We start from the raw sequence: 71,796 nt of genomic DNA, 5'->3' as shown, positions 1-71,796 counted from the left end.
CTTTCCACCCCACTTGATTCACACTGCGGTTCATTCTTGGAGAAAGCCTAACATTCATGTGTTCCTTTCATCTTTTCTGCAGGAAAAACATATCCCCACCAACCATGATAGGATCAAGGATCAAGTGGGAGCTGGGTTAAAGAGGGCGGCTGCTTAGGTGGCTAGACGGCATCTAGGGCCAGGCTGCTAGCCGATTTACTCCGCCTAGTCGGCGATTTGGCGCTGGTCTGCCTCCTCACAACTGCCCAGCTCCTGCTGGACACTGAATGTAGTGAGTAGTAGGCTATGTTCCCAGCATCCAGTACAGAAACCAGAGAGCTTCCATCTACGAGCTTGCTGTTCTTGTGTAGGAGATTCCTTCTGTACTTGGCACCTTTTTTGTTAGTGTGTTAGTGTTAGCGCATCTGAACCCACTCGTGTAAATTCATACATACATACATACTTTTAGTAAGTTATTATGCCACCTTTTACCCCTGTCAGATGTGAAATTTATTATGCAGAAATTGGTGAAATGAAGCTTTAACCTGAAGTGGCCTTGTTTTTCGTTTCGAAAATGAAGCATAAATTTACCAGCCCATAAACGATAGCCCAAACTTAGATCATGAACCTGCTAAGAGAACGGTTCCTTTTGGGCCCAAATTTCCCGCAACTTGGGATAGGCCCATCCCAGCCCAGAAAACAGCTGAAATTTCTGTACCCGACCTAAAACGCCTTCTTCCCAAACGACCTCACCCAGAGCAGGCGACAGGCGACAGGCCAAGGCGGCGAGGAAGAGAAGAAAAAAAGCAAGCGTCGCCATGGTGGTCCGGATCCGGCTCGCGCGGTTCGGCTGCCGGAACCGGCCCTTCTACCGGGTCATGGCCGCCGACAGCCGCTCCCCGCGCGACGGGAAGCACCTCGAGGTCCTCGGCTACTACAACCCGCTCCCCGGTGAGATTCCCCCCACCTCGATTTCCCACTCGATCTGTTGAGTAATCCCCGGCCGCCCACCTCGAATTTCCGCTTGAATCAGCTCCCTGACCCTAGCTGGCCGTACGTGCGGAGGATTTGTGATGCAAATTTGTGCGGCGGTTGGAGCTTTAGTGATAACAGATGTGTGCCTTTTTCTGTTGCTGTTTGCAGGGAAGGATGGTGGCAAGAGGATGGGTCTCAAATTCGACCGGGTCAAGTGAGTTCTGTGCCTGCTCCTGATTTTCATTTCAGAGAGTATTGTTCAGTTATTATGTTCCTTTTTTGGAGAAAACATGGTAGATTCCAGTTTCTACTGCTGCACCTACTCTAGATAGAAGTAACACTGTATGTTCATCCCCGTAAGACTACCTTGTGTAGGTCGGTTGAGCATTTAAGCAGCTAAACCTAAATAAATCATGCCTATTTTTCTCAACCTAAATAAATTGGGTCTTGTTCCCTGTAATGCTTTGCTTCAGGCAGTAGTACATTGTTGTACGATTGGGAGTGTTTTGTAGGTAAATCAAAAGAAAGGCAAGTGAAGTTCTCTATAACCTAAATAAATTGGACCTTGTTCCCTATGATGCTTTGCTTCAGTCAGTACATTGTACCCATTGGGGATGTTGGGTAGGTAAATCAAAAGAAAGGCAAGTGAAATTATCTATAGGGCTGTGTTACGTGAGTTGACTGAAATGCCAATTGGCAGGCCTCATTCAATTATACCTAGTTGCCTCCCTCCATTTGAGAAGAAAATCACTGATTTAGTGAATACGGATGCGGGCGTTTCATGTAGATGAGATTTGCTTGATTGCATCATAAGTACATGAGATGTGCTTGGTTGCATTTATAGCAGACCTAACGAGTATTTGCTACCGATATCCCATGCTGTTTATTTCACCTGTCGTGCAACAGCACATAACCTCATATGACTAAATAGTGACACCATACAACTATTCTTATGTTGTAGGTACTGGCTATCTGTTGGGGCACAACCATCAGACCCTGTACAGCGTATCCTCTTCCGCGCTGGGGTTCTGCCTCCACCTCCACTGTTAGCTATGGGTCGCAAGGGTGGACATCGTGATAGGAACCCCATTCATCCCATGACTGGGCGTCCTTTGGACCTTGAGGGTGTCACAATTGTTGATGATCCCAATGCCACTGAAGGTGATGCTGAAGAATCTGCAGAACCTTTGTTGGAGGCGTGATATGTTTTCTGTCCTGTCACATGCAGTGGTGCTGCAGGACAAAAAACATGTTTGTTGTGCTTATGATAATATTATGAGAACGTAGTTTACATTGTGGCAGCAGTTTAGTCATGCAACTCTCCTTTGCATTCTTTTCTGCACGGGTTAGCTGTCTCCAGTCTACTACGTAGTCTCCTAATGTGGTTCCTTTGAATGGATTATGATGGTATAAATGACACCTTCTGTGATTTTCTTTTTTCTTTTTGATACTCAAGTTGACACATAATCTTCAAGTTAAGTGTTGATTCGAGTGCACCATAACCATTTGTGGAGAACCAAAATATGCTCAATAGTTCCTGTATGACTATTCTGCTATCTGATCCAATCAGATTGGATGCTTTATCTGATGTGCTTTTGAAGGGGATTTATATTGTTTGATTCAAAGAGCCACGAAAGGTGCATCTTGTGGCATCCTTTTGGATGCCTATGACGTTTGTTTGTGTTGATGTTTTGTTCTGTCATAAGAGGCATGCCATCACCTAAGAGCATCTTCCAAAAAAAAAGGGTCCTAATCTTTGCCCCCCAAAACATGAAATTATTTAGCTGAAGGGCATGTCATTATGTGGAGAAGTGTACCGTTTCTCATTGCTGCTTTTGAAAGTGCTTGTACTTTGATTCAGAGAACTAACTGACATTTAGTGGCATAAATAAAACAAACTCGAAATATAATGTATAGTTTCAAGAAACAGCTACTCTGTAGGCAAAACAACAGAGCACACAGAAGACACCATTGGTGTTAGTGTTTGGGAAGAAAAGCCAATTACATCATTAAAATGGTTACCAAGAATGAGGAAAAGTTGCCCCGCAGACTCCTATCTGACAGGGAGTAAGATTTCACATAATTTTTCATGGTGTTATACTGACTCGTCATGCTACTCATAAGGGCTCAACAACACATCTTTTTCTGCATCCAAACTGAAATATCTTTGTCCTGCCAGACAACTGCTGAAACATGCAGGCCACCCCATTCGGAACCACAATTTGTATGACACACAAGTTCATGCTGTAGACATGAAAGATAGGTCACGGACCATTTGTTTTTCTTTGTTTCCCTATGTTCACAAAATGAGAAATACGGAGTAGCATGGACAGATAAATTTATTTGTTTTGCTCTTCCGTACGTAGGAGTATCTAGATGGTAGTGCAACGCAAATCTGCTCTTCTTGATACGTTCATTAGCAACACGGCATCACTAGAAGTTTACCATTTTCAAAGAGGAACTGTAGATTCACATTCTGAAAACCATAGAATAGCATATGGCTGCAAGGTTATAAGGATCTTGTACTCTACTGTGTAGTGCTATAGTACAAAAGTACCAATTAGTACATAAGTACCAATTACTACCAGCACTCAAGTTTAGTGGTGTCATTGTTCAAAGGGAAAAAACATAATCTTCAAGGAGAAGTAACTTGTGCACCTGGGATCAACATTCTAGCCAGTGTCATTCAACAATCCTAAGATCAAGTGAGCAGCTGATGTAAGTTCGCCAAACTGATGCAAACTGGCTATATGAACAACTGGGAAAGCATGGAGTTTTTTTCTTCCTACAGGGGAGGGAAATCATTCCTTACTAAGCAAACCAGGATATGAAGCAGGACAAACCCCCACTCATATAAAAAAGACATAGACCAAAACTAGATAACATACCATACAAAAAGCACTAACTAAAGCAACAAGTGCCTTCACTCCTACTACAGTCTACAGATCGATCAAAGGGATAACATTACCGGTCAAGCCAGATGAATAAAACTTCGATTCAGAAACTTCCTGCACCACCCAAGCCATTTTGCTAGGCCCCTGCAGTAATAGTCTTGAAATGCTTTGCGAGCTTGTTTCATGACATACATGTCCACTGAATTTACTCGCTTCGAATAAAGCCTGTAGGGCAGAAGGCAAAATGTATCATGAACGCAAGCTGCCCTACCGACCTACTCAAATCCTTTTATAACTGCGGGCATAATGCAGAACAACCCTCAGGTATCAGGAGCTGCATTGCTCCTGTTGCCTTGGTCGATATGAGAGTAGGAAGTTGCTCCAAGTTCAACGTCTCTTTGTAGCATCCCATCCCCTCGGCCAATCAAAGGTCTCCTCAGACGCATGGTGTGTTTTCTATCTTCCTCACGCCACTTTGTTATACTAGCTTCTTTCCGAGCTGCATGAGTGATAAGAAAATGAATCAAACTAGTAGTACAGGGACTTTGGTTAAGAATGCTAAATTTGTAATCTTCCAAATTCAACCACCAATTTTCCTTTGCAAAAATTACACTATTCTAGCCAACTAGTATGAAATATCTGTTGGATATCAGAAGGTGAAGAGGACATGCCAAGGACACATTTAGCTGCATGCATATAATTTCTTTTGAGCGAAACAGCAAGAGAAGAATTATATACTCATAAATGATATCATGGAATAAATTTCTGACCTAGGAAAGAAAACGCTGTCACTAAGGATGAGTACCTTGCTCGTGCTTCTCTCTCTCATAATGGGAGAGGTGCCCTGCTAGCTGCCACACGATGGTTAGAAACTCGCCGCCGCTGCTCAGCCTCCTAGCGTGGGAATCCCTGTTGCAGTGGCTGCCTGCGTAGCATAACATCACGACCCAAGCCCCAAATACCACCTCCAGCAGGTGATGCCTCTCCCATTCGTTACCGACCAGGCTCTTGGCAAGCGCCATTCCCCTGACACAAGGGTCATTCTTCATCAGCGGCCCCTGCACAGGCAGAGTGTCCTGTGAAAGATACTCGGCGAGTCCGTTTGTGTCCACAAATTTGAGCAGATTCAAGGCTTCTAGGCACAATTGGCGGCTAGTATGGGCCACCAACATCTCCGGGTGCTTCACGAGGAGAAACACCATGTAATTGGACAGCGTCTTGATTGCCTTCTCGTAGTTGCGATCATCTCGTTGCCTCTCTTTGTCCTTGATCCAGAGAAGAATAGCATGAGTGGCGATGTGCCAAATGATGATTCTTGTGTCAAAATCACAGTCAAGTACAGGGAGCTCACAGTTCTCCACCTTCTGGTTCAAGGAATACAAACCATCCGCTTCGCCACCATGCCTCGCCACTATCTTGGTGATCATATTCACCACCAAGTCCTTGGTAGGTGCAGAAATGTGCACGGGAGGAGCCAAGTCCTTCAGTTTATGCATGTCCATGGATGCATGCTCTTGTGCATACTTAAAGAGGTTGAATTGCCCAACGTTGCCTGACCACATCCTCCATCCTACTGCATTGACAAGCCGGCGAAGAGACACAGTTACACGGTAAAGCCGGTTCCATCCCCGAATGTACAGGAAATGGCGTGCCCACGTCGACCCTAGTGCCATGATCCATGATGTCATCTCAAGGACAAAGGCCCCAACCACCAAGATGTAAGTGATATACACGTCTACTCTGCGGTAACCATCCTTGTTGATAAAGAACCGAAATTGTACGAATGCGTGGACAATGGTAATCACCGAGAAGAGGCGGATGCCGTGTCCGTACCAAGTGTGGATCACCCCGGCCTTGGTGTACATCATGTCGTACATCAGCGACAGCTCCATCTCAATTACACTGTATATCTTCTTGCTGCCGACCAAATACTCCAGGGTTTTATACTGGTACAATGTTGTCTTCTTTAGCGTACAGTCGTTGAACTGGGACACGCATATGCTAAGCAAGATGTGAGCTCCCTGCTTAACCATCTCCTCCTCCTCCATCCCAGAAACCTCCAAGTAACGGTTATTAAGCGGGAGAGGAGTTTTGGCTCCCGGGTGTAGGTACACACGATATCTGGACCAGGCATTGCAGCGCGGAGATTTGGGAAGAGGGAAAGAAAAGGTGTTGTACGGGCGCCAGCAATTCGAGTATACGCGTGCGTGGTCGTATGGCGCAGGTGTGGGTCCAGCAACGGTAACGCCGCGGTGTGGGGGAGAAAACGGTGGCACGTAACGGGGACGGTGAGGTCAGATGCTGGACCCGCGGTACAAGTCGAAATCGGCAGCCTAGACCACAAGTCCAGTTTTTACGGAAGGAGAGGTGTTGCAACCGGGCCACATCTCCCCCCAGATCTCAGATGTCCAGGAAAAATTGTCGGCGCAGGCATAGAGCGAGGCGACGCGGCGGCGGCAGGGAAAATCGCGGCGAAGAGCACACGCCGTAGCGGAGGCGCGGGGGTGCTGAGAACGGTGCGCGCGTGAAGAGGAGGAGCTGCCGCCGGCGAGCAGAATCGAGACGATGGAATTCCCAATGGAGCCGGTTAGCAGGTGCGAGCTCTTGCATACCTGAAGTTTTGCAGCTAATTTTCGTGTTGCCCCAGCTGACCGTGGTCTCAAATCCGTGTTGCAGCCTTCCAATATACGTGGAGACAACCGACAGAGGGGCGGATGTCGTGGTGGCGATGGAGGGCGGGGAGTGCAGCCATGTCGGCTCGGTCGAGTCGGAGCAGTCGGTGATGGGAATCGTGCAGGCGATAGCGGGTTGTCGTGAGCAAGAAGACGACGGGCAGGCAGATTCTGCAGTGTCAACCAGGAAGATGGATCCCCAATCTCCGGGGTGGACAAAAAGGTATGTTTTTGGCAATGGGAAGCAGTGGCCTGTTTGCACGAATGTATAGGAATATGAAGGAAAAATGCGAAAGGCGATAGTGCATGGCAACATGATGAAGCGAGTTTGCATATGTGGTGCTGATTTTTCATGAATAGCATGATGTTGGAGAAAAATATTAGGGATTCTCTGTATTGGGAGCTCAGGTGTAGTGGACAGTACATATAAAACAGGCATGGGCTGAATCATGCAGCTGGATTTTCTTTGCATTGGATGGTACTGCAAAAAGGAGTAATTGTGTCCATCGGAAAAAACATACCGAATGTTTGTGAGATTAGGTATGGCTTGACATACATGGTTCTGGTTTAGAGCATCTCCAATAGGCGCGCAAAAATCCGGCGCGGTAAACCTCCGATTCGGCGCGCTGTAGCGAATTTTCCCCCGCCGGATGCTTCATTTTGCAGCGCGCGTTGGTGTGGAAAAAAAAACACCTCGAGGCTCTATTTTGCAGGGCGCGGCACAAACTGCAAAATTCGACAGTTTTTTTCAAAATTAATCAAACAAACTATGAAAATTTGATCGAAAATACGAATATATTTTAAAACTTCAACGATACAACGCGACATATAAAACGAAAAATACAAATCGGAACAACTCGTTCGACTCCCAGTCGAAGTCGGACGATTGGCTGCTCGGAGTCGTCTCCGACACCGGCGTCGTCCTCCACTCGAAGGAGGAGGAGGAGGAGGAGAGGACGATGGTGGACGGCCCTGCGCCGTTCTTCTTTGCCTCCTCCTTCCTCGCCGCCTTCTCGGCCCTCGCCGCGGACTCGGCGCGGCGCTTGTCGTGGCTGGCTTTCTTCTTTGCCTTCTCCGCCGCCTTCTTCTCCTCCTTCTGCGCGTAGAAGGCCTCTGTGGCGGCAACGTCTTCGGGGAAGCGTCGAGCCCATTCGAGGCGCAGCACCGAGCCCATTCGAGGCGCAGCGCCTCGTCGCGCTCGGCGATGAGGAGGCGCTGCTCCAGCTCCCGCTATCGGCGCTGCTGCTCGCGCGTGATCATCGGCGGCGGCGGCGCGATCATCTCCGCCTGCTCTCGCGTGAACACGTCGTGGAAGTTCATCGTGCGGCGGGAGCGGCCCAGCCGCCAGGCGACGGCATTGTACGCCCGCGCCGCCTCGTGCACCGTATCAAACGTGCCGAGGCGGATCCGCTCCTCATCGGAACCGAATTCCGCGTTGAAGCGGCCGCTCGACCGCGCACGAACGCCGTGGTAGCCGGAGGGGGGGCGGCGACGCGGAGGCATCTTCGCGCGAGGCGGTCGACGGCGGCGGCGGAGTCGCGCGGAGTAGACGGAGCGGCGCGGGAGAGAGAGAGAGGCGTGGGATAGCGACGGACGCGTGGAAGGGATGGTAGTTGGCCGCGTTCGCCCGTGGCAAGATTATAGCGCGCGGCAGCGTACGCGGCAAGTTTCCCGCGTGGGATAGCGCGAAAGCGCGCGTGCGGCAAAAAATTTAGCGCGCGCGCTCTTTTCCCACCTCCGCTGGATTTGCCGATGTGCGCCTGATTTTGTATGAATATCATGATCTTGGAGAAAAATATTAGGGATTCCCTGTATGGGATCTCAGTGGTAGTGGACGGTAACATAAAAATTACTCCTGTGATGAATCATGCAGCTGGATTTTTCTTCATCGGATGAGATCTAGTTACTTTGCGTCGGTCCAGGTCGTCACGCGGCCAACTGGTCTGGTCCGCCTCTCAGCTAGACCGTCTCAATAAATGAGAGGCAACGGTCGGCCTACACACTGTACCATAATCGCCTACACATCCATAATACGCAAGAGAATACACCGATACGGACAAACCTGTCCAACTCTGATTGGTCCAGGTACCGAGAGCATCTACACCCGGGAGCCAAGATGGATTTCCCTTATTAAGCACCTTATGGCAGTACTTGTCTGTGAGGCCGTCGATGCCAATATTGTCAGCGCACTTGAGTGCCCATATCCTATCCCCATACTTGGCAGCACCAAGTATGAACATCAATATGGCTGCAGTCACCAATCCCCAGCTACCAGATAAACACCTATAGAGGACATAAGCAACTCCAAGGAACTGCAGCACGAGAGTTTGCAGGTGACGCAGCCAGAGCCGGTTGTCCTCTAAGGCGTAGGCGGTGATGGTGTCCTGGCCGCCCAGGTGCAGCAGCAGGAAAGGTGCCCAAAACACCGAGAGCTGGTGCAGATGCGAGCCGCTAGTGATGGCCAGGTGGCCGAGGGTGTATGTTGCAACGGTATCGGCCGTCAGGTACGCCAACCAGAGGAGGACCCTCAGCAGTCAGCACGGTGGAGCTGCCGCGCCGACGGGTTCCACCGACGAGGAAGAGGAATACTTGCAAGGAGAAGCTGGTCAAGACCAGTATCTGGATTGCCCATTGGTTCCACATGTGCAGCACCGCTCCTCCTCTACCGATCGACTCCTGAACTGAATTTAGTACATACTACATTCATTAGGCAGTGTACAAGAACCGTTACCAAGATTAAGAATACCATCTTCTAGATAAATCCATACAAATGACAAGTAAACAAGCCGACTTACATGAACTCATAATAGCAGTGGTGATTTCGTTCCTGGAACTGATGAAATAAGTTTCTTTGCCTTCCCGTTCCGACGTGCAGACAGGACGAACTGTTCAGATCTGATAGAGAATGCCGGAGATGCAGTTTGGACTCACGAATTCAGGATCGCAGAAGAGAGAAGGTGGAGACAGCAACGTCCGCCTTCATCTCTCTCTCCTTCTTTTCTCAGCCGCAGATAAGAAAACTTAGTGAGGCGGCGACGACTGACGGATGGAATCGAGAAGGTTGGCCAAGGGCAAGCCGTGTGGGTGGGGGAGAGCTTCAGCAGTAGGCTGATGCTGCATTGCTGCGAAGAAAGAAGGAGCCAATGCTCATCCCCCAAACCCTGTTTTTTACGACTGGCCTGGCTGAGTCAAGTCAAGCAAACTACTGCTCCTTGGTAGGGATGGCAAGTGGTATGCTATTAGACACATAGTCGTAGGGTTTGGGGAATAGCGCACAATGTCCTGTTGGGCTCGGCTGTGTTATATTTATATTGCCTGAATTCTTTGGGGCGGGCGGGTGCCAAACCGAAGTTTCGGGCGGACCCACTACACGACAGCTGTTAAACCGTGCGTTCAGTTAACGAAATGGTAGGCTAGCTGATAACATGTTTCTTTTTTAAAAAAATTATAACTTTTAAATCGTGCGGCGAAATTACAATCCGTTTTCACTTCTAGAATCCCCACGACGAGAGCTTCGAAACTAGATCACGTTTTCATATGTTTCGATGAAATTTTTTAACAAGTAACTTTTGATGCGCGACAGAGCAACTTTGTTGTGCAGCAAAACAATTTTGGTGTGTGGAAAAGCAACTTTCATGTGCAACGAAAACAATTGATTCACAACGATGGTAGGCTTCGCAACAGGTGCAACAACAACTCCTAATGCACCAGAAAAAATGATACGAGCAACTCTAGGTCCTTGGCAGCACCCATGATGTAGTTCACAAGGTTTAGCCCTGGTCGGTCATAGCAACAATGTTGCCGATCAAGCCATCCCAGTGGCGAGCGCAGTTGTATAGCTAGCATTGCTTTCCGAAACACCCCACGTCGGTCGAGTCAGTCGTTCCCCCGCTCATGTCAGCCGAGTCATCCTCGCAACTTTGTTGCAATAGTTGCTTTTCGTCGTTGCTAAGTTGCCTATCATGCTTTTCGGTAGTGTAGGCAACTTTGCAACAACGAGTAGGCAAGTTCGTTGAAACAGTAGAACAACTTCACTGCAAATGATAGGTAAATTTGCTACCACGGTAGGAAACTTCACTGCGACGTAGGCAACTTCGCTGCGTCAGTAACGGCAGGCAACTTCGCTGCAACGGTAGGCAACTTGCTGCAAAGATAGTGGCGAAGAATAGTTTTCGTTGCACTCCAAAAGTTGTTTTGCCGCACACCAAAATTGCTTTGCTGCACAACAAAGTTGCTCTATCCCGCATTAAAGTTGCTTGTTAAAAAAATCCGTCGAAACATATGCAAATGTGGTCTACTTTCGAAGCTCTCGTCGTGAGGATTCTAGAAGTGAAAACAGATTATAATTTGGCCGCACAGTTTAAAAGTTGCAGTTTTTTATAAAACAACACATGATATGAGCTAGCCTGCCATTTCTTTCACAGCTAGACACGTCTTTCCATTTGTGTGAGGTGTAGACAGAAACTTTCCTAATGATTAGGGTGTGCCAGATCCTTCCATCGACATGCACTTTCTATTTTGGAGTGACCGCTCAGATTAACCAACGGGCACGCGACCGCCCGCTAGATGCGTCCTTTATATTGTATATATGTACGTAGAGGGGACGTATACGATACAAGCTACATATATTGCAAGTCTAACACCCTTCCCAATCTTAACTATGTTCTGAAATACTTAACAAGTTAAGATTGCGTCGACATCCTTTAAATAAAGGGAATAATAAAGGCTTGGTGAACATATTAGCAAGTTGGTATTTAGATTAGATAAGCTTAATCTGAAGTAAATTCTGTGCAAACCGTTTCCTCACAAAATGATCGGCAGCCTGTTAGCCGACGAGGCATGCCATTTGATGTCAGGAGCCAGTCCGGCCGATCGCCTTATCGGCGAACTACCGGCCGATTGGCGGCTAGAAAATTGACCGAGTCACAAAGTCCAAATTATTTGACAACGCCTAATATTCCCCAAAATTTATAAATAATTCGTACTAATTAAAAAAAATCGTGGCGAGCGAAACCATTCCTTACTAAGTAATCCAGGTTATGAAGCAAGACAAAACCCCCACTCATATAAAATAGACATAGAGCAAAAGTAGATAACATACCATACAAAAAGCACGCTGTAAATCGGTTTTAGAGCGCGCTCTACAAGGATGCAGCGCCACGGCACCGGCGAGAGCTTCACCGGACGCTGCAGTTTACAACACGCGCATAGCAGCCGAAAAAACTGTCCCCCTACCCCCAGCGCAAACATCATATGCACAATTGTATTGTTTGACACGAAAAGAAACGCTTTTCCATAGGAAGGAAGAGAAAATGCGTCTCCCGTACGCCGGGGAAAAATATAGATACTGCACTTCCTTTCTATCCGTATGCACTGTGCATTATTTGTGTCCTTTCACTTTCCTTTTGAGAAAATAGGAATATATCTTATTTTTCATGCCTGAAGGTTGATATTGCTTACTCGATATGGATAGCATAACTTCATAAGTGATGCATACACCTTATGTAGCACCTGTAGAAATGATGCAGTTCAGTAAGGCTGGGTAACAAAAATCAAATCCCTTTTTTCTCTCAATGTACATAAGTCAGTCGATTTTTTTGTCCACTGGTACATAAATCTATTGGAAGAAATGGATGCTTAATGGAATTATGGGAGATAAGATATCTTTGTTGACATGGAGAGTAGGCGGGAAGAAGAAAAGACTAATGAAATTATTACGATTTATGCTCTGGTATCTCCTTCAATTAAAAATCTGTAGATAGAAACGGAAATGTTGTCTTCAGCACTTAAATATTTTTAAGTGTTTTTGCATGCAGCCTTTTTATTGGACTGAATTATCCAATGCAGTCATTAAGTGATTCTTGGTTCTTCAGGCATGTGAATCATGAATCAAACGATATAAAAATATACTCCCATGCCTGAAGACACAGGTTCGATATAAAAAATACTCCCATGCATTTTATTGGAATGAATTAGCCAATATAGCCTTTAAGCGATTCATCATCCTTCAACGCCTAATAGTACTATTTTTTGTTCACTTGGAATATGTTACTTCCATATTAGTTGTTGCTGATTTAATACAACTTTATACTAAATCAGCAACTGTTATAATCGAGATGCACAATAAACGAAGAACGAAAAGTAAAACACTGCAGGGGACACGAGATTTTAACGTGGAAAACCCTTGCAACACACACGGGAAAAACCACGGGCGCCAGCCAGCAAAACTTCACTATTTCGGTGGTGTTTACAAACGCCGTGGGTGTACAATGACGCGATGAAACCCTAGCGGCGGCTTACGTGGAATATATATAGACGGTGGCAACGATCCAGTACGCGCGGGGCTGCCGCCCCCGCACCCCCGCCGGCTACGGGCCTCACTCCGCTCGTCAGAAGTTAGCCTTCCTTTAGTATATGAATTTGGATCACAATATAACAAACTCCACCTTGAGACAAATTCCTTGTAGCATGAACTTCAAAAATCACCTGAATCAACAAAGAAAAAACACTTGCTGCCGCCAATAGCCACTTTGCCTAAACAGTTATACCAACCAAGCTTGAGCAAAGCTCAAACTTGGACACAGGGGCAGGCTTAGTCATCATATCAGCGGGATTATCATGAGTACTAATCTTGCATACCTTCACTTTACCTTTTGCAACCACATCTCTGATTGCGTGGTACTTAATATCAATGTGCTTTGTCCTCTCATGGAACATCTGATCTTTAGTAAGATAAATAGCATTTTGACTGTCACTGAACAACTTAATGCAAGAATTATCTCCACAAAGATCAGCATATAAACCTTTCAGCCAAACAGCCTCTTTACCCGCCTCAGCAATAGCCATGTACTCAGCCTCGGTAGTAGATTGTGCAACAAAGATCCCGCAAAGTAGCCTTCCAGCTAACAGCACATCCACCAACAGTAAACACATAACCTGTTAGGGACCTTCTCTTATCCAAATCGCCAGCATAATCTGAATCCACATATCCGGCGAGCCCTTTGATACGTCTCCGACGTATCGATAATTTCTTATGTTACATGCCACTTTATTGATGATACCTACATGTTTTATGCATACTTTATGTCATATTTATGCATTTTCCGGCACTAACCTATTAACGAGATGCCGAAGAGCCACTTGCTGTTTTCTGCTGTTTTTGGTTTCAGAAATCCTAGTAAGGAAATATTCTCGGAATTGGACGAAATCAACGCCCAGGGGCCTATTTTGCCACGAAGCTTCCAGAAGTCTGAGGGAGCGACGAAGTGGGGCCACGGGGCGCCACCACACTAGGGCGGCGCGGCCCAGGGGGGCCCGCGCGGCCGTAGCGTGTGGGGCCCCCGTCAGCCCTCCGACTCCGCCCTTCCGCCTACTTAAGGTCTTCGTCGCGAAACCCCCAGTACCGAGAGCCACGATAAGGAAAACCTTCCAGAGACGCCGCCACCGCCAATCCCATCTCGGGGGATTCAGGAGATCGCCTCCGGCACCCTGCCGGAGAGGGGAATCATCTCCCGGAGGACTCTTCACCGCCATGGTCGTCTCCGGAGTGATGAGTGAGTAGTTCACCCCCGGACTATGGGTCCATAGCAGTAGCTAGATGGTCGTCTTCTCCTAATTGTGCTTCATTGTCGGGTCTTGTGAGCTGCCTAACATGATCAAGATCATCTATCTGTAATGCTACATGTTGTGTTTGTTGGGATCCGATGGATAGAGAATACTATGTTATGTTGATTATCAATATATTACCTATGTGTTGTTTATGATCTTGCATGCTCTACGTTGTTAGTAGAGGCTCTGGCCAAGTTTTTGCTAGTAACTCCAAGAAGGAGTATTTATGCTCGATAGTGGGTTCATGCCTCCATTAAATCTGGGACAGTGACAGAAAGTTCTAAGGTTGTGGATGTGCTGTTGCCACTAGGGATAAAACATCGATGCTATGTCTAAGGATGTAGTTATTGATTACAATATGCACCATACTTAATGCAATTGTCTGTTGTTTGCAACTTAATACTGGAAGGGGTTCGAATGATAACCTGAAGGTGGACTTTTTAGGCATAGATGCATGCTGGATAGCGGCCTATGTACTTTGTCGTAATGCCCAATTAAATCTCACTATACTCATCATATCATGTATGTGCATGGTCATGCCCTCTTTATTTGTCAATTGCCCAACTGTAATTTGTTCAACCAACATGCTTATTCTTATCGGAGAGACGCCTCTAGTGAACTGTGGACCCCGGTCCATTCTTTTACATCGAATACAATCTACTGCAATACTTGTTCTACTGTTTTCTGCAAACAATCATGATCCACATTATACATCTAATCATTTGTTACAGCAAGCCGGTGAGATTGACAACCTCACTGTCACGTTGGGGCAAAGTAATTTGGTTGTGTTGTGCAGGTTCCACGTTGGCGCCGGAATCCCTGGTGTTGCGCCGCACTACATTTCGCCGCCATCAACCTTCAACGTGCTTCTTGGCTCCTACTGGTTCGATAAACCTTGGTTTCTTACTGAGGAAAAACTTGCTGCTGTACGCATCACTCCTTCCTCTTGGGGTTCCTAACGGACGCGTGCTGTACGCGTATCAAGCTCTTTTTCTGGCGCCGTTGCCAGGGAGATCAAGACACGCTGCAAGGGGAGTCTCCACCTCCAATCTCTTTACTTTGTTTTTGTCTTGCTTTATTTTATTTACTATTTTGTTTGCTGCATTACATCAAAACACAAAAAAAAAATTAGTTGCTAGCTTTACTCTATTTACTGTCTTGTTTGCATTCTCCATATTAAAAACACAAAAAAATTAGTTACTTGCATTTACTGATTTCATCATGTTTCCTCTTAATTTTACTGTAAAAGATATACATGTGGGACAATGGTCTATAATTGGAAGAGATAATATAGAAGAATTTTTCACCCATGTTAGTAAGCATGAAGATCTTAAAGATATACCACTAGCAAAAGCTGTCCCTACTTATGAAGATGCCTCTATCTGTTTGGTACGCATGATGGAAGCTAGATTTATTAGTCTCAACCCCATGATACAACACATGTTTCTTACACTTTCTGATATGGAGAGGGGAGATAAGAGAGATTTTGTTTTAAAAGTCCTAGTGCGAGAATTTGAGGATATAGCCAAAAAAGCTAGAAAGGTTTTTATTAAGCATAAGAGGCTTGGTATGTTCACCGATTTTAAAAAACACTTGAAAAGATGGATATGGATAGAATTAAGTACACTAATAATGTTAATGATGGTGGGGAGATTAAAGCACCAATACCTTGCAAGCTCCTAGCAATGCATGAAGCTCTAGATGATAATTATGCTTGGCTTGTCCCTCAAAATTTGTTTGATGAGAGTAGCAAGCCCAAGACTAATGAAAAGGGAGCCTCTGAAACTTATGTATCCAAAATATAATGCATGGTTGAGAAAACTCCAAACCGCGCTGTAGATGCATCATCTCTTGATAATACTTGATATACACTTTCTGCGCCTAGCTGAAAGGCGTTAAAGAAAAGCGCTTATGGGAGACAACCCATGATTTTACTACTGCACCTTTATTTTATATTTGAGTCTTGGAAGTTGTTACTACTGTAGCAACCTCTCCTTATCTTATTTTGTTGCATTATTGTGCCAAGTAAAGTCGTTGATGGTAAGGTTCATACTAGATTTGGATTACTGCGCAGAAACAAATTTCTTTGCTGTCACGAATTTGGGCCTAATTCTCTGTAGGTAACTCAGAAAATTATGCCAATTTACATGAGTGATCCTCAGATATGTACGCAACTTTCATTCAATTTGAGAATTTTCATTTGAGCAAGTCTGTTGCCTCTTAGAAATTCATCTTTATCGATCGTTCTGTTTTGACAGATTCTGCCTTTTATTTCGCATTGCCTCGTTTTGCTATGCTTGATGGATTTTTCTATTCCATTACCTTTCAGTAGCTTTGTGCAATGTCCGAAGTGTTAAGAATGATTATGTCACCTCTGAACATGTGAATTTTGATTATGCACTAACCCTCTAATGAGTTGTTTTGAGTTTGGTGTGGAGGAAGTTTTCAAGGATCAAGAGAGGAGGATGATACAATATGATCAAGGGGAGTAAAAGCTCTAAGCTTGGGGATGCCCCGGTGGTTCACCCCTGCATATTTCAAGAAGACTCAAGCGTCTAAGCTTGGGGATGCCCAAGGCATCCCCTTCTTCATCGACAACATTATCAGGTTCCTCTAGTGAAACTATATTTTTATTCCATCACATCTTATGTGCTTTGCTTGGAGCGTCGGTTTGTTTTTGTTTGAATAAAATGGATCCTAGCATTCATTGTGTGGGAGAGAGACACGCTCCGCTGTTGCATATGGACAAATATGTCCTTAGGCTTTACTCATAATATTCATGGCGAAGGTTGAATCTTCTTCGTTAATTGTTATATGGTTGGAAACGGGAAATGCTACGTGTAGTAATTGGAAAAATGTCTTGAATAATTTGAGACTTGGCAATTTTTGTGCTCATGTTTAAGCTCTTGCATCATATACTTTGCACCTATTAATGAAGAAATACATAGAGCTTGCTAAAATTTGGTTTGCATAATTGGTCTCTCTAAGGTCTAGATAATTTCTAGTAAGGGTCGAACAACAAGGAAGACGGTGTAGAGTCTTATAATGTTTACAATATGTCTTTTATGTGAGTTTTGCTGCACCGCTTCATACTTGTGTTTGTTTCAAATAACATTGCTAGCCTAAACCTTGTATCGAGAGGGAATACTTCTCATGCATCCAAAATCCTTGAGCCAACCACTATGTCATTTGTGTCCACCATACCTACCTACTACATGGTATTTCTCCGCCATTCCAAAGTAAATTGCTTGAGTGCTACCTTTAAATTTCTATCCTCTACCTTTGCAATATATAGCTCATGGGACAAATAGCCTAAAAACTATTGTGGTATTGAATATGTACTTATGCACTTTATCTCTTATTAAGTTGCTTGTTGTGCGATAACCATGTTCCTGGGGACGCCATCAACTACTCTTTGTTGAATATCATGTGAGTTGCTATGCATGTCCGTCTTGTCTGAAGTAAGGGAGATTTACCACTAGTTGAATGTTTAGAGCATGCATACTGTTAGAGAAGAACATTGGGCCGCTAACTAAATCCATGAATCATGGTGGAAGTTTCAGTTTTGGACAAATATCCTCAATCTCATACGAGAACATTAATTGTTGCTAAATGCTTATGCATTAAAGAGGAGTCCATTATCTGTTGTCTATGTTGTCCCGGTATGGATGTCTAAGTTGAGAATAATCAAAAGCGAGAAATCCAATGCGAGCTTTCTCCTTAGACCTTTGTACGAGCGGCATAGAGGTACCCCTTTGTGACACTTGGTTAAAACATATGTATTGCGATGATAATCCAGGTAATCCGTGCTAATTAGGACAAGGTGCGGGCACTATTAGTATACTATGCATGAGGATTGCAACTTGTAGGATATAATTTACATGATACATATGCTTTATTACTACCGTTGACAAAATTGTTTCTTGTTTTCAAAATCAAAGCTCTAGCACAAATATAGCAATCAATGCTTCCTCTCGCGAAGGGCCTTTCTTTTACTTTTATGTTGAGTCAGTTTACCTATCTCTCTCCATCTCAAGAAGCAAACACTTGTGTGAACTGTGCATTGATTCCTACATACTTGCATATTGCACTTGTTATATTACCTTGCATTGACAACTATCTATGAGATATACATGTTATAAGTTGAAAGCAACCGCTGAAACTTAATCTTCCTTTGTGTTGCTTCGATACCTCTACTTTGAATTATTGCTTTATGAGTTAACTCTTATGCAAGACTTATTGATGCTTGTCTTGAAAGTACTATTCATGAAAAGTCTTTGCTATATGATTCATTTGTTTACTCATGTCATTTACCATTGCTTTGATCGCTGCATTCATTACATGTGCTTACAATAGTATTGATCAAGATTATGATGGCATGTCACTCCAGAAATTATCTTTGTTATCGTTTACCTACTCGGGACGAGTAGGAACTAAGCTTGGGGGTGCTGATACGTCTCCGACGTATCGATAATTTCTTATGTTCCATGCCACTTTATTGATGATACCTACATGTTTTATGCATACTTTATGTCATATTTATGAATTTTCCGGCACTAACCTACTAACGAGATGCCGAAGAGCCGATTCTTTGTTTTCTGCTGTTTTTGGTTTCAGAAATCCTAGTAAGGAAATATTCTCGGAATTGGACGAAATCAACGCCCAGGGGCCTATTTTGCCACGAAGCTTCCAGAAGTCCGAGCGAGAGACTAAGTGGGGCCACGGGGCGCCGCCACACTAGGGCGGCGCGGCCCAGAGCGTGTGGGGCCCCCGTCAGCCCTCCGACTCCGCCCTTCCGCCTACTTAAGGTCTTCGTCGCGAAACCCCCAATACCGAGAGCCACGATACGGAAAACCTTCCAGAGACGCCGCCGCCACCAATCCCATCTCGGGGGATTCAGGAGATCGCCTCCGGCACCCTACCGGAGAGGGGAATCATCTCCCGGAGGACTCTTCACCGCCATGGTCGCCTCCGGAGTGATGAGTGAGTAGTTCACCTCTGGACTATGGGTCCATAGCAGTAGCTACATGGTCGTCTTCTCCTAATTGTGCTTCATTGTCGGGTCTTGTGAGCTGCCTAACATGATCAAGATCATCTATCTGTAATGCTACATGTTGTGTTTGTTGGGATCCGATGGATAGAGAATACTATGTTATGTTGATTATCAATCTATTACATATGTGTTGTTTATGATCTTGCATGCTCTCCGTTGTTAGTATAGGCTCTGGCCAAGTTTATGCTAGTAACTCCAAGAGGGAGTATTTATGCTCGATAGTGGGTTCATGCCTCCATTAAATCTGGGACAGTGACAGAAAGTTCTAAGGTTGTGGATGTGCTGTTGCCACTAGGGATATAACATCGATGCTATGTCTAAGGATGTAGTTATTGATTACATTACGCACCACACTTAATGCAATTGTCTGTTGTTTGCAACTTAATACTGGAAGGGGTTCGGATGATAACCTCGAAGGTGGACTTTTTAGGCATAGATGCATGCTCGGATAGCGGTCTATGTACTTTGTCGTAATGCCCAATTAAATCTCACTATACTCATCATATCATGTATGTGCATGGTCATGCCCTCTTTATTTGTCAATTGCACAACTGTAATTTGTTCACCCAACATGCTTATTCTTATTGGAGAGACGCCTCTAGTGAACTGTGGACCCCAGTCCATTCTTTTACATCGAATACATTCTACTGCAATACTTGTTCTACTATTTTCTGCAAACAATCATCATCCACACTATACATCTAATCCTTTGTTACAGCAAGCCGGTGAGATTGACAACCTCACTGTCACGTTGGGGCAAAGTAATTTGGTTGTGTTGTGCGAGGTTCCACGTTGGCGCCGAGAATCCCGGTGTTGCGCCGCACTACATTTCGCCGCCATCAACCTTCAACGTGCTTCTTGGCTCCTACTGGTTCGATAAACCTTGGTTTCTTACTGAGGGAAAACTTGCTGCTGTACGCATCACACCTTCCTCTTGGGGTTCCCAACGGACGCGTGCTGTACGCGTATCACCCCTCACCAATCCTGCCAAACCTCAAGCAAGCTTTTGATGTGCCGTGAAGGTACCTGAAAATCGACTGAACATGTTTCCAATGTTCTTTACCAGGATTAGCCATGTATCGACTGACCAAACTCATAGCATATGACAGATCAGGACGTGAACAAACCATGGCATACATCAAGGAACCAACAGCACTAGAATAGGGAACTCGAGACATGTACTCAATATCATCTTCAGAGCTAGGACATTGCAAAGCTGGCAACTTGAAATGAGAAGCAATAGGAGTAGTAACTGACTTTGCATCATGCATATTAAAACGATGAAGAACTTTCTCAATGTACTTTTCCTTACTAAGAAACAACAAACTAGACTTTCTGTCCCTTTTAATTTCCATGCCTAGTATTTTCTTAGCAGGACCAAGATCCTTCATCTCAAACTCACTACTTAATTGATCCTTTAAAATAGTGATCTCTTTCATGCTCTTGGCAGAAATCAACATATCATCAACATATAGCAGCAAATAAATGGGTGATCCATTAACAAACTTGATATACACACATCTATCATACTGAGATCTCTCAAAACCATGTGTAAGCATAAATGAATCAAACCTTTTATACCACTGTCGTGGCGGCTATTTCGAGACCATAAAGGGACCTCTTTAATTTGCAAACAAGATCCTCCTTACCAGGCACAACATAACCTTCAGGTTGGTCCATATATATCTCCTCCTCCAACTCACCATGCAAAAAAGCAGTCTTTACATCTAGCTGCTCAAGCTCAAGATCATGCATAGCAACAATACCAAAGAAAGCACGAATATAACTATGCTTCACAACCGGGGAGAATACATCATTATAATCAACACACGGAATTTGGTCGAAACCTTTTGCTACTAACCTTGCCTTAAACCGTGGAGGCTCATTAGGAGACAAACCTTCCTTTCTTTTAAATATCCACTTGCAGCGGACAACCTTCTTTTGTTTAGGCAAGTGCACAACATCCCATGTGCCATTCTTCTCAAGCGATTGCATCTCTTCTTGCATCGCACCTACCCACTTCTCTTTATCAACCGAAGCAATGGCTTCGAGTATATGTAGCTGGTTCAATATCATGCTCCACCTGTTCAGCACAACTCAAAGCATAATCAACAATATCACATTCTTGAATTAATCGGGTAGGAGGTGCAATATTTCTCTTAGGGCGGTCAGCAGCAATAGACCGTCCTTGTCGCTGAACAATAGGTGGTGAAGGTGGAACATCATTATCATCATTGTTGGTTTCAGGAACCACATTTTCATTCTCCTTTGCGTGCTCCACCTGCACAATTCTGTGTTGCTCATCATCAGAAATAGCATCAGAAATATCAGTAGACGGACTATCATTAAACATAACCACCTCATTAAAAACGACATTCCTGCTCAACACAATTTTCTTAGTTTCAGGATTCCATAATCTATATGCCTTAACTCCTGAACCATAACCAAGGAAGATGCACTTAACAGCCCTTGGCTCCAACTTTCCATTATCAACATGAGCATAAGCAGTCCAACCAAAAACTCTCAAATCTGAATAATCAGCGAGGCGAACCGGACCATACCTCAATTGGAGTTTTCTTATCAAGTGGAACGAAGGTGACCCGTTGATGAGATAACATGCGGTGGAGGCTGCTTCAGCCCAAAAACCTCTATGCATCTTTGCATTAGACAACATGCAGCGAGCCCTCGAAATAATGGTCCTGTTCATGCGTTCAGCCACGCCATTCTGTTGAGGGGTGTACGGAATGGTATGATGTCTTACCATCCCATCATTGCTTGCAAAACTCATCAAATTCAGTTGAACAAAATTCCATACCATTGTCAGTACGGAGTATCTTAACCTTCTTTTCAGTTTGGGTTTCTACCATAACTTTCCACTTCTTAAAAGCATTAAAAACATCTTATTTATGTTTCAGAAAATATGGCCACACTTTCCTTGAGTAATCATCAATAATAGTAAGCATGTAATTAGCACCACCATTAGAAGTTCTACGGGACGGACCCCAAACATCAGTGTGTACATAATCTAAAATGCCTTTGGTGGAATGAACGGAAGCATTTAATTTTACTCTTTTATGCTTACCAAAGATGCAGTGCTCACAGAACTCAAGCTTACCTAAATCGCAGCCATCAATTAGCTCTCTCTTTTCCAATTCTGCCATGCCAAGCTCACTCATATGTCCAAGACGCTTATGCCAAAGGTTAGTCTTACTAGATTCATCAGAACTAACAGCAGCAGCAATACCAGGCAAAGTGCTACCTCTAAGGACATATAATTTTGCAGAATTCATATCACCAATCATAATAATGAGAGAACCTGAGATACCTTCAAAAGTTTGTTCCCACCTTTGTACTTGTACCCATCACAATCAAGGGTACTCAAAGAGATCAAATTCCTCGCCATGGAGAGTATGTGTTTCACTCCCGTCAATGTGCGTGTCATCCCATCATGGGTCTTAATCTGAACAGAACCAATGCCAACAATGCTGCACTGGCTGTCATTCCCCACACGCACAAAATCTCCACTCTGCACAGACTCATAAGAACTGAACCAATCTTTGTTACAGAAAATATGAAACAAACATGCAGTATCAAGAATCCATTCATCATCACGTGAAACACATGTAGCCAAGACAGCTAAGCAATCTCCATCAGAACTATCACTACCAGCAACAACAGCAGCCTCACCCTTACCGGTGACAACGGCAGCCTTACCATTACCATCATTATTTTTCGGTTGGTAAGTTCCGTTCCTTTTCTCCTTGTTCTGCAGCTTCCAACAATCATCAATATTGTGGTTAGATTTCTTACAATACCTGTAGAACCTGTCACGTCCTTTGGATTTTGAGCGACCTCTTGTGGTAGTAGTTATCTCGCTGCTCAGGCCTGCCACGGACCTCTAATGCCTCCGCCTTGGAGGACGAACTTTCAGCCTGCACCATAGATTTGATTTTCTCCTTTTGTTGGAGAGCATCATAAACTTCCGCGAGAGTTAGTTTGTCGCGGCTCAATAATATGGTGTCACGAAAATTACTGAAAGAATTAGGCAGCGAGCATAAAAGAAGAAGACCTAAATCCTCATCCTCATACTTAACTTCTATAGACCGCAAATCGGAAACAATCTCTTTCCAGGAAGATAAGTGATTCATTACCGAACCTCCCTCTTGCAACTTATGCGAGAACAGCTTCATCTTCACGTGCAATCTGCCCGTGAGATCCTTGGACAAACGAGATCTCCTCTAGTTTGACCCATAACTCGGCGGTGGTTTTCTCCTGCGAGCACTTCCTGCAGAATATTATTGGACAGATGGAGTTGAATCAACGATAAAGCCTTACGGTCTTTCCGCTTCTCCGCATCGGTCCAGGTATCCTTTGCTTTCTCGCCGAAAGCATCGATCGCTTCATCCAGATGCTGAAGATTGGGCGAGAATCGCCCTCATCTTCACTTGCCACAAAGCAAATCTCGTGGTGTAGTCCAGCTGCGGTAGATCGAACTTCAGTGAAGACATCTCGTAAACCCTAGATCCAAAGAACACGGGCTCTGATACCACTTGTTATAATCGAGATGCACAATAAACGAAGAACGAAAAGTAAAACACTGCAGGGTACACGAGATTTTAACGTGGAAAACCCTTGCAACACACAAGGGAAAAACCACGGGCGCCAGCCAGCAAAACTTCACTATTTCGGTGGTGTTTACAAACGCCGTGGGTGTACAATGACGCGATGAAACCCTAGCGGCGGCTTACAGGGAATATATATATAGACGGTGGCAACGATCCGTACCGCGGGGGGCTACCGCCCCCGCACCCCTCGTCGGCGACGGGCCTCGCTCCGCTCGTCAAAAGTTAGCCTCCCTTTAGTATATGAATTTGGATCACAATATAACAGCAACAACTAATATGGAACGGAGGGAGTATCTTTTAAGTTTAATTGATCAAATTCTCCCATTTTACCAAAATGCACATCTTAGATACAGGTTCTTCAGAATGTATTAATGGAATATAGCCTGTCTTTGTAATCACTTAGACTTGAAAAAATTCATTCTACCTGACATGCATTTAAAATTTTGAATACTTTTCCACCACCAAGCTTTCTAGGAAAAAGTAGGAATATACAACTCAACTAATCTCAAAAGCATCATCTAATATTATCTTTTGTCAACATTTGAGAAACTGGGCATCCTTAGTACTTTCTTGATTATGGGGAACAATATTTCCTACTTACTACGGAAGTTATGAGATGGAAAGTTTGTGGCTTACTGCTTTGTTTAGTAAGATGTATAGTGACTGTCTTTGAATGACTAAATCACTAATTCTTTTTTCTCAAAGGGGAAGGTCAATCCGCAGGTTCCCACAGATGCAAATTCCTCATGGCCTTAGAAATTAGATGTAAGACAGCATTGTACTCTCCCATGGTCTTGACACAAATTCTGCAGATTTAGGAAGAAACCACTGCTTTGCTTCATGGTTGTTTCACTTTTAGGTGTTCCTAGGTAGGAAAAACATGCCAGTGCGGATATTTGATGTTTGTTAGACAACAGTGACAATAGTGTCGTCGCTGTCTGTCAGGGAACAATGCCAAGAGGTGCACCAGAAACAAGAAAGCTGAAAACCAATTGCTTGTTCAATCTGGGTCTCATGTTCTTCCTTTCCACCCCACTTCATTCACACTGCGGTTCATTCTTGGAGAAAGCCTAACATTCATGTGTTCCTTTCATCTTTTCTGCAGGAAAAACATATCCCCACCAACCATGATAGGATCAAGGATCAAGTGGGAGCTGGGTTAAAAAGGGCAGCTGCTTAGGTGGCTAGACGGCATCTAGGGCCAGGCTGCTAGCCGATTTACTCCGCCTAGTCGATTTGGCGCTGGTCTGCTACCTCACAACTGTCGAACTCTGGCCGAACACTGAATGTAGTGAGCAGTAGGATATGTTCTTCAGCGTCCGGTGCCAGAGACCAGAGAGCGTCTATCTACGAAACCTGATTTCGTGTCAAAGATTCCTCCTGTAGTCGACACATTTTGTTAGTGTTCTAGTGTGTTAGTGCACACGTTTCTGTAACCTCGTGTATATTCTTACATATACTTTTTGTGATAAGTTATACCACCTCTTACCGTGTCATCTATGAATATGATTTTGCACAAAAAATGCAATCTGGTCAATTTTTTTTTCAAATGAAGCTTTAACTTGAAGTGACCTTTTTTTTCCCTAGAAGCCGAAGCTTAAATTTACAAGTCCATATACAACGGGCCAAACGTAGACATGAACCCGCCAAAATAACGCCTCCTTTAGGCCCCAAATTTACCGCAACTATGATGGATAGGCCCGGCCCAGCCCAGGAGAGGGAAATCCCAGCCTGAAATCGACCCGACCCGACCTAAAACCCTTGTTCCCAAACGACCTCACCCGGAGTAGGCGACGAGCGAAGGCGGCGAGGAAGAGGAAGAAAAAAGCGTCGCCATGGTGGTCCGGATCCGGCTGGCGCGGTTCGGCTGCCGGAACCGGCCCTTCTACCGGGTCATGGCCGCCGACAGCCGCTCCCGCGCGACGGGAAGCACCTCGAGGTCCTCGGCTACTACAACCCGCTCCCCGGTGAGATTTCCCCACCTCGATTTCCCACTCGATCTGTTCATGTAGCCCCGTGGCGCCCGCTTATTTATTCCCAAGAGTCGGCTCCGCTTAGCTGTGCTACTCTTGTCGTACCTGCGAAGGATTTGGGCGTGCGTGGGAGCTTTAGTGATAGCTGATGAGGAAATGTGTGCATTTTCAGGGAAGGATGGTGGCAAGAGGATGGGACTGAAATTCGACCGGGTCAAGTGAGTTTTTGTGCTCCCTCGATATTCATCCTACAGACTATTATTCAGTTATTTTCCTTTTTGGCCGAAAACAGCCTTACCGCAGTTTCTGTTGCACCTATTCTAGAAGTAAACATTGTATGTTTTCATCCCCGTAAGTACTAACTTTTGCGGGCCATGGTCTGGTTTTGCTACAATGAAGCTCCGCCAGTGTCTGAAACCTAAATAAGTTGGGCTTTTTTCCCGTATCATGCTTTGCTTCAGGCAATACATTATATCATTGGGATGTTGAGTACACAAAAGAAAAAGCAACTGAAACTATCTCGTGCTGCACAGTGCTTGTTGATTGCAATGCCAAACGACAAGCATCGTTCACTTCTTGCAGCCTCCCTCCATTAGTGGAGAATTATTGATTTAATGAACAAGGATTCAGGCATTTCGATTACATGAGTTGTGCTTGATTGCATCATAGCAGACACTGTTTTAAGTACATCGGATGTGCTTGATTATATCCATAGCGAGACCTAATAAGTAATTGCTCTAAGTATGACACGCTGTTTATTCGGCCTCGCGCCGCAAAACCCGCAACTTTTTGGGACACAAGTACAACTATACTTATGTTGTAGGTACTCGTCTATCCGTTGGGGCACAACCATCGGATCCCGTGCGGCGTATACTCTTCCGCGCCGGGGTTCCGCCTCCACCTCCGTTGCTAGCTATGGGCCGTAAGGGTGGACATCGTGACGAGAACCCCATTCATCCGATGACTCGGACGTCCCTTGGATCTTGAGGGTGTCACAATTGTTGATGATCCCAATGCTATCGAAGGTGATGTCGAAGAACCCGAGAACCTTCATTGGAAGCGTGATATATTTTCATTTCTGGCTTATGTAGTGGTGCTGCAAGACGAAGGAACTTGTTTATCCTGCTTGTCATAAGATTATGAGTGTGTAGCATACAATGTGGCAACAGTTTAGTCATGTATCTCTCCTTTTTTATTTCTGGAAATGTTGAGTCATGAGTTAGCTTTCTCCAGTCTACTATGTTGTCTCCTAATATGATTCCTTTTGAATGGAATATGATGATATAAATGACAACTTCACTGAACTTCTGAGTTCATTTTGGATTCCCAACTTGAAAAATAAATTTGTTCCTTTATGACTATTCCTCATGTGTGATCCAATCAGATCCGATGCTTTATCTGCGCTGTGGTTGCAAAGGTGAGATATATTGCTTGATTATGAAGCTGCAAAAGGTGCACCTTGCCTCTTGGACTCTTGGGCATCCTTGTGGATACTTGTGAGGTTTGTCTGTGTTGATGTTTCCTGTGTGATCCCTTGTAGGCCTTGCTGCTATAAGAGGCCTGTTGTCTCCTGAGAGCATATTCTCAAACATACTTCCTATGTTCCATAATAAGTGTGATAGATTCACATGTATCTACACACTAAAACACGTCTAGATACATGCAAATCTATGACACTTATTTTGAAACGGGGGAGTATGTCATCAGCTTTGCCTTAGAAAGAAATTAAATTATTTAGCTGAAGTAGAATATGAAATTGTCCTGATTCTCATTGCTCCTTTTTTGAAATTGAAATTAAAGAGCATATTGGATATGTTTTGCAAATGAATAAAACAGCTACTCGGTAGGTAAAACAATACTGTACTCAAAATACACGTTTGGTATTAATATTCGGCAAAATTAAAGAGTCGGTTTACCTCATCGAAAATAGTACCCACATAAGAAGCACGAGTTACCACACCGAATTGCATCGACGAGCGAAGAAAAAACCCACAGATTTTCATGCTGGTATCCTTGCGCTTGTTATTGCCTAATGATAATGTCTAACGACATATCATGTTCTTCATCCAGACTTGAGACTCACAAAACAGAGAAGAGAATGTTTGACCAGGAATCAAGGTATTTCTCCTTTGGGTCTAACAATATGTCACCATCATGCAGCATAAGCTTGTATCATCCCAAAAGGTATTTCTTCTTGCCTAGGCCACCCCCATGCAGCATATGCTAAACCAAGTTCACCAAGAAAAGCTTACTTTGCATGGTTTCCTCTTTAAATATCGGAAGTATCCTCCCAATGCCTTCTTCCTCGCTTCCGATCAAGATCAGCTGCTTGTGCTATGAATCACCATGGGAGAGCGAAGACATTGCAAGCTATGGCTCCTTGTGCTGGCGTTGGCGCCGTGGTTTCAGGCCTCGACGGGCGCAACGACGTTCACCATATGGAACTACTGCGCCTACACCATCTGGCCGGGACACTGTCCACGACGGGGTTCGAGCTCGCACCGGGGCAGACGGTGCGGCTGGCCGCGTCGGCAGGGTGGTCGGGGCAGATGTGGGCGCGCACAGGGTGCGTGTTCGACGCGGCCGGCGCAGGGATCTGCCAGACAGGCGACTGCGGCGGGCGGATGGAGTGCCGCGGCGCTGGCGCCACGCCGCCGGCTACGCTCTTCGAGGTCACGCTGGGGAAGTCCGGCGGCGAGGACTTCTACGACGTGAGCCTCGTCGACGGGTACAACCTCCCCGTCGTTGCCATCCCGCGAGCGCTGCGGGGACAGGGCACGTGCAATGCCACCGGCTGCATGGCCGACCTCAACCGCTGTAAGTAATAAACGTTCCGTGCTAATGAGGCTTGCGCGCACCGCCCGCTGATACGTCTCCGACGTATCGATAATTTCTTATGTTCCATGCCATATTATTGATGATACCTACATGTTTTATGCACACTTTATGTCATATTCGTGCATTTTCACGGAACTAACCTATTAACAAGATGCCGAAGAGTCGGTTCTGTTTTCTCGCTGTTTTTGGTTCCGAAATCCTAGTAACGAAATATTCTCGGAATTGGACGAAATCAAGACCCAAGTCCCTATTTTTCCCGGAGCCTTCCAGAACACCCGAGAGCCGCCAGAGGGAAGCCCTGGGGGCCCCACACCACACCCTGGCGCGGCCAGAGGGGGGTCGCGCCGCCCTATGGTGTGGGCCCCCCAGGCCCCCTCCGAGGCTGCCCTTCCGCCTATTTAAAGCCTCCGTCGCGAAAACCCTGATACGAAGAACCACGATACGGAAAACCTTCCAGAGCCGCCGCCATCGCGAAGCCAAGATCTGGGGGACAGGAGTCTCTGTTCCGGCACCCTGCCGGAGCGGTGAAGTGCCCCCAGAAGGCTTCTCCATCGACACCGCTGCCATCTCCACCGCCATCTTCATCACCGCTGCTGCTCCCATGAGGAGGGAGTAGTTCTCCATCGAGGCTCGGGGCTGTACCGGTAGCTATGTGGTTCATCTCTCTCCTATGTACTTCAATACAATAATCTCATGAGCTGCCTTACATGATTGAGATTCATATGATGATGCTTGTAATCTAGATGTCATTATGCTAGTCAAGTGAGTTTTACTTATGTGATCTCCGGAGACTCCTTGTCCCACGTGTGTAAAGGTGACGAGTGTGTGCACCGTGTGGGTCTCTTAGGCTATATTTCACAGAATACTTACTCACTGTTATGAATGGCGTAGTGAAGTGCTTATTTATATCTCTTTATGATTGCAATGTGTTTTGTATCACAATTTATCTATGTGCTACTCTAGTGATGTTATTAAAGTAGTTTATTCCTCCTGCACGGTGTAATGGTGACAGTGTGTGCATCCGTGTTAGTACTTGGCATATGCTATGATCATGATCTCTTGTAGGTTGTGGAGTTAATTATCATTATGATAGTATTGATGTGATCTATTCCTCCTACATAGCGTGAAGGTGACGAGTGTGCATGCTCGTGTTAGTACTTGGTTTAGTCGTGTTGATCTTTCTTGCACTCTAAGGTTATTTAAATATGAACATTGAATTGTGGAGCTTGTTAACTCCGGCATTGAGGGTTCGTGTAATCCTACGCAATGTGTTCATCATCCAACAAGAGTGTAGAGTATGCATTTATCTATTATGTTATGTGATCAAAGTTGAGAGTGTCCACTAGTGAAAGTCTAATCCCTAGGCCTTGTTCCTAAATATCGCTATCGCTGCTTGTTTCTTGTTTTACTTGCGTTACTACGCTGCGTTACTACTGCTGCGTTACTACTGCTTGTTTATCGTCCCGGGCAAAGCACTTTTACTGGTGCCGTTGCTACTACTTATTCATACCACCCGTATTTCACTATCTCTTCGCCGAACTAGTGCACCTATTAGGTGTGTTGGGGACACAAGAGACTTCTTGCTTTGTGGTTGCGGGGTTGCATGAGAGGGATATCTTTGACCTCTTCCTCCCCGAGATCGATAAACCTTGGGTGATCCACTTAAGGGAAACTTGCTGCTGTTCTACAAACCTCTCGCTCTTGGAGGCCCAACACTTGTCTACAAGAATAGAAGCTCCCGTAGACATCAAGCACTTTTCTGGCGCCGTTGCCGGGGAGGAAAGATAAACGGCACTCACACACCGGCAACCCCGGCAACTAGCCACTTTTCTGGCGCCGTTGCCGGGGAGGAAAGGTAAAAGGCTCTCATACTCCGGTCCCAGGCATAAGTACTTTTCTGTTACCATTGTGTGTGTGCTCGAAGCTATTTCCTTTAGATCCTGCAATTGCATCTTTTTGTTTCTTGTTTACACTAGTTTGGCATAATGGACAACAATGAGCTTCTTATTCTATTTCCTGATTTAAAACATGGATTGTTTGATGCGAAAATTAAAAAACCTATGAAATCTTATTTGCATGCTCTGGTAGTAATATTAGTATGAACGCTTTGAACACCATTGTTGATAATAATATAGAAAGTTCTAAGCTTGGGGAAGCTGGTTTTCATGATCTTTTTAGTCCCCCAAGCATTGAGGAGAAAATTTTCTTTGATGATACTTTGCCTCCTATTTATGATGATTATAATGATAGTGGTCTTTTGGTGCCACCTACTATGGAGAGTAAATTTTGTTGTGATTATACTATGCCTCCTACACTTGATGAGAATAATAATGATAGCTACTTTGTTGAATTTGCTCCCACTACAACTAATAAAATTGATTATGCTTATGTGGAGAGTAATAATTTTATGCATGAGACTCATGATAAGAATGCTTTATGTGATAGTTATATTGTTGAATTTGCTCATGTTGCTATTGAAAGTTATTATGAGAGAGGAAAATATGGTTGTAGAAATTTTCATGTTACTAAAATGCCTCTCTATGTGCTGAAATTTTTGAAGCTACACTTGTTTTATCTTCCTATGCTTGTTACTTTGCTCTTCATGAACTTGTTTATTTACAAGATTCCTATGCATAGGAAGCATGTTAGACTTAAATGTGTTTTGAATTTGCCTCTTGATGCTCTCTTTTGCCTCAAATACTATTTCTTGCGAGTGCATCATTAAAACTGCTGAGCCCATCTTAATGGCTAAAAAGAAAGAACTTCTTGGGAGATAACCCATGTGTTATTTTGCTACAGTACTTTGTTTTATATTTGTGTCTTGGAAGTTGTTTACTACTGTAGCAACCTCTCCTTATCTTATTTTATTGCATTTGTTGTGCCAAGTAAAGTCTTTGATGGTAAGGTTCATACTAGATTTGGATTACTGCGCAGAAACAGATTTCTTGCTGTCACGAATCTGGGCCTAATTCTCTGTAGGTAACTCAGAAAATTATGCCAATTTACGTGAGTGATCCTCAGATATGTACGCAACTTTCATTCAATTTGGGCATTTTCATTTGAGCAAGTCTGGTGCCCTTTTAAAATTCGTCTTTATGGACTGTTCTGTTTTGACAGATTCTGCCTTTTATTTCGCATTGCTTCTTTCGCTGTGTTGGGTGGATTTCTTTGTTCCATTGCCTTCCAGTAGCTTTGGGCAATGTCCAGAAGTGTTAAGAATGATTGTGTCACCTCTGAACATGTGAATTTTTGATTATGCACTAACCCTCTAATGAGTTTGTTTCGAGTTTGGTGTGGAGGAAGTTTTCAAGGGTCAAGAGAGGAGGATGATATACTATGATCAAGAAGAGTGAAAGCTCTAAGCTTGGGGATGCCCCGGTGGTTCACCCCTGCATATTATAAGAAGACTCAAGCGTCTAAGCTTGGGGATGCCCAAGGCATCCCCTTCTTTATCGACAAATTATCAGGTTCCTTCTCTTGAAACTATATTTTTATTCAGTCACATCTTATGTACTTTACTTGGAGCGTCTGTTTGCTTTTGTTTTTGTTTTTGTTTGAATAAATGCTTGTGTGGGAGAGAGACACGCTCCGCTGTAGCATATGGACAAGTATGTCCTTAGGCTCTACTCATAGTATTCATGGCGAAGTTTCTTCTTCGTTAAATTGTTATATGGTTGGAATTGGAAAATGCTACATGTAGTAACTCTAAAATGTCTTGGATAATTTGATACTTGGCAATTGTTGTGCTCATGTTTAAGCTCTTGCATCATATACTTTGCACCCATTAATGAAGAAACACTTAGAGCTTGCTAATTTGGTTTGCATATTTGGTCTCTCTAAAGTCTAGATAATATCTAGTATTGAGTTTTGAACAACAAGGAAGACGGTGTAGAGTCTTATAATGTTTACAATATGTCTTTTATGTGAGTTTTGCTGCACCGTTCATCCTTGTGTTTGTTCAAATAACCTTGCTAGCCTAAACCTTGTATCGAGAGGGAATACTTCTCATGCATCCAAAATACTTGAGCCAACCACTATGCCATTTGTGTCCACCATACCTACCTACTACATGGTATTTATCCGCCATTCCAAAGTAAATTGCTTGAGTGCTACCTTTAAAATTCCATCATTCACCTTTGCAATATATAGCTCATGGGACAAATAGCTTAAAAACTATTGTGGTATTGAATATGTACTTATGCACTTTATCTCTTATTAAGTTGCTTGTTGTGCGATAACCATGTTTCGGGGACGCCATCAACTACCCTTTGTTGAATATCATGTGAGTTGCTATGCATGTCCGTCTTGTCCGAAGTAAGAGAGATCTACCACCTTTATGGTTGGAGCATGCATATTGTTAGAGAAGAACATTGGGCCGCTAACTAAAGCCATGATTCATGGTGAAAGTTTCAGTTTTGGACACATATCCTCAATCTCATATGAGAATAATAATTGTTGCCACATGCTTATGCATTAAAGAGGAGTCCATTATCTCGTTGTCCATGTTGTCCCGGTATGGATGTCTAAGTTGAGAATAATCAAAAGCGAGAAATCCAAAATGCGAGCTTTCTCCTTAGACCTTTGTACAGGCGGCATGGAGGTACCCCATTGTGACACTTGGTTAAAACATGTGCATTGCAAAGATCCGGTAGTCCAAGCTAATTAGGACAAGGTGCGGGCACTATTAGTATACTATGCATGAGGCTTGCAACTTGTAAGATATAATTTACACAACTCATATGCTTTATTACTACCGTTGACAAAATTGTTTCATGTTTTCAAAATAAAAGCTCTAGCACAAATATAGCAATCGATGCTTTCCTCTTTGAAGGACCATTCTTTTTACTTTTATGTTGAGTCAGTTCACCTATCTCTCTCCACCTCAAGAAGCAAACACTTGTGTGAACTGTGCATTGATTCCTACATACTTGCATATTGCATTTGTTATATTGCTTTGCATTGACAATTATCCATGAGATATACATGTTACAAGTTGAAAGCAACCGCTGAAACTTAATCTTCCTTTGTGTTGCTTCAATGCCTTTACTTTGATTTATTGCTTTATGAGTTAACTCTTATGCAAGACTTATTAATGCTTGTCTTGAAGTACTATTCATGAAAAGTCTTTGCTTTATGATTCACTTGTTTACTCATGTCATTACTATTGTTTTGATCGCTGCATCCACTACATATGTTTACAAATAGTATGATCAAGTTTATGATGGCATGTCACTTCAGAAATTATCTTTGTTATCGTTTTACCTCGCTCGGGACGAGCGTAACTAAGCTTGGGGATGCTTGATACGTCTCCGACGTATCGATAATTTCTTATGTTCCATGCCATATTATTGATGATACCTACATGTTTTATGCACACTTTATGTCATATTCGTGCATTTTCCGGAACTAACCTATTAACAAGATGCCGAAGAGCCGGTTCCTGTTTCTACGCTGTTTTTGGTTCCGGAAATCCTAGTAAAGAAATATTCTCGGAATTGGACGAAATCAAGACCCAGGTCCCTATTTTTCCCGGAGCCTTCCGAACACCCGAGAGCCGCCGGAGGAAGCCCGGGGGCCCCACACCACACCCTGGCGCGGCCAGAGGGGGGCCGCGCCGCCCTATGGTGTGGGCCCCCCAGGCCCCCTCCGAGGCTGCCCTTCCGCCTATTTAAAGCCTCCGTCGCGAAAACCCTGATACGAAGAACCACGATACGGAAAACCTTCCAGAGCCGCCGCCATCGCGAAGCCAAGATCTGGGGGACAGGAGTCTCTGTTCCGGCACCCTGCCGGAGCGGGGAAGTGCCCCGGAAGGCTTCTCCATCGACACCGCTGCCATCTCCACCGCCATCTTCATCACCGCTGCTGCTCCCATGAGGAGGAGTAGTTCTCCATCGAGGCTCGGGGATGTACCGGTAGCTATGTGGTTCATCTCTCTCCTATGTACTTCAATACAATAATCTCATGAGCTGCCTTACATGATTGAGATTCATATGATGATGCTTGTAATCTAGATGTCATTATGCTAGTCAAGTGAGTTTTACTTATGTGATCTCCAGGAGACTCCTTGTCCCACGTGTCTAAAGGTGACGAGTGTGTGCACCGTGTGGGTCTCTTAGGCTATATTTCACAGAATACTTACTCACTGTTATGAATGGCGTAGTGAAGTGCTTATTTATATCTCTTTATGATTGCAATGTGTTTTGTATCACAATTTATCTATGTGCTACTCTAGTGATGTTATTAAAGTAGTTTATTCCTCCTGCATGGTGTAATGGTGACAGTGTGTGCATCCGTGTTAGTACTTGGCATATGCTATGATCATGATCTCTTGTAGGTTGTGGAGTTAATTATCATTATGATAGTATTGATGTGATCTATTCCTCCTACATAGCGTGAAGGTGACAGTGTGCATGCTTGTGTTAGTACTTGGTTTAGTCGTGTTGATCTTTCTTGCACTCTAAGGTTATTTAAATATGAACATTGAATTGTGGAGCTTGTTAACTCCAGCATTGAGGGTTCGTGTAATCCTACGCAATGTGTTCATCATCCAACAAGAGTGTAGAGTATGCATTTATCTATTATGTTATGTGATCAAAGTTGAGAGTGTCCACTAGTGAAAGTCTAATCCCTAGGCCTTGTTCCTAAATATCGCTATCGCTGCTTGTTTCTTGTTTTACTTGCGTTACTACTGCTGCGTTACTACCGCTGCGTTACTACTTGCTGCGTTACTACTACTTGTTTACTTGTCTCGGGCAAAGCACTTTTCCGGTGCCGTTGCTACTACTTATTCATACCACCTGTATTTCACTATCTCTTCGCCGAACTAGTGCACCTATTAGGTGTGTTGGGGACACAAGAGACTTCTTGCTTTGTGGTTGCGGGGTTGCATGAGAGGGATATCTTTGACCTCTTCCTCCCTGAGATCGATAAACCTTGGGTGATCCACTTAAGGGAAACTTGCTGCTGTTCTACAAACCTCTGCTCTTGGAGGCCCAACATTGTCTACAAGAATAGAAGCTCCCGTAGACATCACCCGCCATTGCCGGCCGGCTCTGATGATCTCGAGTTGTCGATCGGTGTGCCAGCGTGCCCGAAGGAGCTGCAGGTGGACTGTGGCGCCGGCGCGATCGCGTGCCGGAGCGCGTGCGAGGCGTTCGGGCAGGACAGCTACTGCTGCAGCGGCGCCTACGGCACGCCGGCAGCGTGCCGCCCGACTGCCTATTCATCTATCTTCAAGACGGCGTGCCCGCGCGCGTACAGCTACGCCTACGACGACAGCACCAGCACCTTCACCTGCAACGCCGACGACTACAACATCGCCTTCTGCCTCCCGACATCTGGGTCAGTTCATCAAACCCGCCATGGCAAACATACACATGTGACATGTACAAACGTGTAGTTGACAGCCTTGCGACTGGTTTCCGCTGCAGGATAAAGGAGTCGGACGCCGTCTTCCTCGGAGCGCAGATTGACGGTGTCAATGCGGGGTCGTTGTACGCGAACGGTGGCCAGAGCACTGGCGATGACAGCGTGCCGCCGGCGCACGGCAACGGTGGCGCGGGCGCTTATCTACCACCGACTGACGACAACTACCGTGGTAGCGCATGCGCTTACGAACCACCGGTTTACAACTACGGCCGTGGAGGCGCTCATGTACCGCCGGCGATAAGGGCCTCGTCGGCGAGCACGAGAATCATCCGGCCGTGACTTCTGCTACTGCTGCTCGTCTGCTTTCCCTGACGACCTGACCAGACCGTGCTCAGTTACTCGCCATGCCGTGCGTTCGAGCCCAGGACAGAGATGACTCTGAATCTGCGAAACGTGCCAGAGAAGAGATCAGAGATCGATCAAGGAGGGGTTTGCAGGCACTGGATATTTGGATGATCCTGCAATATTCTTCGTAGATTAGATGCTAGGCGACTAATTGTTAAGATTGGGTATATTTTACACTGATTGTTGAACAAAATGAAAATTCACGTTGCAGAAACTAATTCAGGTATCTGAACTGCAGATATTCCCACTCAGGCCGTGCTCCCACCTGTCTGCACGCACGTACAGTTTTGTGACCTAGGGATGGAAATGTTAGGATATCGTTATGGTCAGTAATGGTTTATCCTCGTATAAGAAAATCGCGTTGAGTTTACATCAGTTGTAAAGAAAAGAAGTGTGAATTCTGTTTTTTAACCCCTACTGGCCTACTTCCACCTTGAGTAAAAGCGATCAAACTTTCACTAAATGGGGGCAATTCGTGTAAAAAAAATGTAAAAGTAGGGGGAATAAACTGAAATTTGTTAAAAAAAGATAAAGTGAGCTCAATTAGCTCTTAGTCAAGGTAATAATGAAAAAAAGGGCAAGAAGTACTGCTCGTTTGGTATCCAGACATTGGGCCATGAATTGTGAAATTTGTTTGAGGGTCGAGTGTCACCGTGTAACTTCGTGTTGTATGTTGATAAAGAGCACCCGCTGGAGTTGCAACATGTGTTAGCGGCGATGTGGAAGAAAACCGTCGACAATTTGTATGAATTGTCCAACTATGACCTGTAAGGACACTCTGAAGCAAGTAACCAGGGAATCTGAAGAAAATGTGGCTCCTACGATAAACGTGATTAAGTCGACGTGCGCCTTCATGTCGGACGCTTTCAGGTCGCTTGAATAAACTCTAGATCACCTTATTTCTGAGTAAGAAATTATTATTTCTGGTAGCAATATGTGTATTTCACTATGTATTTCAGTCCTGGCTGACATATGGTTGTTTATGCATTATGTATTCTGATGAGTATTTCATTCCGTGCCGATGTTCATTTTATCACGAATCTTGTTATTTTAGCAATTCTAATTTAGTTCGCACAATTAAACTTATTCCCACACTGACGGGTGTGGCCCACATCGAAACCACCGGATTATCCAATTATATGCCCCTAAAGCAACCGCGATCATCAAGTTCTGCCGCACACACTAGTAGGAAAACCCTTATAGGTGGAGCTTAATTCTGTGGCGCACCACAAAAAATGCGCCACAGAAAGTTATTTTGTGGCGCACCAGGCACGGTGCGCCACAGAAATAGCTTAATTTTGTGGCGTACCATGGATCCATGCGCCACAGAAATTTGGTGGGGCCATCCCCAATCATTGGTTTCACTATGACGCACGGGATCACGTGCGCCACAGAAATAAGACATTCTGTGGCGCACTGGTTCTGGTGCGCCACTGAATTAAGACTTCTGTGGCGCACGTCGGATCGTGCGCCACATAAACTACACATTTCTATGGCGCACATGAGTTGCATGCGCCTAGAACTTTTTTTGACTCCCCACGCAACTCCACCCCCCCTGGATCGCCTTTTTTACCTCTTTACAAAATAAGAAAAATAGATAAAAATTTCAAAAAATAAATTCCTTCAAGATGCCCATGTATTATGTCATCTTTTACCACTGAGAATTAACAAACAATAATTTCGACTTTTTTTGCAAAATTGCGTGGGAAAATCATCAAACTGGATTTCTGGTTGCATACGAACTCGAAAAAAAACGCATAATATATCAAAATGATCCCACGAAAATTCTACATCCAAAACGCGTCTATCTACGAAACCTGATTTCGTGTCAGAGATTCCTCCTGTAGTCGACACATTTTGTTAGTGTTCTAGTGTGTTAGTGCACACGTTTACGTAACCTCGTGTATATTCTTACATATACTTTTTGTGATAAGTTATACCACCTCTTACCGTGTCATCTATGAATATGATTTTGCACAAAAAATGCAATCTGGTCAATTTTTTTTTTCAAATGAAGCTTTAACTTGAAGTGACCTTTTTTTTGCCTAGAAACTGAAGCTTAAATTTACAAGTCCATATACAACGGGCCAAACGTAGACATGAACTGTAAGCCCCAGGAGTAGGAAAACCCAGAGCGCGCAGGTAAGAGGGGTTTATGTGCATGAGGTCACTACAAAGGACCGTGAGGTCGCCTCGCATTCCCAAGCATATGGGTAGGCCAAGCAACTGCTCGACACGCCCATGCACACAACACCCACCTCAAAGGCTCACGGTAGGCTTTTCAGGCCTGAGTGCTTCACCTTCCTGTGCACTTCACACATACACACACTGTGCACAGGATACAAGGGTAGAATACAGCTTGAATATCACAACATGACTATGTACGACACAAAAGATGGAAATAAGGTTCATATATATAGCAACGCTCTAAAGAGCAAGATCCAAATGACACTCAACGGGGAAACATATCCCATCCGTACATCATACATAAGATAGCCAAATAGTCTGGGTACAGACAAGATCCAAATTGGACTAAGAGTCCTGAGGATAATCAAGCGGTGTTCCCGTAACCAACATGCCACAGGCTGCTGCCTTAGGAACGATCCTGCTACGCAACGAAGTCGTCGTCCGTGAACTCGACAAAGTAGCCACCTGCGTACTGCTCATCATCTGTCGTACCTGTTTGTCGAAAAGCGGGTTCCGGAAAAAGAGGAAGAAAAACGAGGGTAAGTACCGTTGGCACGTACTTGCGAGACAAGACCAGCTATGCTTGCTGGTGGGCGGTGTAAACTTCGCCCGGCTATATGCTGGAGTTTAGCGGCAGCAAAGCACTATCCAATAGAGACACGCTACAACTTCCGTCTAATAGAGAAGGTGAGAGAGCGCATAATCTAGCAGTTCTATACTCTGCAAACAACAACCCAGCCAGTGCGATCCCCCTTAGCCAAGAGGTACTAACAAGGCACTCACACAGTTGACAATTTTATATCCATTCCATTATAATAGGGCTAACTTACTACGCAAGTAATTAGCAAGTTATTAGCGACAACATTAGGTGTAAGTTGTTCTATGATCGAGTTAAACAGCTCCAAGTCGTCCATAACCGCGGACACGGCTTTCCGAAAAGATTTAACCCTGCAGGGGTGCACGAATGTTACCATACACGCATGCTCGAACCCGCTTAATTACGGCGGAGTCTCACAACAAGACCGTTCCCAAATCAACAAGAATGCCTAGGGGGGCCACCCGACTAAGCTACCCGAAACGAAGTTCGGCCGTACTCCGATGCGGACTCAGGGTTTGCGTCGGCGGCTAGGCGTGCGAACCACACGCTTCGCTAAACGTCCCGCGGGGTACAGTACAGAATATAAACACCCGAAGGCAACAGGAAGTAAACACCCGAAGGCAACAGTAAGTAAAGCATGTCATACATGGCATAGGCAAATAAAATCAAGGTTGTGGCCCCCTTTTCAACAGACTTGAGAAATGGTAATGGGTGATGGGGGGTCCCGATAAAACCTCCCACGAGTGGTTAGCGCGCTCAGTCTTAGAAACAGATAACAAGAACTCGGGTCCTAGGGGACATTAGCAAGTCAAAGTTCTGATGCTTTCGCAAAGGGCTCACAGATGCCTCTGCATATTATAACCCTTAGCAATTTTAGTTGTAGCAAAAGTTATCCACTTCATTTTCGAAAAGGTAGTACATGTGTCAACATCCCAACAAGATATCCCGAACATTTCGAGATATCAACAGAAAACCCTAAACTCGCCTACGACTCGCAAAGCTGGCAAACAACAAACAATAGGTAGGGCAAGGAGGTGTATCTCGGAGATATAGGTAACAGGTGGATAGGACACATGACACAACAGAATCACAACATAAGGATAGCAATAGATCAAAAGAGCATGTAAATGTAAAATAGGTGAAGGGGTGGGCTCGCTTTGTCGGATCAGAGGTAGAAGCACCGACACGATCCTCCAAGGGGAACTCGTACTCCTGCTCGTACTGCTCTGCGTCGGCGTCTACTCGAGAAGAACCAAATAGCACATACAAGAAGAGTAGGGCACAAATCAATACAAGTGCAATGCGCAATATGATGCATGATGACATGGCAAGATGATTTGTGCAAGATTTCATGTATAGCAGAATTAAGTGGGGTGTTCGAATATAGCAAGAAATAGTGGAACACCCTCACATAGATCTTAATTGAATTTGCAAGTTTTAATTTGGACAATTCAGAGATGATGCCAATGATGCATGACAATGCAAGATTTGAAGTCCTCTCACTTTTCTGATGAAAATGGATATTTAAATTGCACTATTTGGATTTGTAGAATTGAAGATATGAATTATGCCATATTACCCAAATTAATTCAGATTTTAATTATGTCCAAATTTTATTTATCCAAAAACCAAAACAAAGTTCATATTTGAATAGATCATGAAATGCTGATCAAATTGGACTCTCATTTGTCAAAATTGGAAATCGACAGGTGCAAAAATTAAATGATTGAAAAGGTGCTGAGAATAAACAGGAAAGCAATTTGGAAATTGAATTTTGGCTGGAGTTAACTTGCCCGCGTGGAAGTGCAAAAACGGGTTGGTTATTCTAAGCCAGGGGGAATCGAACCATGGTCGCCAGGGGGAAAATTGTAGCCCTCACTCTCAGCTATCCCACGGTGTGAAGAACGCTTGCTGGGGTGGTCTGTGTAGACAGGGATCTGTGTCGAAAGTGGCCACCGTGAAACAGACAAAACTGGGCGTTTTTCGTTACTCGATTTCGTTTTCGTTTTCGCTTTCGAACCAGTGAGCTAGGCATGCTTGCAGGGGAAGGGGAAGTGGTGCTGCTGCTCACCCTGGGTGGCTGAGGCGAGGTGGAGGAGGCGAGGAAGGGCTGCCGGAGAGGTTGAAGAAGAAGTGGCCGGGTAGAAGTTGAAGAAGATGAAGAAGAGCTTGCTGCCGGCCTTGGCGTGCTTGAGGCCCTGGGGTGACGACGAGGTGTAGAGGAGGACGAAGGGGTGCCTCTCCCTGCCCAGGTGATGGCGAGGACGTCCATGGCGACGAGGCGAACGACGGCGGCGAGCTGCAGGTTGATGGGGTTTTGCCCCGGGTTGGAGAAGGGTGGCGGCGGCTGGTTTGTGGAGAAGAGGAGAAAAGGGGTAGGGTTTGGGTGCAGCTGCTGGTTGCTTAAGGAGAGAGGGGGCAGGTGAGCCAATGGATGAGGAGAAAAGCAACGTGGAGCTTCAGCCAATCTTCATGCCTGATATGGCCATGCTTCACACGTGAAAGGAGAGAGATGGTGTTGTTGTGTGCTACTTTTGGAAAAGAAGAAGATGGGCCGGCCGGCTGGGCTGTGTTAGGGTTTAGGTTGGTTTAGTTAGACTAGGTTTAGGTTAGGTGTTTTTCTTTTTATCTCTTTATTTCTTTTCTTTTCTCCAAAAAATGTTTTCTGAAATTTTGAGAAGGGTAGTGTTTGAAGTATTTGAACAGGGAAGAATATGAGATCAGCTCAAGTTATACCATATGTGGTGGCTTGAGAAAGAACTAGAATAGAATTAAAAGAGAAAGAGAGAGACATAGAGAAGAAATAAAAGAGATTGAAATATTTGGTCTTCAAATATTTGACAACCCTAATGGGGTCATCCATTTGAAAACCATCTCAAAGATATAAAATAGGTGCATTGCAAAAGGAAGCGGGAGAGCTAGGTTTATAGCAACCAAGGAAAAAGGAAAATTTTGGCATGGCCTATTTGAATATAGATCAAGTAGAGGGAGAAAGTTTGGCTTGTGCTTTTCTTGTAACATCACAAGAGGAAGGGGATGAACCAAGAAGAAGGAGTGAGAACAACAAGCAAACAAAAGAAAACCAAGAATCAAATGCAATTTAGCAAAACCAAAGGTGGTGATATGCATGAATGCAACATGATGGTATGACAACAATGCAAGAAAAGTAAAAGGGACTAAGGTGTTACTCTTGGGATGTTACATGAACCCGCCAAAATAACGCCTCCTTTAGGCCCCAAATTTACTGCAACTATGATGGATAGGCCCAGCCCAGCCCAGGAGAGGGAAATCCCAGCTGAAATCGACCCGACCCGACCTAAAACCCTTGTTCCCAAACGACCTCACCCGGAGTAGGCGACGGGCGAAGGCGGCGAGGAAGAGGAAGAAAAAAGTGTCGCCATGGTGGTCCGGATCCGGCTGGCGCGGTTCGGCTGCCGGAACCGGCCCTTCTACCGGGTCATGGCCGCCGACAGCCGTTTCCCGCGCGACGGGAAGCACCTCGAGGTCCTCGGCTACTACAACCCGCTCCCCGGTGAGATTCCCCCACCTCGATTTCCCACTCGATCTGTTCATGTAGCCCCGTGGCGCCCGCTTATTTATTCCCAAGAGTCGGCTCCGCTTAGCTGTGCTACTCTTGTCGTACCTGCGAAGGATTTGGGCGTGCGTGGGAGCTTTAGTGATAGCTGATGAGGAAATGTGTGCATTTTCAGGGAAGGATGGTGGCAAGAGGATGGGACTGAAATTCGACCGGGTCAAGTGAGTTTTTGTGCTCCCTCGATATTCATCCTACAGACTATTATTCAGTTATTTTCCTTTTTGGCCGAAAATAGCCTTACCGCGGTTACTGCTGCACCTACTCTAGAAGTAAACATTGTATGTTTTCATCCCCGTAAGTACTAACCTTTGCGGGCCATGGTCTGGTTTTGCTACAATGAAGCTCCGCCAGTGTCTGAAACCTAAATAAGTTGGGCTTTTTTCCCGTATCATGCTTTGCTTCAGGCAGTACATTATATCATTGGGATGTTGAGTACACAAAAGAAAAAGCAACTGAAACTATCTCGTGCTGCACAGTGCTTGTTGATTGCAATGCCAAACGACAAGCATCGTTCACTTCTTGCAGCCTCCCTCCATTAGTGGAGAATTATTGATTTAATGAACAAGGATTCAGGCATTTCGATTACATGAGTTGTGCTTGATTGCATCATAGCAGACCTGTTTTAAGTACATCAGATGTGCTTGATTATATCCATAGCAGACCTAATAAGTAATTGCTCTAAGTATGACACGCTGTTTATTCGGCCTGCGCTGCAAAACCTGCAACTTTTTGTGACACAGTACAACTATACTTATGTTGTAGGTACTGGCTATCTGTTGGGGCACGGCCATCGGATCCTGTGCAGCGTATACTCTTCCGCGCTGGGGTTCTGCCTCCACCTCCGTTGCTAGCTATGGGCCGTAAGGGTGGACATCGTGACAGGAACCCCATTCATCCGATGACTGGATGTCCCTTGAATCTTGAGGGTGTCACAATTGTTGATGATCCCAATGTTACTGAAGGTGATGCTGAAGAACCTGCAGAACCTTCATTGGAAGCGTGATATATTTTCATTTCTAGCTTATGTACTGGTGCTGCAAGACGAAGGAACTTGTTTATCCTGCTTGTCATAAGATTATGAGTGTGTAGCGTACAATGTGGCAACAGTTTAGTCATGTATCTCTCCTTTTTTATTTCTGAAAATGTTGAGTCATGAGTTAGCTGTCTCTAGTCTACTATGTTGTATCCTAATATGATTCCTTTTGAATGGAATATGATGATATAAATGACAACTTCACTGAACTTCTGAGTTCATTTTGGATTCCCAACTTGAAAAATAAATTTGTTCCTTTATGACTATTCCTCATGTGTGATCCAATCAGATCCGATGCTTTATCTGCTTGTGGTTGCAAAGGTGAGATATATTGCTTGATTATGAAGCTGCAAAAGGTGCACCTTGCCTCTTGGACTCTTGGGCATCCTTGTGGATACTTGTGAGGTTTGTCACGTGTTGATGTTTCCTGTGTGATCCCTTGTAGGCCTTGCTGCTGTAAGAGGCCTGTTGTCTCCTGAGAGCATATTCTCAAACATACTTCCTCTGTTCCATAATAAGTGTGATAGATTCACATGTATCTACACACTAAAACACGTCTAGATACATGCAAATCTATGACACTTATTTTTAAACGGGGGAGTATGTCATCAGCTTTGCCTTAGAAAGAAATTAAATTATTTAGCTGAAGTAGAATATGAAATTGTCCTGATTCTCATTGCTCCTTTTTTTGAAATTGAAATTAAAGAGCATATGGGATATGTTTTGCAAATGAATAAAACAACTACTCGGTAGGTAAAACAATACTGTACTCAAAATACACGGTTGGTATTAATATTCGGCAAAATTAAAGAGTCAGTTTACCTCACTGAAAATAGTACCCACATAAGAAGCACAGTTACCACACTGAATTGCATCTGACGAGCCAGAAAAAAACCCACAAATTTTCATGCTGGTATCCTTGCGCTTGTTATTGCCTAATGATAATGTCTAACGACATATCATGTTCTTCATCCAGACTGACAGACAACAGCTGAAACATGCACTCTGCGCAATTTGCATGAACAAGTTCAGGCAGTAAATATGAAAGACAGGTTAAGTAAGACTTGAGACTCACAAAACAGAGAAGAGAATGTTTGACCAGGAATCAAGGTATTTCTCCTTTGGGTCTAACAATATGTCACCATCATGCAGCATAAGCTTGTATCATCCCAAAAGGTATTTCTTCTTGCCTAGGCCACCCCCATGCAGCATATGCTAAACCAAGTTCACCAAGAAAAGCTTACTTTGCATGGTTTCCTCTTTAAATCTCGGAAGTATCCTCCCAATGCCTTCTTCCTCTCTTCCGATCAAGATCAGCTGCTTGTGCTGTGAATCACCATGGGAGAGCCAAGACATTGCAAGCTATGGCTCCTTGTCTTTGGCGTTGGCGCCGTGGTTTCAGGCCTCGACGGGCGCAACGACGTTCACCATATCGAACTACTGCGCCTACACCATCTGGCCGGGGACACTGTCCACGACGGGGTTCGAGCTTGCACCGGGGTAGACGGTGCGGCTGGCCGCGTCGGCAGGGTGGTCGGGGCGGATGTGGGCGCGCACAGGGTGCGTGTTCGACGCGGCCGACGCAGGGATCTGCCAGACATGCGACTGCGGCGGGCGGATGGAGTGCCGCGGCGCAGGCGCCACGCCGCCGGCTACGCTCTTCGAGGTCACGCTGGGGAAGGCCGGCGGTGAGGACTTCTACGACGTGAGCCTCATCGACGGGTACAACCTCCCCGTCGTTGCCATCCCGCGAGCGCTGCGGGGACAGGGCACGTGCAATGCCACCGGCTGCATGGCCGACCTCAACCGCTGTAAGTAATAAACGTTCCGTGCTAATGAGGCTTGCGCGCACCGCCCGCCATTGCCGGCCGACTCTGATGATCTCGAGTTGTCGATCGGTGTGCCAGCGTGCCCGAAGGAGCTGCAGGTGGACTGCGGCGCCGGCGCGATCGCGTGCCGGAGCGCGTGCGAGGCGTTCGGGTAGGACAGCTACTGCTGCAGCGGCGCCTACGGCACGCCGGCAGCGTGCCGCCCGACTGCCTATTCGTCTATCTTCAAGACGGCGTGCCCGCGCGCGTACAGCTACGCCTACGACGACAGCACCAGCACCTTCACCTGCAACGCCGACGACTACAACATCGCCTTCTGCCTCCCGACATCTGGGTCAGTTCATCAAACCCGCCATGGCAAACATACACATGTGACATGTGTCGAGGGTACTCCTCGCCAATGCCCTCCGATAGGGGCTTAGGGTTGATGGAATCCTGTAGGCTGACACGAGACATCGGTTCGCAGACAAGCGGGGAGAGCGATTTACCCAGGTTCGGGGCCCTCGATGATGTAAAACCCTTACGTCCTGCCTGTCTATTCTTTGATTATGATGACAATGGGTTACAATGGGGTGCCGAATAGTTCGGCTGAGATCTAGTCGAGATTGCTACTGCTAGGGTTACCTAGCTCTAAGCTTTTCCTGGCTAAGATTGCTAAGATTGTTCGTGGTCCCTCGGCAGCCCCTCTCCTGGTCTTTATATAGGAGGCCAGGTCTCGAGAGGTCTAACCGAATACGACTAGATTTACAGTAGTTTAGATCCAATCTTTCCTTGTTTGTTCGCTTCCTTGTCTTGCCCGTCAAGGAATCTTCTGGCGGGCCGACCTAGTGGCCCATCTAGCCTTCGGGTGTCTTCATGGGCCTCCAGTTGGTCAATACAGGATAGGGCAACGTCGGTTACTTGAAGGGTAGTGCCCACGTCAGTAGCCCCCGAGTGTCTAGCCGAAGATAATTCGGGTAGAGACTAATGCATGTCTTCTCATGATATTCTTCTCCTTCATTGTTCTTGTTCATCTTGATTCTGCTCCATCTTCTTTTTATCGGGTGCGCGTCAGCGCTCCCGATGGGAGTAGCCCCCGAGTCTAGGTACGGATGCTTGCAATCCGTGCGTAGACTCAAGTTGTACTACTCGAATACTTTCCTCTGCCTAGTTTTTCGCAAGTCTTCATAGGTCATCCGATACATTTTCTTTACACAAAGGATAATGAGTAACGTGCCCAACTTTTGTTGGTTAACTGCCGATGGCAAAACAACGTTACTCTACACAGAATCAAGTCCCCGGGCATGATCCTGGAGTGCAAAAAACTTTTAACGGGTGTGCATCACATCCTCCCGATGGGAGTAATTAACGAGTCTGGGTACAGACTCAAACTTTTTTCCTGCGACTGCTTATTCTGTCGAATCTTCTTTTTATCGGGTACGCGTCAGCGCTCCCGATGGGAGTAGCCCCCGAGTCCAGGTTCGGATGCCTGCAATCCGTGCGTGGACTCAAATCCTTCATCCGATGACTTTTTTATGTTTCCTTCGAATGCTTCCAATTTATGACGTCATTGCTGACGTGTAACTGCTGTGGGCTGATTTGACGGGTCTCATCATGACGGGCTAGCCCTAGCTCTGTTCAATCAGTGTTTTCGGGCTTGACCACTATACGCGTAACGATCGAGGTGGCTCCTCGATTTTCGCGCAATCGTGGGCGTAGTGGGCCGTCAGTTCCTCCCCTTCCTCAAGCGCCACGTGCTTACTTAACTCTTAACTTCTCCTTAAAATCTCCAAAGGCCAAAAAGTTCTCAATCTTCTCCACAGTTCCCGCAGCATCTCCTCATTCTCCCCCTTCTTCCTTCTTTCTCCATTGTCGCGCCGCCACCACAGCTTTTTCAATCTTCCTCAGATCTCGCGATGGTGAAGAAGAAGAATACTGCCGCCGCCGCTAGCTCCACCAGCGGAGGTGCCGCCGCCAAGTCCTCCTCTTCTCTTCCGAAGGGGAGCGCCCCGAGCGCCCCTCCCCCAGCTCCGGCGCCGCCAGCGCCGTCGAGCTCAATGGTCAAACCTGGGGACTGGGTAGCTTCAACCGTCACCAAGCGTGACGAGAAGAGGTCCCGAAGCTTAGGATTGATATCCTCCGACGCGGGAGATGTGATCCTTCCAGGTGCGATTTCTCGGCCTAATCCCCCTGCTGGATTTTCTGTGATGTTCTTATCTTTCCTTCACCGAGGCCTTTCGCTCCCCACTCATGGATTCCTTCTCCATCTCTTGCGGACGTATGAAATCCAATTATGGCAACTTACCCCCAACTCAATCCTTCATGTTGTTGTGTTCATCACCCTGTGCGAGGCATTTTTGGGTATTGAACCTCATTTCGGGCTGTGGAAGAAGATCTTCTATGTGAAGAGATACATCAGTAGTAATGGGTACTTTGTCACCGGAGGAGTAGGTTTTGTTGCTCGCTCAGAAGTTAATTACTTTAATTTCCCAATGAGAGAGTCCGTGCAAAGGATGGAGGCTGAAATGGTTTTACGTCAAAGATTCCTCGTCACCCGAGTGTCGACTCCCCTGCTATGCCGATGTTTCTGAAGCCAAGCCCAAGGACTCTTGGAAGAACATTCTCTCAGCCGACGAAAGGGCCTCAGCCGAAGAATTGTTTGCCAAATTCCTTCGAATCAAAGAAGCTGACGGCCAAACTATGATTGGTACGGAGGTGGCAGCAGTATTCCTGAAGCGCCGAATCCAGCCAGTCATGGCCAGAGTTCACCCGATGTGGTTGTACTCAGGTCCAAAGGATGAGACCAGGATTAATGCTGGCGATCTATCAGAGAAAGAGTTACTTGATGAAGTCCATCGCCTTACTTCCTTCAACCAGGAAGATTCGATTCCGCTGATCTCTTCTTATGCTCCCCTTGACGTTGATCATCCACCATCAGGGGTATTTTCCTTTCTTCACATCTCTACTATAGCTTCTTGCTTAGCCGACATGATTACCTTTGTTCTTACTTGTCATTCTTCTTTGCCAGATCCCTATGGCTTCTGAAAATACACGTGATTCACCGGATGATACTTCTGAGGGGAGAGGCTCCTCAATCCCCGTAGATTTTCACACCACCGAGCAAACATGTCTAGAGGATGAATATAATGGTCCGATGGATCTTGAAGTTGCCCACGCTGATCTTCCCTCCTCAGCCGATAACATTTGTATCGCAGATGGATCAGTGCGTAACATAGACACTGATCGTGATACTTTTGTTGATGCAGCTGCAGAAGGGGCCAGAGCTTCTCCTGCGAAGAGATCAACCGGCGGCTTTGCCGATGAAGATGATCTCTTCGACATGTAAGTAGTTCTTTTTGAAAGTTATACTGTGCCTTTTTTACTTTTCATACCACTGTTATAATCACAGTCGACTGTTTACTTTTGCAGTGACGAGGGCTTTATCGAGCCTCCTCCTAAAAAGGCCAAATCTGATGCTGTTTCGCTGGTCGTGGTGGCTTCCGAAGCTTCGGCTCCTAAGGCTGCCCCCATGGCTCAAGCATCGACTGCGTCTTCCCTTTCCAAAGGGAAGGATATTTCTCCAACTCGCGCTAACTGCGGCTCCTTTTTCTGTAAATCCTCTTCTGATCGCAATACAGATTTCTTGGAGCGTGCCTTGTTTAATTGTTTTTCTTTCTCTCTTAAGGACCTGCGAGGCGTTATTTCTTCTCTGGAGGTTTTCGCCTCCCGATTCACTTCCCTAGAGGCTGACAAAGTTCGGCTGCAAGAGGAAGTCGAATCTTCTTCCTCGAAACTGGATGGCGCAGTCAAGATAGCTACCGCGGCTCGCCAAGAGATTGATTCTCTGAAAGAGGAGCTGGCCAGACTGAAAGAGAAGCTGAAGGAGGAGGAAGCATCCAGGCTGGTGGCTGAGGCTCGAGCAGCCGAAAAGGATGAAGTCCTTCGTCAATCTTCTTTGGCCTTGCTTGGTAATCTCTAACATACTTCTGTCGAATGACGTTCTTATGGATTTAAACTTTTTGTCAATGACTGAATTTTTCCCTTCCTTTCCACTGCAGAGGCAGCAAACATCCCTGTCGATGCCCTGGAGAGAGTTCCAAATAACTCCCCAGCGAACGCTGTATCAACGATTCTTGCTTCTCACCAGCTTACACAAGAGCTTCTTGTGAAGGGGAAGGGTGCTCTGGCGCGGATGCACTCGATGATCTTCCCCAAGATCAAGCAAGAGAAGACCCTGGGACAGCTGATCGATACCTTCGCGGTTGACACCAAGGAGGTCATCGAGGTATTCAAGCGTACATCGCGCACTTTTGGTGCTGTCCTTGCCTTCCAGCTTATGATGGGTTACGGCTTTAAGGGTGACATCGAGGAAATGACTAAGGGTCTTCCAAAAGAGCAAGATGGGCAACCTGTTGATTTGAGCACCTTTAAGGTGTCTGCTCTTACTTGTGCCCGTCAGCTCCTTGAATTAGTTTCATCAAGGAAGTCGTCGGCTGGCCCCAGTTTATCGACTCAAACCCAGCTCCCTTGATTCTTGTAACAAACTTATGCCTTGAGCTGATGTGAAACATTGCTCTGCCGCAAAACTCATGCTTGTAATAAACTCCGTGCTAGCAGTGTTGTTAGCACACTTTTGTTATGATATCACTTTCTTGCACTTCTCCCGATGGGAGTTATTTTGGATGTTCGGCTGTACCATATCCATCACCTCTTTATAATCAGTATTTTCTGTAGGTCTTCCCAGTACCCCCGTTCGCAGACGACTCGTCGGGTGCTCTTCCTGAAAGCGATCGGATCCAGCGTATGAAAGACCGGATCACGCAGATGGAAAAGGACTTACGCAGCACTTATGCCTTAGCTGCCATCATCAATAAAAAGAGCGAGATTGCAGCCGACGTGGAGCGGTACATTCTTGGCGAGCTGCATAAGGCTACCGAAAGTTTAAACTGTAAGTTTCCTGATCCCTTTGCCTGTTTGCTAGCAACTTCTTGTCTGAGTCTTTACTAATTCTTTTGGCAGTCATAGCGTTGAACCATGCGGAAGAGAACAAGCGGATACACGAGCGAGTGCATGCTTTGACTCAGCTTTCCTCATCCGAAGAGATTTTCTGGCGGGAACACTCGAAGGCCTCGGCTATCGTCAAATTTCAGGATCGAGTGCAACAGGTCAACCAGTTCTTTGACAAGTGCTACAAGGCTATGAGGGTAGTTTGGAAAACAATGTTTCCTCTGAATGCAGTTCCCCCTACCCTTTTGACTTTGATGTCTGAATTTGGAAGCGCCAAGAAGGTTCGGGAGCTAGTAAGATCTCAAGTCTTTGCAGGGGCCAAGTGCACGCTTGCCCTTGTGCTTGCTTGTTATCCTTCAGCTTGCTTGTTGTCCATCGCCAATGCAACTGGTGATTTCGAGGAGCTGTACCCGAAGGTTTTAGCACCTGCCCATATAATTGTCGACAGGCTTGAGGAGATGTCAAAGGTACCTGAGGAAAAGGAAACTCCGCAAGGGTGATGTAAAGGTGTAAAATTACTTTTGTAAATTGTTTTGGCTAGTCCATCCGAGTGTTCGGATTTTTGAGCCGCAACTTTTTATCTGGTTGATACATGAATATGTACTTTTACCATGCCGTTGGCAAATACTCAAAGGGGCGAAGCTTAATTGCCCGTTGGATGTATGTGTACTAGTTGGTTAGCAAATCATTATGAGTGATCAGCTCGTGTTGCAGGTTTTGCTAAACTCTGTTGTATGCGCAACTTTGCTTTCAACCGTTTGTAAATTTCGACAGTCATTCCCGAATTTTTCGGGTGTAATGATTCTGCCGATGAGCCCGTTGCTCTCTGATATTTCCATAAGTGAAATATCGAGCGTGGGTTGTGTGTAAATTTTCCAAACTCTTGCTTTGTACGGCACTCGTAGAGGCATTTGAAGCAGAGGGGAAGATTAATGTCCTTATTCTTCTTTGCAGTGCTCGTAGAGGTTTTTGCCCTGGGCGCTATCTTCTGCCGCGCATTAAGTTATGTCGCTACTTGGCGGCAGCACGGTCATAGATGCTTTAGATTACTGCAATACTTTAACAAGAATCGAAACTTAAGTACTTATTGATAGGGTAAATATGAAACTAGAGGGCGAAAACAAGAGGCCCTGTGTAAAGTAAAAGGGGAAAAAATTTAAAAACTAAGGGAGTGTTTTATCAAGGAAGGGGTTCTTCTCTTCTTCAGAAGCATCTTCCGATTTCTTCGTCATGCTGGTGGTTGCGACAGTGCTGTTGATTTCGCCAGATGCTTGGGCAGCGATTGTTAGCATCTTGCCGCCTCCTATCTCTTCTGCTTTGGCCACTGCCGACACTTTTTCCGCTGATGCTTTTGCTGCTGGTGCTTCAGGAGTTGGCTTCTTTTTGATCTCCCTGTCGAGTTTTTCCTCCTTGATTTCTTGTATCGTCAATTTTGGCGGGGGGTCGACAGTCCCTTGTCGTGGCCCAAACTTTGCAGCGATCCTTTGGAAATCACGATCACAATTGTCCGAGCGCGAGAAGCTTCCGTAGACTGTGATGTTTGTCCCGTTGTTTCCTGGCATCTTCAGCTTGAGGTATGCATAGTGCGGTACGGCCATGAACTTGGCATAAGCTGGTCTCCCGAGTATGGCGTGATACTGCGATTCCCAATTCACGACTTCAAACTCGATCTTCTCCTTCCTGAAGTTGTCGGGTTTACCGAAAAGGACGTTCAGGTATGCTTTGCCAAGAGAGTACGCTGGTGAAGTGGGGAGTATCCCATGGAAGCGAGTATCTGAGTCTTCCAACATTCTCATGGTGATCCCCATACTTTGAATTGTGTCAAGGAATATCAAGTTGAGTCCACTTCCTCCATCCATGAAGACTTTGCTCATCTTAAACCCTCCTATCTGTGCTTCGACCACTAGGACGGCGTGCCCTGGCTTTGGTATAGTCATCGGGTGGTCCATTCGACTGAACGTGATTTCCTGAGACGACCATTCGACATATTCAGGAATGTTCGCCATGATGCTTTCTGCAAGGTTGATTTCTCGGGTGAGCTTCTTCATCTCTCTCCTTGAAACACCTGTCCTGTGGATCATATTCATTTGCCCACGTGGCGGTGGAAACGCCTCGTTGGGTTGATGAGGTTGAGCTTGCTGTACTTGATGCTGTGACGGGGGTGGCGGTGGTGGTGGCGGTAGCTGTTTCTGGCCTGCCTGATGGATGAGTTCATGCATATCGAGGAACTGCCGACAATCCCTGAGCAGGTGGCTAGACTTTACTTTTCCATCCTTAGAATCGGTATAAGAATGTAGGTAGCAAGGAGCGTTGATCTGTTCAGCGTAAGGCAATTTGGGGGTTCTCTGAGGTCGTGGTTTATAGTTGCCACGGTTCCCAGAGTCGTTCCGATTACCGTCCTGCCGATCGTCTTGCCTGTTGTCGTACCGATCATCCTGCCGATCAGAGTAACCTGCGGCCACCAAGTTATTGTCATCATAACTGCGGTTCTTCCTTCTCTTATTCCGATCCCTTCGACCACCCGAATCATTCTTCGGCTGGTCATCCTCTTCGTCGTCAGCCGCTGCATTGTCGTGGTTTTCGGACGTTGTCTTCACCATCGGCCCAGCTGTTGGCGATTTCCATTAACTTGGTTATGGTTTTTGGCTTCTTGCGCCCAAGCTCTTCTATATAGCTTTCACGTCGGATGCCATCACTGAAAGCGTCAATTGCCCTGTCGACAGATACGTCTTCCGCAGCATTTAGGAGTTTGGTGAACCTCCCGATGTACGCGCGCATCGACTCCTTCTGCTTTTGTTGGCAGTGCCGTAACTCCTCGATCCCGATGGGCCTTTTGTAGGTTGCTTGAAAGTTAGCGACAAAGGCTTCTACTAGGTCATCCCATGACTTGATGGAACCCTTCGGCAGCCCTCTGAGCCAGGCTCGTGCTGAGTCCTTTAGGTAAAGCTGCAGGCATTGCATTGCTGCTATCTGATTCACTTTTTGCGTAATTATCGTCCGCAAATAGTCCTCTATCCAGGACCTCGGTTCTCGCTGCCCATCATATTTGGCGGCGTCGGTAGGTGTAGGTTTGAACTTCTTGGGTGGCATCGCCTCCCGAATTTTGTAGCTCAAACAATCGGCTCCTCTAAGCTCGCCGTCGTTCTCCTGGGTCTCGTCCGAAGAATCACTGTCAAGTTCTTCTCTGATGGCGCGTCGCCTCCTTGCTTTGTCGATCCTGCTCTGTGTGATTTCGTCCCGAGCGTCTTTTGTGCGGTGCTTTGACCCGCTGGCCTGCAGGGTCTTCTCTTTCGGTGGAACTAGATTATGTCCTAATATCGCAAGACTTTCCAAAGCGCCTCGGTGGGCCTGAGCCATGGGTCCTTCGGGACGCTGGTTAATGAGGTATGCTGCAAGGTTGGCTGTTGCTCCTGCAACGGTTTTCGGCCGTGGCATGCCTGCGGTGTACGTGGTTATAAAAGACTTGGTCAGGTTTGATTTTATCTCCCTTGCGTCATCTTCCGAAAGCCTGGACATCCTCGATCGATGTTTGCCTCCTCCGTGGGTACTTCGGGAGGCACTCCCCTGCGAGGCCCTTCGTCGCTCGCTGGACCGGTCTGCCGCAGATAGGGGTTTCTCGAGGGTGGCTTGCTCCTTAGACAGGCGCTCCCGATTTTTCTCCAATATGGAGCGGTAAGCGTTGAGTGTGCCAACCACGGTTCCTGCCTTGGCTGCCGCCCACTCTTCTTCTGTAATGGTGTGGTCGCTATTGTCATTGCTGGCGCTATCCCCAAAACTAGCCCGCCTGCTGGAGCGGGGGGTGCGTTCCCCGTCTCCCCTATTAGCGACGTAGGCTTGGAGGGGCGCCACTCTTCGGGTGTCTCCTCGGGCGACGCTATCAATGCTGTCCTCTCCTGACGAATAGTAGGCGTTGCAGATGAATGGCGTGTCGCTTGACCCTAGTCCATGCCTGGTGTCGCAGTTTACGTAGTAGTACGAGGTCATCTCCGAGGGCACGGGGTCATCAGATCCAACCAACATGGAGGATGCCGAACGAGGAGTCGATGGCGCGGACGGACTCGACGGGTTTGTCTGGCCGGCCGAAAGGTCGGGTGTCGATGACGCGCTTGGGCTTGTCGACCTGGAGATAGGAGATCCCAGCAGCCGGAGGATTCCTTCTGAGTTGACGTTGTAGTGGACGCTCCCAAACGCCATCTCCATGTTGCCTTGCAGACCAGAGAAGGTGGAGCGAGATGATTCGCTGTGCGGGGTGAATTCGTAGGAGCCAAAACGGATCGGGCTTCCCAGATGAGGCGATGATGGTGCGGATGAAGCTGCTGATGACATGACGGGTTCAGCCGATGTCCGATCTTGTGCCGACAGGTTTCCCACAGACGACGCCAATTGTCGAGGGTACTCCTCGCCAATGCCCTCCGATAGGGGCTTAGGGTTGATGGAATCATGTAGGCTGACATGAGACATCGGTTCGCAGACAAGCGGGGAGAGCGATTTGCCCAGGTTCGGGGCCCTCGATGATATAAAACCCTTACGTCCTGCCTGTATGTTCTTTGATTATGATGACAATGGGTTACAATGGGGTGCCGAATAGTTCGGCTGAGATCTAGTCGAGATTGCTACTGCTAGGGTTACCTAGCTCTAAGCTTTTCCTGGCTAAGATTGCCAAGATTGTTCGTGGTCCCTCGGCAGCCCCTCTCCTGGCCTTTATATAGGAGGCCAGGTCTCGAGAGGTCTAACCGAATACGACTAGATTTACAGTAGTTTAGATCCAATCTTTCCTTGTTTGTTCGCTTCCTTGTCATGCCCGTCAAGGAATCTTCTGGCGGGCCGACCTAGTGGCCCATCTAGCCTTCGGGTGTCTTCATGGGCCTCCAGTTGGTCAATACAGGATAGGGCAACGTCGGTTACTTGAAGGGTAGTGCCCACGTCAACATGTACAAACGTGTAGTTGACAGCCTTGCGACTGGTTTCCGCTGCAGGATAAAGGAGTCGGACGTCGTCTTCCTCGGAGCGCAGATTGACGGTGTCAATGCGGGGCCGTTGTACGCGAACGGTGGCCAGAGCACTGGCGATGACAGCGCGCCGCCGGCGCACGGCAACGGTGGCGCGGGCGCTTATCTACCACCGACTGACGACAACTACCGTGGTAGCGCAGGCGCTTACGAACCACTGGTTTACAACTACGGCCGTGGAGGCGCTCATGTACCGCCGGCGATGAGGGCCTCATCGGCGAGCACGAGAATCATCCGGCCGTGGCTCCTGCTACTGCTGCTCGTCTGCTTTCCCTGATGACCTGACCAGACCGTGCTCAGTTACTCGCCATGCCGTGCGTTCGAGCCCAGGACAGAGATGACCGTGAATCTCGCGAAACGTGCCGTAGAAGAGATCGTAGATCGATCAAGGAGGGGTTTGCGAGCACCGGATATTTGGATGATCCTGCAATATTCTTCGTAGATTAGATGCTAGGCGACTAATTGTTAAGATTGGGTATATTTTACACCGATTGTTGAACAAAATGAAAATTCACGTTGCAGAAACTAATTCAGGTATCTGAACTGCATATATTCCCACTCAGGCCGTGCTCCCACCTGTCTGCACGCACGTACAGTTTTGTGACCTAGGGATGGAAATGTTAGGATATCGTTATGGTCAGTAATGGTTTATCCTCGTATAAGAAAATCGCGTTGAGTTTACATCAGTTGTAAAGAAAAGAAGTGTGAATTCTGTTTTTTAACCCCTACTGGCCTACTTCCACCTTGAGTAAAAGCGATCAAACTTTCACTAAATGGGGGCAATTCGTGTAAAAAAAATGCAAAAGTAGGGGGGAATAAACTGAAATTTGTTAAAAACAGATAAAGTGAGCTCAATTAGCTCTGAGTCAAGGTAATAATGAAAAAAAGGGCAAGAAGTACTGCTCGTTTGGTATCCAGACATTGGGCCATGAATTGTGAAATTTGTTTGAGGGTCGAGTGTCACCGTGTAACTTTGTGTTGTATGTTGATAAAGAGCACCCGCTGGAGTTACAACATGTGTTAGCGGCGATGTGGAAGAAAACCGTCGACAATTTGTATGAATTGTCCAACTATGACCTGTAAGGACACTCTGAAGCAAGTAACCAGGGAATCTGAAGAAAACGTGGCTCCTACCATAAACGTGATTAAGTCGACGTGCGCCTTCATGTCGGACGCTGTCAAGTCGCTTGAATAAACTCTAGATCACCTTATTTCTGAGTAAGAAATTATTATTTCTGGTAGCAATATGTGTATTTCACTATGTATTTCAGTCCCGGCTGACATATGGTTGTTTAGGCGTTATGTATTCTGATGAGTATTTCACTCCGTGCCGATGTTCATTTTATCACGAATCTTGTTATTTTAGCAATTCTAATTTAGTTCACACAATTAAACTTATTCCCACACTGACGGGTGTGGCCCACATCGAAACCACCGGATTAGCCAATTATATGCCCCTAAAGCAACCGCGATCATCAAGTTCTGCCGCACACACTAGTAGGAAAACCCTTATAGGCGGAGCTTAATTCTGTGGCGCACCACAAAAAATGCGCCACATAAAGTTATTTTGTGGCGCACCAGGCACGGTGCGCCACAGAAATAGCTTAATTTTGTGGCGCACCATGGATCCATGCGCCACAGAAATTTGGTGGGGCCAGCCCCAATCATTGGTTTCACTATTTCTGTGGCGCACGGGATCACGTGCGCCACAGAAATAAGACATTCTGTGGCGCACTGGTTCTGGTGCGCCACTGAATTAAGATTTCTGTGGCGCACGTCGGATCGTGCGCCACAGAAACTACACATTTCTGTGGCGCACATGAGTTCCATGCGCCACCGAACTTTTTTTGACTCCCCACGCAACTCCACACCCCCCCGTGGATCGTCTTTTTTACCTCTTTACAAAATAAGAAAAATAGATAAAAATTTCAAAAAATAAATTTCTTCACGATGCCCATGTATTATGTCATCTTTTACCACTGAGAATTAACAAACAATAATTTCGACTTTTTTTTGCAAAATTGCGTGGGAAAATCATCAAACTGGATTTCTTGTTGCATACGAACTCGAAAAAAACGCATAATATATCAAAATGATCCCACGAAAATTCTACATCCAAAACGCGTCTATCTACGAAACCTGATTTCGTGTCAGAGATTCCTCCTGTAGTCGACACATTTTGTTAGTGTTCTAGTGTGTTAGTGCACACGTTTCTGTAACCTCGTGTATATTCTTACATATACTTTTTGTGATAAGTTATACCACCTCTTATCGTGTCATCTATGAATATGATTTTGCACAAAAAATGCAATCTGGTCAATTTTTTTTCTTCAAATGAAGCTTTAACTTGAAGTGACCTTTTTTTTGCCTAGAAACTGAAGCTTAAATTTACAAGTCCATATACAACGGGCCAAACGTAGACATGAACCCGCCAAAATAACGCTTCCTTTAGACCCCAAATTTACTGCAACTATGATGGATAGGCCCGACCTAGCCCAGGAGAGGGAAATCCCAGCTGAAATCGACCCGACCCGACCTAAAACCCTTGTTCCCAAACGACCTCACCCAGAGTAGGCGACAGGCGAAGGCGGCGAGGAAGAGGAAGAAAAAAGCGTCGCCATGGTGGTCCGGATCCGGCTGGCGCGGTTCGGCTGCCGGAACCGGCCCTTCTACCGGGTCATGGCCGCCGACAGCCGCTCCCCGCGCGACGGGAAGCACCTCGAGGTCCTCGGCTACTACAACCCGCTCCCCGGTGAGATTCCCCCACCTCGATTTCCCACTCGATCTGTTCATGTAGCCCCGTGGCGCCCGCTTATTTATTCCCAAGAGTCGGCTCCGCTTAGCTGTGCTACTCTTATCGTACCTGCGAAGGATTTGGGCGTGCGTGGGAGCTTTAGTGATAGCTGATGAGGAAATGTGTGCATTTTCAGGGAAGGATGGTGGCAAGAGGATGGGACTGAAATTCGACCGGGTCAAGTGAGTTTTTGTGCTCCCTCGATATTCATCCTACAGACTATTATTCAGTTATTTTCCTTTTTGGCCGAAAATAGCCTTACCGCAGTTTCTGCTGCACCTACTCTAGAAGTAAACATTGTATGTTTTCATCCCCGTAAGTACTAACCTTTGCGGGCCATGGTCTGGTTTTTCTACAATGAAGCTCCGCCAGTGTCTGAAACCTAAATAAGTTGGGCTTTTTTCCCGTATCATGCTTTGCTTCAGGCAGTACATTATATCATTGGGATGTTGAGTACACAAAAGAAAAAGCAACTGAAACTATCTCGTGCTGCACAGTGCTTGTTGATTGCAATGCCAAACGACAAGCATCGTTCACTTCTTGCAGCCTCCCTCCATTAGTGGAGAATTATTGATTTAATGAACAAGGATTCAGGCATTTCGATTACATGAGTTGTGCTTGATTGCATCATAGCAGACCTGTTTTAAGTACATCAGATGTGCTTGATTATATCCATAGCAGACCTAATAAGTAATTGCTCTAAGTATGACACGCTGTTTATTCGGCATGCGCTGCAAAACCTGCAACTTTTTACTCTCCGTTGTTAGTAGAGGCTCTGGCCAAGTTTTTGCTAGTAACTCCAAGAGGGAGTATTTATGCTCGATAGTGGGTTCATGCCTCCATTAAATCTGGGACAGTGACAGAAAGTTCTAAGGTTGTGGATGTGTTGTTGCCACTAGGGATAAAACATCGATGCTATGTCTAAGGATGTAGTTATTGATTACATTACGCACCATATTTAATGCAATTGTCTGTTGTTTGCAACTTAATACTGGAAGGGGTTCGGATGATAACCTGAAGGTGGACTTTTTAGGCATAGATGCATGCTGGATAGCGGTCTATGTACTTTGTCGTAATGCTCAATTAAATCTCACTATACTCATCATATCATGTATGTGCATGGTCATGCCCTCTTTATTTGTCAATTGCACAACTGTAATTTGTTCACCCAACATGCTTATTCTTATTGGAGAGACGCCTCTAGTGAACTGTGGACCCCAGTCCATTCTTTTACATCGAATACAATCTACTGCAATACTTGTTCTACTATTTTCTGCAAACAATCATCATCCACACTATACATCTAATCCTTTGTTACAGCAAGCCGGTGAGATTGACAACCTCACTGTCAATGTTGGGGCAAAGTAATTTGGTTGTGTTGTGCAGGTTCCACGTTGGCGCCAGAATCCCTGGTGTTGCGCCGCACTACATTTCGCCGCCATCAACCTTCAACGTGCTTCTTGGCTCCTACTGGTTCGATAAACCTTGGTTTCTTACTGAGGGAAAACTTGCTGCTGTACGCATCACACCTTCCTCTTGGAGTTCCCAACGGACGCGTGTTGTACGCGTATCACCCCTCACCAATCCTGCCAAACCTCAAGCAAGCTTTTGATGTGCCGTGAAGGTACCTGAAAATCGACTGAACAGCTTTCCAATGTTCTTTACCAGGATTAGCCATGTATCGACTGACCAAACTCATAGCATATGACAGATCAGGACGTGAACAAACCATGGCATACATCAAGGAACCAACGAAGCACTAGAATAGGGAACTCGAGACATGTACTCAATATCATCTTCGGAGCTAGGACATTGCAAAGTCGACAACTTGAAATGAGAAGCAATAGGAGTAGTAACCGACTTTGCATCATGCATATTAAAACGATGAAGAACTTTCTCAATGTACTTTTCCTGACTAAGAAACAACAAACTAGACTTTCTGTCCCTTTTAATTTCCATGCCTAGTATTTTCTTAGCAGGACCAAGATCCTTCATCTCAAACTCACTACTTAATTGATTCTTTAAAATAGTGATCTCTTTCATGCTCTTGGCAGCAATCAACATATCATCAACATATAGCAGCAAATAAATGGGTGATCCATTAACAAACTTGATATACACACATCTATCATACTGAGATATCTCAAAACCATGTGTAAGCATAAATGAATCAAACCTTTTATACCACTGTCGTGGCGACTGTTTCAGACCATAAAGGGACCTCTTTAATTTGCAAACAAGATCCTCCTTACCAGGCACAACATAACCTTCAGGTTGGTCCATATATATCTCCTCCTCCAACTCACCATGCAAAAAAGCAGTCTTTACATCTAGCTGCTCAAGCTCAAGATCATGCATAGCAACAATACCAAAGAAAGCACGAATAGAACTATGCTTCACAACCGGGGAGAATACATCATTATAATCAACACCTGGAATTTGACTGAAACCTTTTGCTACTAACCTTGCCTTAAACCGTGGAGGCTCATTAGGAGACAAACCTTCCTTTCTTTTAAATATCCACTTGCAGCGGACAACCTTCTTTTGTTTAGGCAAGTGCACAACATCCCATGTGCCATTCTTCTCAAGCGATTGCATCTCTTCTTGCATCGCACCTACCCACTTCTCTTTATCAACCGAAGCAATGGCTTCAGTATATGTAGCTAGTTCAATATCATGCTTCACCTGTTCAGCACAACTCAAAGCATAATCAACAATATCACATTCTTGAATTAATCGGGTAGGAGGTGCAATATTTCTCTTAGGGCGGTCAGCAGCAATAGACCGTCCTTGTCGCTGAACAATAGGTGGTGAAGGTGGAACATCATTATCATCATTGTTGGTTTCAGGAACCACATTTTCATTCTCCTTTGCGTGCTCCACGTGCACGCCAATTCTGTGTTGCTCATCATCAGAAATAGCATCAGAAATATCAGTAGACGGACTATCATTAAACATAACCACCTCATTAAAAACGACATTCCTGCTCAACACAATTTTCTTAGTTTCAGGATTCCATAATCTATATGCCTTAACTCCTGAACCATAACCAAGGAAGATGCACTTAACAGCTCTTGGCTCCAACTTTCCATTATCAATATGAGCGTAAGCAGTGCAACCAAAAACTCTCAAATCTGAATAATCAGCAGGCAAACCAGACCATACCTCAATTGGAGTTTTCTTATCAAGTGGAACAGAAGGTGACCTGTTGATGAGATAACATGCGGTGGAGGCTGCTTCAGCCCAAAAACCTCTATGCATCTTTGCATTAGACAACATGCAGCGAGCCCTCGAAATAATGGTCCTGTTCATGCGTTCAGCCACGCCATTCTCGTTGAGGGGTGTACGGAATGGTATGATGTCTTACCATCCCATCATTGCTGCAAAACTCATCAAATTCATTTGAACAAAATTCCATACCATTGTCAGTACGTGAGTATCCTAACCTTCTTTTCGGCTTGGGTTTCTACCATAACTTTCCACTTCTTAAAAGCATTAAAAACATCGTATTTATGTTTCAGAAATATGGCCACACTTTCCTTGAGTAATCATCAATAATAGTAAGCATGAAATTAGCACCACCATTAGTAGTTCTACGGGACGGACCCCAAACATCAGCGTGTACATAATCTAAAATGCCTTTGGTGGTATGAACGGAAGCATTTAATTTTACTCTTTTATGCTTACCAAAGATGCAGTGCTCACAGAACTCAAGCTTACCTAAATTGCAGCCATCAATTAGCTCTCTCTTTGCCAATTCTGCCATGCCAAGCTCACTCATATGTCCAAGACGCTTATGCCAAAGGTTAGTCTTACTAGATTCATCGAACTAACAAGCAAGCAGCAATACCAGTGCAAAGTGCTACCTCTAAGGACATATAATTTTGCAGTAATTCATATCACCAATCATAATAATGAGAGAACCTCGAGATACCTTCAAAAGTTTGTTCCCACCTTTGTACTTGTACCCATCACAATCAAGGGTACTCAAAGAGATCAAATTCCTCGCCATGGAGAGTATGTGTTTCACTCCCGTCAATGTGCGTGTCATCCCATCATGGGTCTTAATCTGAACAGAACCAATGCCAACGATGTTGCACTGGCTGTCATTCCCCACACGCACAAAATCTCCACTCGCACGTACTCATAAGAACCGAACCAATCTTTGTTACAGCAAATATGAAACGAACATGCGAGATCAAGAATCCATTCATCATCACGTGAAACACATGCAACCAAGACAGCTAAGCAATCTCCATCGAACTATCACTACCAAGCAACAACGAGCAGCCTCACCCTTACCGAGTGACAACGGCAGCCTTACCATTACCATCATTATTTTTCGGTTGGTAAGTTCCGTTCCTTTTCTCCTTGTTCTGCAGCTTCCAACAATCATCAATATTGTGGTTAGATTTCTTACAATTCCTGTAGAACTTGTCACGTCCTTTGGATTTTGAGCGACCTCTTGTGGTAGTAGTTATCTCGCTGCTCAGGCCTGCCACGGACCTCTAATGCCTCCGCCTTGGAGGACGAACTTTCAGCCTGCACCATAGATTTCATTTTCTCCTTTTGTTGGAGAGCATCATAAACTTCCGCGAGAGTTAGTTTGTCGCGGCTCAATAATATGGTGTCACGAAAATTACCGAAAGAATTAGGCAGCGAGCATAAAAGAAGAAGACCTAAATCCTCATCCTCATACTTAACTTCTATAGACTACAAATCGAAACAATCTCTTTCCGAGAAGATAGGTGATTCATTACCGAACCTCCCTCTTGCAACTTATGCGAGAACAAGCTTCATCTTCACGTGCAATCCGCCCGTGAGATCCTTGGACAAACAGATCTCCTCTAGTTTGACCCATAACTCGGCGGTGGTTTTCTCCTGCAGCACTTCCTGCAGAATATTATTGGACAGATGGAGTTGAATCAACGATAAAGCCTTACGGTCTTTCCGCTTCTCCGCATTGGTCCAGGTATCCTTCGCTTTCTCGCTGAAAGCATCGATCGCTTCATCCAGATCTGAAGATTGGGCGAGTATCGCCCTCATCTTCACTTGCCACAAAGCAAATCTCGTGGTGTAGTCCAGCTGCGGTAGATCGAACTTCAGTGATGACATCTCGTAAACCCTAGATCCAAAGAACACGGGCTCGATACCACTTGTTATAATCGAGATGCACAATAAACGAAGAACGAAAAGTAAAACACCGTAGGTACACGAGATTTTAACGTGGAAAACCCTTGCAACACACAAGGGAAAAACCACGGGCGCCAGCCAGCAAAACTTCACTATTTCGGTGGTGTTTACAAACGCCGTGGGTGTACAATGATGCGATGAAACCCTAGCGGCGGCTTACAGGGAATATATATATAGACGGTGGCAACGATCCGTACCGCGGGGGGCTACCGCCCCCACACCCCTCGTCGAACAAATCACAGAGAGGGATGGCTCTCTCTCACACCCACCCACCCTCCGAGCCTTAGGCCTCTTCTTCGCCGGCGATCTTCCAAGGTTGTGGTGATCTTGGATTTCTGATCCAATCAGCTTCACCAGCGTCGTCTCCTTGTCAAGGTGATACCCATGTCTCCTTTCCCCCCTCCTCTTGGCCGTTGGAAAGTTTCTTTTGAAGATCTTGATGGTGTTGGTAAGAACAAAGCTGCACAAGGGTTCCTCTTGCTTTGGCCTAAAGGTTGGTTAGCTTTGGTCAACCACAAAGATTCACCAATTGTTGGGAAACACTTGTCAAATGGGGAGACTTTCTACTCTGGTTCTTTTGTGAGGTTCCCCTCTCACATGGTGTTTGTTCAAGCTTGTTTGGTTTCTCCACCTGGTTTTTCTTCTTTTCCTGAAGCCCCCCCGATCAAGTGGCGTGTCACTTATGCTCCCTTAGCTTCTTCATCTGTGAGATCTGATTCTAAGCCAGCTTTTGCTAAATCTGCATTTCTCATCCTCAAGCCTCATGCTCAAAGGATCGTGTTACTTGATTCTAAGGAGCAAGTGATTGATGCAAGGTTCTTGCTTATTAATGAGAAAATTCGATCTGGTATTATCTTGGACCTTAAAATTTGTACTGTTCTTGTGGGGGAGAGGATTATCACTGATTCTATTGAGCAAGCCATCAACATGATCAATGAAGGGTCAATTGGTAATGAAAGAACAGAATCACCTTTGGTTAGTCCATGCAGTGGCATTTGTCTGGATTTTTCCATTGGTAAAAGCTTTGAGGACAGTTGCATGAAGAAATTTGGTATTCCTATCGTCAGAAACAAGAGTTTTTCAAGAAGAGGATTTATTTTAGTGGCTTCTTTTGGAAGAGCAAGGTTCAAGCTTGATGTGCATACTGTTGCTATTGCCCTTCAAGCCTGTTTTGGAGGGCATGCTGCTCTCTTTGATGTCAAATTCTTAAGAGATAGATCTTTCAGGTTTTCAGTAACTTCAAGTGCTATTGGGTTTGAAATATATAATGTCTGCAAATTCTCTAACACGGATTTTGAGTTCTTTGTTAGCCTTTGGGGCAATGGAGGTCCTAATTGGTTATTTGAGGAAAAGAAATTTTATCGTGAGCAAGATCAAGAATGGACTTTGGTACAGAAGAAAAATGGATCAAGAGCTTCGGTTTTCCAACGGCTACAATTTCCTTCATCTGTTCCTCCTGTCCGACAAGGCTCTGCGGTTTCAAAAGGTAATGACATTATTAATGGCTTTGATACAAATGGTATTAAGGAGCGTGATTCTAGAGTTTTAATTGCTCCTTTGAACAATTTGATTGGCTCTGGTCTTGGGAACGGTGATAGCTCTTTTTTGGTCGGTAAGGTGGCGAAGTTGCCGGGCCTCCTACCATATTTCACATTCCCGTCGTTCCCGCAACCAACATGGCCTGATGATTCTTTCCTTCTTTGGTTCAAAGCCCATGGGCCTGCCACGCAGTTAGAGGAAGTTTCCTCTTTTAGGGAATTTTCTTTTTTCCCTTCTCCGACAGTGCACAGTGTTGCTGCCTTCTCGTCTTCTTCGCCCCTGTCTCACTCCTCGGAAAACCCGGGTCTCGTGGAAGAAACTCATCCACCGCCACTCCCTCCGCCACCTTTGCTGTCCATGGCCAATATACCCATAGATCCTCGTCAGTTTGTGCCTCCTGGATTCCAGATTTTGCACATTCCAGGCCGTGTTGGAGTGAAGCGGGTGGTAGTTCCGAGAAGACCAAGAAATCATGAGCATTATGCGATTGCGACCATTGAACCAGTTCCTCCAGGTCAGATTCCTTTTGCAAACATCAATGAGGTACTTTCTGAGTTCCTCACAGAGCAGGAGAATGTGGGATTTGTTAGCTTGCAACCATGTCCTTTTGGTGCCGCCTATGTTCAGTTCAACAATGTCAGTGATAGAGATAGGCTGATTAGCTCTGGTCCTATTGGTTTTGGTAATGTCCATGTGTCTTTCATTAAGCACAATGAGGGGCCAAACTGGAGAAGGTTCAATTTCAACAGAGATGCTTGGGTTCTGATGGTAGGGCCCCCCATTGATCATATTTGCACTGAAGATATCAATGCTTGTTTTGCTGATATTGGCTCTGTACTGCTTTGGGAAAGGGACCCCACTAACAAGGGTAGGCTTTTGGCAAAAGTTAGAGTTTCAGATTTGGAGGATATTCCTAGGAGTGTCAGATTAACTGAAGGAAACAGAGCAGAGGCTGAATCTTGGACTTTTCTAGTGGAGGTACTGCAGCAGAACTTGCTTGGAGGGGGCCCACAAGATGAGGACCCACTTCCTGATGTTGGTGTGGACCCTCATCCACTTCCTAACCTGGATGGTGGCATTCCTCTTCAGCAGCCAAATCATTTCCCTGATGTTGATCAGCAGCAGCAGGAAGCAGAGCAAGAGCCTGATGCAGATGAAGTTGGTTGGGGACATTGGGCTATGGGAAACAATGTTCTTCAGGAGGAGCAGCAGCTGGAAGTTGACATTGCTCCTAATCCAGCTTTCCAAGAGCTTCTGGATGCTATTCAAGCTGAGGAGATGAATGTGCTTCCTGGAAATGCACCTAATAACAGCAGCAGCAACATTACTTTTTCTGTGCACAGTCCTGAAGGTGCTCTCTCAAATGATTCTGTGAATAACATGCAGTTGGTTGTGTTTGATCTACCAGTGGAGGAGGAAGTTAATCAGCTGGATGTGCCCTTAGGAGATGGTTTGAACAATCTCATCAATGCTTATCAGGATGAAGAGGAAAACTTGGTGGAAGATGAAATGGATGGCATGGTTCATGACTTGGGAGAAGATCTGATTATTCCAAATAATATGAATATTCTGCCTCCTGAAGAAGCTCACATTGTTCTAGGCAGAGTTGAAACTTTTTTCTTCTCTGCTCCTGAAGAACATAACCTGCATGCTAGGTTCTCTAAGCAAGGCTTGGATATTTGGGAGAAGTTCTTTGCTCCAAACCTTCTCTCAAATGATCCAAAAGGAAATACCAAAGTGCTTCAAATTCCTGTAAGTTGGTTTAATTTTGTCACCCTCATGCTCATGACCCCAGAGAAATTTGATTGGGCAAAGGAATTCCTTTATTCTCAATTATGGGAAATTATTCAGGAACCTATATCTGCTGAACCAACTGTTTCTTTCTATATTCCTGATAAATGTGCTGTGTCCCAGGCTCCATCATGCCTTCTGACAGATTACACTGACCAAAATACTACCCCTGAAGACTCTGGTTTGGATCTCTTGGCTTCACCCAAAAGGAAGAGAAGAGAAAGTAAGATTCCTCTGGTTGAGTCTGAGGTAAGAAGAAGTCCCAGACTGATTCTACTAAATGAAGGATTTAAGAATCATGCTTCTTGCAATAATAGAAATTGTTTGACCTGCAATGCTTCTCCCCCTATGATTAATTCCAAGGTGGTTAAAAATTTGGCCTCATCTTTCTGTAAGGTTGATGAGAAGGAAATAGAGAAGAGGTTGATGAAGAAAAGCAAGATAGACTCTGGAATAAACAAAGCTCCAGGCCCATCTGCTTCAAGCCTTGGAGGAAATGCAAGCAAAGAGAATATGAAGAAGGGAAAAGAGATTGCCAGGAAGTCTGAAGGATCAGGCAAAGAGAAAAAAGATGGAGCTGCTGGTGGGGCTGCTCAGGGGGCCAAAAAAAGGCCTAATAAATAGGTGTTATCTATGTATCACAAGTCAAGAGCTTTTGGTGTTGGGGGAGTTGGAAACTTAGTCTTGTTGGTTTCCAGAGAACTTGTGTCTTGTAATAAGATTATGCTTTTGTACCTGCAATGTTCATCACCTGTCCTGCTCGATCGGGTTGTCTGCAAGAATTGGTTGTTCATCACTTATTCCTTTCCTTGCTTTGGACTTATTATCTTTTCATACACCCTGTGCTGTCTGCTAGAACAATGGTTGTTTCTAGCCCCAAATTATAGATACAACTGGTTTCCCAATGAATAGACAAAGAAAATGGAAAATTATGAACTGGAATTTGAGGGGGATTAACTCTGAGAAAAAGTGGTTAGCTCTCCATAGCAAAATAGAAGAATCTGGGTGTGATATTATTTGCTTACAAGAAACAAAGAGGGAGAACTTTGATTTGGAGTATTTGAGGAAATTTTGTCAAAGGAAATTTGATAAATTTGAATTTGTGCCCTCAATTGGAGCTTCAGGTGGCATTATTATAATCTGGAATGGCTCTGCCTTTAATGGTGAACTTGCTTTCTCCAATGAATTTTCTCTTTCAGTTAAATTCACCTGCAAACTATCAGATGCTTCCTGGATTCTAACAAACATTTATGGACCATGCCAACACGATAGAAAAGAAGGATTTATTGATTGGTTTACAAATATAGACATGCCTGATGACACTGATTGGATTATCATGGGAGACTTCAATCTCATTAGGAAGCCTTCTGATAGAAACAAGCCTGGTGGTAATGTGAATAATATGTTGAGTTTTAATGAAGCAATTAGTACTTTGGATCTTATTGAAGTTCCTTTAAAAGGAAGGAAATTCACCTGGAGCAACATGCAGCATGAGCCTCTCCTTGAAAGATTAGACTGGATTTTTACATCAGCCTCTTGGACAAGTTCTTTTCCATCCACTTTTGCTCATGCTTTGACTAAACCAACCTCGGATCATGTACCTTGTGTAGTCACCATTGGAACAAATATACCCAGATCAAATGTTTTTAGGTTTGAAAATCACTGGTTGCAGCACAGTCAATTCAAGGACATTGTTAAAAATGCATGGAATATTCCAGTGGGTTTTAGTGACAGTGCTAAGAGGATTAATGCTAAATACAAGAACTTGAGAAGAGCATTGAAATTATGGGCAAAAAATCTTCCTTCTTTAAAGATTCTTATTGACAAAGTACAATCAGTCATTGATCTTCTGGATACTATGGAGGAGTTCAGGACTTTATCCCTGGAAGAGTGGAATCTCAGAGATATTTTAAAAACCCATGTGATCACTTTACTTCAAAATGAAAAATCCTATTGGAAACAAAGAGGGAAAATAAAATGGGTGAAGTTAGGAGATGCAAACACAAAATTCTTTCATACTAAGGCCACTATTAATTATAGAAAGAATTACATTGCTTCTTTGAGAAATGATCAAAATATTGATATATCTGATCATGAAAGTAAAGCTGAAATTCTCTGGAATGCTTTCAAGGAGAGGATGGGTAAATCTGATGATCCAGATATGCATTTCAATTTACAGGACTTGTATGATAATCCAATGAGTAGTGAGATGAAAGAAGGATTGGAAGTTCCTTTCTCTGATGAAGAGATTGAAAGGGTTATCAAGGGCCTGCCAAATGATAAATCTCCAGGACCAGATGGATTCAATAATGATTTTATCAAAAATTGCTGGGATATTATTGGAGATGATGTCAAAAAAGTAATCAAGGATTTCTATGATGGGAATATTTCTTTGGAAAGTATTAATTCTTCTTTCATCACTCTTATTCCAAAAATTGATACTCCTTTGCTTCCTGGAGACTTCAGACCAATTTCTCTCCTCAACAGTACCCTAAAGATTGTGACTAAATTGTTAGCCAACAGATTACGTAAGGTTATTCTAAAGCTCGGTACACAAGAATCAATATGGCTTCCTCAAAAAAAGATCAATTCAAGACTGCCTTGGTTGGGCTTTTGAATATTTATTCCAATGCCACAAATCACAAGAAGAAATCATACTTCTGAAATTGGACTTTGAAAAGGCTTTTGATAGAATTGAACACAAATCCATTCTGAGAATTCTAAGAGCTAAAGGCTTTGGTGAAAAATGGATTAAATGGATTGAAATCATTTTGTCATCTGGAACTTCTTCTGTTTTACTAAATGGTATTCCCGGGAAAAGTTCTCATCAGTAAACGAGGAGTTAGACAGGGGGATCCATTATCCCCTCTTCTTTTGTCTTGGCTGCAGATCTTTTACAATCCATACTCAACAAGGCAATGGAGCAGAACCTAATTTCAAGACCAATTCACCGTGCTTGTGATGATTTTCCCTGTGATACAATATGCAGATGATACTCTGATTATTTTAAAAGCTGATGCAATGCAATTGGTTAGTCTCAAAGCTCTTTTGCACTCTTTTGCTGAATCCACTGGTTTGAAGGTGAATTACCATAAATCCAATATGATTCCAATCAATATGGATACTGAAAAGCTGAATCATTTTGCTGCCACCATAAACTGTAGAACTGGAGCCTTTCCTTTTACTTATCTTGGATTGCCTTTGTGCATTATCAAGCCTCCTATGGAACATTTCATACCTATAATTCAAAGGGTCCAATCAAGATTGGGTGGTATTGCTGATTTTCTGAATTATGGTGGAAAACTACAGTTAGTCAAATCAGTTCTTTCATCTCTTCCAATTTTCTTCATGGGCTGTTTTGATGTACCCATAACTATAAAAGATCAAGTGGTCAAATACATGAGACACTGCCTTTGGAGGAAGAAAAATGGAGATGTACAAGCAAGGGGATCAGCTCTCATTTCATGGAAAAAAATCACAAGACCCAAAAATCAAGGAGGATTAGGAGTGTTAGATCTGGACACTCAAAACAGAGCATTGTTGTTAAAAAATTTGGACAAGTTCTATAATAATCATGATATCCCTTGGGTCAAATTAGTGAAAGGAGCTTACTACAACAATGGTACTCTTCCAGGAGGTACAGTGGAAGGATCTTTCTGGTGGAAAACTCACTTGAAACTTGTTGATACTTTTAAAGGATTGGCAAAGTGCAATTTAGGGAATGGGAAATCAAGCTTGTTCTGGCAAGATAATTGGGATGACAACTGCCTAATGCAAAGTATGCCTCATCTGGTCACTTATGCAAGGAATCATTTGATAACTGTCAGGGATGTTCTAGACACTGAATTCTTAGAAGATCTTTTTCACCTGCCTCTCTCACAGCAAGCTTATTCTGAATTTCTTCAAATGGAAATGATCTGTCAAACTGCTAGAGAGAAAATAAGTTTTGATGAATCTGATAAATGGAGTTACATATGGGGAAGTAATACTTTCTCTGTTCACAGAGCTTATAATTCTTTAATTGGATATCAAGAGGCACAGCCACACTTTGGATGGATATGGAAATCTTCTTGTCAACCAAAACACAAATTCTTCTTTTGGCTTCTTCTTCATGACAGGCTCAATACCAGAAACTTGTTAAAAAGAAAAAATATGACTCTGCCTTCTTATTATTGTGTACAAAATCTTTGTCATCAACAAGAGGAGGACATCACTCACTTATTCTGGAATTGCAACTTTGCTAAAGTCTGCTGGAATTACATCTGTCCTCAGAGAAGGAGAAATGGGACAATTTTTCAAGCTTTCTATGACATCAAGAAAAACTAAAAGTTCCCTTTGCAATGGAACTTATAATATTAGCAAGCATGGGGCATTTGGATTACGAGAAATAATAAAATCTTCAACAATCGGGAGCCAAGTTTTGAATCTTGGAAAACAATCTTTCTTCAAGAAGCAAAGATGCTCACTTACAGAATGAAGAAGAAGCATGCAGATTCTTTTAAGGAATGGCTACAATCTCAGACATAGATCTTTTGTAATCTTTTCTTTTTCTTTTCTGTTTTTCCTTTTTAGAGGAACTCCCTCTACTTTGTAATTTCATAAACGCTTATTAATATAAAAATTGCAGTGGGTTATCCCACTGTTTCACCTTCAAAAAAAAAAAAAAAACACCCCTCGTCGGCGACGGGCCTCGCTCCGCTCGTCAGAAGTTAGCCTCCCTTTAGTATATGAATTTGGATCACAATATAACAGCAACAACTAATATGGAACGGAGGGAGTATCTTTTAAGTTTAATTGATCAAATTTTCCCATTTTACCAAAATGCACATCTTAGATACAGGTTCTTCAGAAT

General features: G+C 44.9%; 3 protein-coding genes and 3 pseudogenes across 3 annotated transcripts; 5 read left to right on the top strand and 1 right to left on the bottom strand.

Annotated features, from left to right (window-relative positions):
• Nucleotides 1-728: 728 nt before the first annotated feature.
• LOC124693352 (30S ribosomal protein S16-2, chloroplastic/mitochondrial-like) lies at nucleotides 729-2,453 on the top strand. The gene is made up of 3 exons (XM_047226834.1): nucleotides 729-930; nucleotides 1,123-1,168; nucleotides 1,916-2,453. The coding sequence occupies exons 1-3, from the start codon at nucleotides 798-800 to the stop codon at nucleotides 2,154-2,156; spliced, it is 420 nt and encodes a 139-aa protein (XP_047082790.1). The 5' UTR covers nucleotides 729-797; the 3' UTR covers nucleotides 2,157-2,453.
• Nucleotides 2,454-3,796: 1,343 nt separating this feature from the next.
• LOC124693343 lies at nucleotides 3,797-5,623 on the bottom strand. The gene is made up of 2 exons (XM_047226823.1): nucleotides 4,654-5,623; nucleotides 3,797-4,347 (listed from the first exon to the last, which is right to left on the bottom strand). Exons 1-2 carry the CDS (start codon nucleotides 5,534-5,536, stop codon nucleotides 4,169-4,171), a joined length of 1,062 nt encoding a protein of 353 aa, XP_047082779.1. The 5' UTR covers nucleotides 5,537-5,623; the 3' UTR covers nucleotides 3,797-4,168.
• A 20,018-nt stretch (nucleotides 5,624-25,641) lies between these two features.
• LOC124693335 lies at nucleotides 25,642-27,140 on the top strand (annotated as a pseudogene).
• Nucleotides 27,141-28,125: 985 nt separating this feature from the next.
• On the top strand, nucleotides 28,126-36,324 carry LOC124658359 (annotated as a pseudogene).
• Nucleotides 36,325-42,574: 6,250 nt separating this feature from the next.
• Nucleotides 42,575-43,866, top strand: LOC124693326 (30S ribosomal protein S16-2, chloroplastic/mitochondrial-like). The gene is made up of 3 exons (XM_047226804.1): nucleotides 42,575-42,707; nucleotides 42,886-42,931; nucleotides 43,533-43,866. The coding sequence occupies exons 1-3, from the start codon at nucleotides 42,575-42,577 to the stop codon at nucleotides 43,771-43,773; spliced, it is 420 nt and encodes a 139-aa protein (XP_047082760.1). The 3' UTR covers nucleotides 43,774-43,866.
• A 1,222-nt stretch (nucleotides 43,867-45,088) lies between these two features.
• Nucleotides 45,089-55,904, top strand: LOC124658351 (annotated as a pseudogene).
• Nucleotides 55,905-71,796: the final 15,892 nt, after the last annotated feature.

This window comes from Lolium rigidum, chromosome 1 (assembly GCF_022539505.1).
Source record: "Lolium rigidum isolate FL_2022 chromosome 1, APGP_CSIRO_Lrig_0.1, whole genome shotgun sequence".
Classification (NCBI taxonomy): domain Eukaryota; kingdom Viridiplantae; phylum Streptophyta; class Magnoliopsida; order Poales; family Poaceae; genus Lolium; species Lolium rigidum.
Note: the sequence above shows the minus strand (reverse complement) of the source record. Positions and strands in the feature narration are given on the sequence as shown.

Coding starts and splice junctions, on each gene's coding strand:
- LOC124693343 (XM_047226823.1), bottom strand. CDS start 5,536: ATGACATCATGGATCATGGCACTAGGGTCGACGTGGGCACGCCATTTC. Junction 4,348..4,653: donor GAGAGAGAAGCACGAGCAAG/GTACTCATCCTT, acceptor TCACTCATGCAG/CTCGGAAAGAAGCTAGTATA.
- LOC124693326 (XM_047226804.1), top strand. CDS start 42,575: ATGGTGGTCCGGATCCGGCTGGCGCGGTTCGGCTGCCGGAACCGGCCC. Junction 42,708..42,885: donor CTACTACAACCCGCTCCCCG/GTGAGATTCCCC, acceptor GTGCATTTTCAG/GGAAGGATGGTGGCAAGAGG. Junction 42,932..43,532: donor CTGAAATTCGACCGGGTCAA/GTGAGTTTTTGT, acceptor CTTATGTTGTAG/GTACTGGCTATCTGTTGGGG.
- LOC124693352 (XM_047226834.1), top strand. CDS start 798: ATGGTGGTCCGGATCCGGCTCGCGCGGTTCGGCTGCCGGAACCGGCCC. Junction 931..1,122: donor CTACTACAACCCGCTCCCCG/GTGAGATTCCCC, acceptor TGCTGTTTGCAG/GGAAGGATGGTGGCAAGAGG. Junction 1,169..1,915: donor CTCAAATTCGACCGGGTCAA/GTGAGTTCTGTG, acceptor CTTATGTTGTAG/GTACTGGCTATCTGTTGGGG.